This window comes from Camarhynchus parvulus, chromosome 11, assembly GCF_901933205.1.
Source record: "Camarhynchus parvulus chromosome 11, STF_HiC, whole genome shotgun sequence".
NCBI classification, from domain to species: domain Eukaryota; kingdom Metazoa; phylum Chordata; class Aves; order Passeriformes; family Thraupidae; genus Camarhynchus; species Camarhynchus parvulus.
In genome coordinates, this window is record NC_044581.1 from 14,297,872 (window position 1) to 14,369,372 (window position 71,501).

The 71,501-nt window shown below is 43.0% G+C and overlaps 2 protein-coding genes across 4 annotated transcripts; one reads left to right on the forward strand and one right to left on the reverse strand.

Moving 5' to 3' along the window:
* Nucleotides 1–16,859: 16,859 nt before the first annotated feature.
* On the reverse strand, nt 16,860–38,417 carry LOC115908030 (uncharacterized protein F13E9.13, mitochondrial-like). Of its 2 annotated transcripts, XM_030956316.1 has the most exons (7): nt 38,357–38,417; nt 38,107–38,182; nt 36,907–36,989; nt 29,795–29,975; nt 25,097–25,247; nt 23,135–23,262; nt 16,860–17,796 (listed from the first exon to the last, which is right to left on the reverse strand). In XM_030956316.1, the coding sequence occupies exons 2-7, from the start codon at nt 38,177–38,179 to the stop codon at nt 17,576–17,578; spliced, it is 837 nt and encodes a 278-aa protein (XP_030812176.1). In that variant the 5' UTR covers nt 38,180–38,182; nt 38,357–38,417; the 3' UTR covers nt 16,860–17,575. The 2 variants fall into 2 exon arrangements, with proteins under 2 accessions (XP_030812176.1, XP_030812177.1); XM_030956317.1 differs by lacking the exon at nt 38,107–38,182 and having other exon boundaries at nt 38,357–38,397.
* Nucleotides 38,418–38,628: 211 nt separating this feature from the next.
* On the forward strand, nt 38,629–51,061 carry CCNE1 (cyclin E1). 2 transcript variants are annotated; one of them, XM_030955938.1, is made up of 11 exons: nt 38,629–38,752; nt 39,043–39,133; nt 39,350–39,418; nt 45,621–45,763; nt 45,839–45,974; nt 46,775–46,921; nt 47,701–47,796; nt 48,154–48,288; nt 48,371–48,482; nt 48,567–48,724; nt 49,579–51,061. In XM_030955938.1, exons 2-11 carry the CDS (start codon nt 39,098–39,100, stop codon nt 49,699–49,701), a joined length of 1,155 nt encoding a protein of 384 aa, XP_030811798.1. In that variant the 5' UTR covers nt 38,629–38,752; nt 39,043–39,097; the 3' UTR covers nt 49,702–51,061. The 2 variants fall into 2 exon arrangements, with proteins under 2 accessions (XP_030811798.1, XP_030811795.1); XM_030955935.1 differs by lacking the exon at nt 38,629–38,752 and adding an exon at nt 38,833–38,945.
* Nucleotides 51,062–71,501: the final 20,440 nt, after the last annotated feature.

Sequence of the window (71,501 nt, forward strand, 5' to 3'; positions counted from 1 at the left end):
AACCACAGCAGTGGTGCATTGGCATTCTGGTTTGAAGAGCCTCTTGGCAGATTTCTGTCAAGGGCTTCCCTAACATGCAGCAGAACCCAAAATGACTGCAAGCCCTTCATTGTGTCCTCAGCCTCATGTTTGCACAGCTTTTGACATACTAAGAGATAGGCCAAAGGGCACCACAAATGGTTTCAGATGCAGAGGGGCTGTTGCTACCAAAACAATGATTCATTCTGGCTTGCAGCCTGTCCTTTAGTACATCTTGGGAAAATGCTCATAGGAAGCAGGCTCAGTCTGGAGAAACTGTCCAGAGACACCTGATCCAATTATCTGAAACACCTATTACCTTCACAGGAAACCCTGACAGATACTATTTTTTTTTCCAAGATGAGACAATCTTGTTGCACAGAAAAAAGGTGGTTTCTCTACATTTAATTCCATGCTAGAGAATCCCAGAGAAAACATAAAGATTAGGCAACTGTGTGTGACAGAATTAGTTTCATCATTTCAACTAGTTGCACTGTTTTTTTCCCTTAAAGTCTTGAAATTTTTTATCATCACAATGGCAGGACAAAGAACCATTCCAGACTTGAGGCATGCATGAAGTAATAGCGATCTGTTTGTCTAAGTTTGCAAAGCACCTAAAAATACTCTCAAGGTTTTCCTTTAGTGTCAATGCATTACTTGGATATGGGTGAGGATGGTTTAATTTAATGTTAGATCAAAGCAAAGAGAAAAGAGGAAAAAGGGAGAAATGTCATGTGTTCTCCAGAACATGTGGTGGGAGTGGGCCAAAGGGAAGAAAGGGGATGGAGGATGTAGCAAAGCAAGTTTCTAATCACATCCCAGTTTGGGAGGGTATGAGATTCCTGTTGTTTCCCCCAAAGGCAGGAAAACCCTGTGCTGCAGTGCTGAAAAGCTGCTTTGCTTATCCCTGTCTCTGCTATCTCGTGCTCCAGAAAACTTCCATCTCTCCCTAGGTACAGTAATACCCTGGTATGTGTGCTCTTACAGGGTCACAGCAATCACAGCAGCTGTTCTGGAAGAGTCTGCCACTTCTGCTTCATATTACAGCAAACATTTGAACCTTCCCTTCCTGACAACACAACAGTTTTATAACTTCTGAGCTCCTCATGTTATACTCAGGATTGCCAGGAGAATGGTGAGCCTTCACAGGATCAAACAAGGCACAACTATCAAAAAAGAAAATAAATGAGGAAGTAATGCTACAGCATTTAAATCCTTAAACAGAGCTACTTACTAAGGGAAATTTGCAACTGCAGAATGGGTTTTTAAAAGGAATGAGAAAAGGCAACATTTCTAAAAGGAGGAACGTAACTCCAGTTGTCACCTATTAACAGCCTCTACCCCTGAGCTGGAAGGTGTAAATAATACAGTAGAAATGACCAAATCACTGCAGGAGGACACAATAGCAGGTTACTGAGATCTACTACAAGCAAAGCATATGCTTGATGGCAAATCTTTTCCCCATTTCCTACACTAGATATTCATTGGGGTCTGACTTCTAATTGAATGCAAATAAAGAATAACAGGTTTTTGCATATGAAGTGAAGCTATAGAACATCTGCCTCTTCACAGCCTTTCAATGTACCTTATGTGATATTAAGCAAAGAAGAGGTTTGCCTCATCAGCTTGTAAGAAATGGTGAATTTGAAGAACAGTGTGACAGAAGTAAATCATTCCACTGCTGCTGTAAAAGGTGTCTCTTTGATCTCCCCATGTACTCCTGGGTGATAAAATGCCAAGTTGGGCAAAATCAGTTTCAATGCCAAAAAGATGGACTACTGGTGCAGAAGGTCACAAAACACTATTAATTGCCTTATATCATCTCGGTCTTGAAAGATGATCCAAAAATCTAGGCTGGTGCTTTGGAACAGAGCACACATTGCTAGCTAGCATTATCTAAGCAAGCTGTTAAAGGCACTTTAGGCTTTTACCTGCAAATGGAATAACCTGTCTCCTGCTCTTTTAGCCTCTTTTACGGTAATCATTTATGCTGGTTTTTACTTCCTCAGCAACCTAATTCACTAATTGTGTTTACTGGTATAGTCATTTTGTGACCTTTTCAGAAAAAAGCTACAGCAATCTGAATGTAAAAGTCAGTGTCCTGAAATCAGCTTACATGTTTATGGGTTATAGCATGGACGAACACTGATGTGGAAATAAAACCCTGGTCAAAAAATAGCAACACAAAATACCAGAGAGGAGCTAGAAAGATTCCCAGAGAGGAGCTAAAAAAAAATCCTCATCTCCGACAGTCACTCTTTTGCAGAGTGTGTCTAAAATAGGGCACCTGAGGTTTTGTCAAAACTCTAATTAAAGGACATACAAAAAGTAGACAAACATCAAAATCAGATCTAAAATGCCTATTGTACATTCAGTTAAGGAACAAAACACTTGAGTATCAAGGATGGATGACATTTACAGGTGTCTGGAATAACATCAGCAATACATTTCCATGCTTGGTACTATTCAGTGGTGTGAGAGATGTGTACTGGTGCTTTTGGAGTCTGAGAACAGAAATGAGTGTAGCTCTGGCCCCCAACACACATTACTCTGGACACATGCTGTAAGCCCAAAGAAACTGATTTCAGTCCCAGCAGAGCCAAGGGTCCTTGGCTGACTTCACTTCCAACCTTACACCCACTCCAGAGGTGCTGAATGAGAGCCCCAGTTTTCCAAAGGAACAGAATCATTCTCTCCAGCATTCCTGGATTGGAGTTCTGATAATGTGGCAGGCAGGAGGGAAAGCTGCAGGCAGCTGGGCAGTAGAGTGTAAGAGGCCAGCTTGTACAGATTACATTACCTGATTTTCTTTTATCATGGTAAGTTGGAGGCAAAAAGATGAAAAGGTGAATTTGAATTACTCTCTACAATGATGGACCAGATTTGAAGCGTCCAGAAGTCACTGCAAATGCTCAAATATAAAATGGGATTTTCAGACTCACAGTTTAGCAGATTTCAAAGCTGTCTCCTGGGTCATCCCTCAGTGTCACATGGAAGCACAAAGGTGTCACCCTTTGGGATTCAATAATGCCTATGTGGCTGCAGCAGGGTTCTCTGAAGAACTGAGCTAAATGAAGAGTAGGGCATTGTTTATATAACATTTTATATTGTTCTCTAACATGAACTAGACTTTGGAAACAAAATGAACTGGAAACTTTGCAAATTACAAAGGGACGTTTTGCTGGCTTTCTGCAGCCGTAATCTTGGGAGCCACTGCTTTAAAAATGTCACAAATGTGACATGTGACTGTGTCAGGAGTAAAATTATGTGCATACAAAACCAGTAAAGGGCATAATTTGTAAAGAATAGCCAATGCTGAACGGCTTTCTGGACAACAGTGTGTGCATACACAGTCATGAGAGGCAAGCACCACTGGAGGAGAGGGCACTGCCCAGGCAGGCGACTGGCTAGAAAGGGAAAGAACTGGGCAGCTCTTTCTCTACAATAAGTTCCAGGAAATTCTTTATTCTTCCCTAAGCAGACAAGCATTAAGTTTTCAAAGTCTGTTGGAAAGACTCACAGCAGGATGTGCCAATTCAATCAATACCATGGAAGAATAAAAGGCCAAGACTTCGCTGTAGTTGGAATAAACAACTGTCCTAAATTTCTGACAAACAGGAGCTGTGTCTCTTTGCTAGTATTTGAGATGTGTATAAAATGTTGGTAGGGTACACACCCACAGCCAGCATCATTGCTCTTTTCTTTCAGCTGATACTCCCATCATGCCTCAGAGGTGACAAAAGGAAATACTGAGTCCGAACTTGAGAACAGGGTCTCATGAAAACAAGAAATTATGCAATCTACTGAGATTTTCTTCAGAGAGATCACAGATCTCATGCTTTAGTCATGGCCTGTTCCTTTGCCAGCAAGTTCACTGCAAGCTAAAGGATTTCTTTCACGTAAGCTGCTCACAACTACAGAAACCTCCAGGATTACAGTGCACAAACAATGGGAGAAAAGCTGCTTCAAATAATACACCCAGACAATGGAGCTACCATTATGGTAGCAATGCAAAATATAGACAGGGATTTAAAAGAAACTGGTGCTATCTGTATACTTTGGAGGGCTCACGTGTGCCAAATTTGGCAGCATGAGTGTTCATACTGCTTGTTGCTCCACCCCTTGAACAATGAGGCTAAACCCCATATGTGCAGGAGTTGGTAGAGCACAAGCAGTTTTGCTAATCATGCTGCATGCAAAAGCAAAAAGACAAAGGAGACTAGTAATGCTTAGACTAGCATTGGGGAAATAATTAAGCATGAATGAAATATTGTATGTGGATTTGAAATGAATGTTCTCGGAAACAATTGTGCTGTTTCAGTTGTGCTGCTTTCCCCCCTAAGTTTCACAAAGTAATTTGCATGTCATTTAAATAAATACCATAAATTATTGCAAACTTTTTCTTTTTATTTACATAAAACAAAATACTAATTTCCATTATTGTTTGGATTACCTGACAAGAGCGAAATGCAGGGTCTGAGAGGAAACCTGTCTCTCCCTAAAGTATTACAGATTTCTCATGTGTGAGAGAAAGCAGGACCCCATATTCAGCTTTGCCTGACATAGACAAAGAATGCTCTGTACATGAAACAGAGATATGGGATCAGATCTTCCAGCTGAGCCAAGCTGCAGCTCATACTGCTTTCACTTTCTTTCAGTGTCATCCACATGTCACCTATTTGATTTCACCTCTGATGAATATTTGCCTTCCTTCTTGACTACTTAATTACACTTCTTTGTCAGATTCCTTCTCAAAACCTGCTTTCTCCTCTCACCCCATCATGGGGTCAACAGTAGCCAATTCAGAACCTTTGACAGTCTCTGTGTTTAGACAAATGAGAAGAAAATAAATGGCTGAAATACAGAAATCCAGGAAGAACTGAGTGGACAATAGCCTAAAAAGTTAGGAAGGTGCACACAACTTGGCAGGATCATATGGAGCCTGATGGCCACTCAAAACTCAATACAGGTACCACCACCTGAAAAACCAAAAACCACCTGACCTAACATCCTGCAAAAGGAGGAATTTAATGCAGAGCATAATTTTTAATGTTCTGGCTATAAGAGAGTAAATGATCATTCATGCTCCTGACCTATGAAATCTGCCTGCAGGTTTCCTCCACAATGCTTTTATTTATATCTAGTTGCTCTCTCCAGTCTAAATGGGAACCCAAGAGATATTTCTCACTCTTCTCACATGACCTTGGGCTGCTTTTCCCCATGTTGTTAAAGATGTCAAACATTACAGATTGCAAGCCAGATGAACTCATTAAACAGATGTTCTTTTCACAGAGGACTAGCCTGTAGTCTCAGTTTCTAAGGCTGTTTTTTTGCTTTATAAACCCACTTCCTATTTTGGGTACAAAGGCATTTAGGTATTTACTTACCTGGACTTTGCTTACTGGAGCCCTAAGATGTGCTTCACCACGAAGGAAATAAAATTGACTGGGTGTAACTTCATGGTTTCCAGATATCACTAGGGTGTGCTGTAGATCATGAAATTTCAGTAAAGCACCATTAGCAGGGAAAAATCTAGCTGCTATAATAAATATTTTAAATTAATTACAAACACAGAAACAGCTCTCCACTGACTTGAATTCTTCTTAAAACAACATACACACTCGAGAGGTAATGTAACTTCTAAAACAATTTAAAACATTTTTGTACACAGGCTTAGTCAGGACTCTAGCAGAAAACTAGAGTCAGGCAGATAATCTGCACCTAAACTGCATGTAAGTAAAATTCAAGCATGCAGTCTGACGGGAATTGAAAAAATGAGACTGGAACCAATATCTATAACAAACCAGGTAACAAGCAATAACACCGTGGAAAACTTTCTCTGAAAAGAAAGAAAAAAGAGTCTATATAAGTCACCAAAACTCACAAAGGTAGTGCAGAGTGAGTTATGTTTACAAATTAATATATAAAATATTTACAGTTCCTTATACAAAATTATTAACAGTTATTTATACAAATTAATTAATATAAACAATGGTGCTGAAATTTCCAGTGAGAGTAACAGTAGGACTGAACCAAATTCACTATAGGAGACTGCACCTCTTGGGTGTCAGCTCTTAGTAACAGAGGAGGAGGCTGCAGCTTCGGGAGGAAGGAAAGCAGCAGCTCTCTGGCCTTCCAGCCCCTGCAGGAGCTGGGCACCCTGGTTACAAACACACCCAGCAGCTGCTCAGCCTGGGACAAGGCACTTTCCTACTTGTGCACCTCTTACCTTCAGCCTAGGAGAGAAACACCCTGGCCCCCCATCCTTCAGCACCCACAGCTCCCAGTGCAGGCATGGAGGGGTGGTGGATCATGACCCAGCACAGTGAGGAGGCTCAATCAGAAGTTTTTAAGCACAGCTAACTTCAAGCATGTATTTACACCAAAACCCACAGGCTCAAATGCAAATTTACGAAGAAGCACCTATTAAAACACTAACAAAAACTTAACTGGTTTACTGCTGAGACCTCAACTGCCAAGACATATCCAGAATGCCATAGTCAGTGGTAACAGCAAACACAATTATCAAGGGATGCTCCCAAGCTCCATGAACTGAGTTTGGTAGTCTTGCACCATGAACCACATATTCATTATTATAACAAATTGTATTGCTATTTGTAGCATCTAGGGAACCCCAATCAGGGCTCTATTGTGTGACAAACTGTACAAGCACAGAAAAATAGGATGGCTTTTATAATGAGTACATCACAAGCCCCACTACCATAATTAACATTGATTAGCATCGATGCAAACAGCATGGGAAGACAAAGATTGAGCCAGTTTGGAAGCTGAGGTACTCTCTCACCCTTTAAGGTGGCTCCTTTGGTTCCCAACTGCAGAACAGAGGGGAGGCTGTTTCAGTGGGGAAGGCTGCAGTCCCCAGCACTCCCAGGAGCACATTCTAGGACATGGGACATAAAGAGGCATCTTTGTCACTTACTAATCCACTTTCTATCACAGGCAAAACCCCATGGCAGCACCACCATCAGCTCTGAGAAAAAGGATGGTTGGCAACATCTGATCTACTCCATGTACTAGAAAAGACCCCAAAAAGCCAAGTTGACTTAAAATGAAATCTCAAAAGAGTGACCTTAATGCACACGGGATGTGTAGTCGCATGTGATAAACTTCCTGCAAAAACCAGCCCTTGCTAGAACTGTAACTATCATATGCATCTCCTCATCCCAGGTCCTTGGATACTAATGCAGTTTTTCTTTTTTATCTGTAGGAAAGAGTTGACAATTCTGTAATGCCAGCAAAAATGGATAGTGTGAAATCATAGGGTTAAATACGTTGATTGTGTTAATGAAATTATCTCTACTAACCAAACAAAATTCCATACCCAGAACCTTCCTACAAACTCTCCTCTCTCCCAAAATGTTTCTAACAAAATCCAGATACCTGGAATTTCAATCCCATATTCAGCACCATGGAAAATATATCCACACTAGAAATTTTGTTCAGTTCCCCATGCCATAACCTAACCTGCAGTCTGCTGTCTCTTCAGACTTACTGCTTGCTTCAAGAATTCTCATATGCATTAAACTGAACATGTATGTAAATATTTGCAGGACTAAACTGTAGCCACAATTTCAAATGCAATCAGGATATGTTGTGCTCAACTGTAGTTAGGGTCCAGTGTTTTGCTATTTTTTGCTGTTCTGGTGCAGTTTCTTAATTTGTTTTTCTTCTAAGCTACTTCCTACAATTTCACTCACAGGGAAATGAAACATAATTCTATAAAGCCTAAAAATAAACTCAGATCTGCTAAAAAATTCATCATTTCACTTCCAGGCTTCCACCAGCTGGGCTTGTCTGCTTTAGGTTTGACACCCCTGAGAGCTACAAGCATGACTTACAAAGATGAGCAAGTTTACATGAGAATGATGAAAAGATCCATTTTTTAAATCTTTGCTTTGCCAAAATACCATCCGGGGCATTTATTACTTGAAGACTTTTATTTTTGGCAATTTCTCACTCCCTTTTAATACTGTACTTACATTATTTGCAAATTTGGAGAGGTAATACCCAAATCAATATTCTGTTTTACATGTACTTCTTTCAGTCTTGCTCATTACATTTGTTAAACAATTTAATTCTCAAGGATCTACTAGAGATACAGTGAAGACCCCCTGAACAGCAGTTAAGAATAAACCTGTAATGAGAATAAATTACACATGCATATCAATTGCTACAAGTCCTGTAAGGAGTGAGACCTTTCTACATAAACATCTGCTGCAAAATTAAATCTGATACATTAATAAAAGCCCTCCCCACCCAACCCAAACAATGGATGTGTAACAGTTACTCGATCAGTTAAAAGAACAAACCTTTTAAATAAATAAATTTGTGCTTCACCAATTTATGTCACTGTGGTACTTAAGGCAAAACCTTTTAAAGGAATAGATTTACTGTGCACACAGATCTCCACTGGGTATGTGTAATTATGCTAAGGAAAGGCATTACTTTTAAAGTGGATGAATGGCTGATACTTTTTGATTTACCACTAGAAACAGAAAAATGGTAATGGCATGAAATAAGCATTTGCAAAACCGTTTTGGCAGACGGAAAATGTTTGATTTACCTAGGGCATCTATCAGGTTCTATATTTTAGATCAAAGTAGATAAATGGAAAGGCAAATGGATATTTGGAAAAAAAATCTACTGCTTTTCTGTCAGCCTTGCAAGTAAGTTAAATGTTTGAATGAGGAAAAAGCCCAAGGCTCTTTGGATGGAAGAAAACCATGATTCATCACTGCTCTGGCAACTACAGCTTTCTGTATTTACCTGAAAAGGTGACATGGAAGTCATTGTCACTTTCTCATTCTAGGCTTCATTCTGAGAGGTGATTTTAAAGGCAGAACTCAGCATTTCCACATGACAAAGTAGACAATGCATACCCTGAGTCATATTTTCATCTCAACTCCACATTTTTTGTTTTCCTTTCTGGTTTGAATTCCCGTTGGTGAAGAAATTATGTTCTAGTTAAGACACACAGATGCAAAATCAAAAGCTACTGCCTTCTGAAAACCTTCTGAAATCTGTGCCATAGGAAAGCCCCCTGAAAGCAGGGTAAGGCTGACTACACAATTACCTGTAACAAGTCCTAAAAAATCAGCTTCTTCCTATGGCAGAATCCTTCTTAGAGGTTCCCAGTAAAAATCATGATTTCTGATTGTGCTGTGATCCTGTTCTGAACTCTTCTCACACTGAAATGCATCCCCAGGAGCTGTGTGGTAGAAGCACTGTGTCCAACCCTCAGAGCACCACCAGCCCAGTGGTACATGTGCTGCACAGATGGTCTGAACATGCAGAGTTAATCCAAAATGTTTGGGTCACATCCAATTTGCTGTGCTTGTGGAAGTCCACAGGAGGGCACAGGCACAGGACCCCCAGCCACATCAGATGCAGTGGCAGTGTGCACACCACGTGCAGGGCACTTCCAGGGAGTGTCAGGTTTGCTCTACAGGCAGGGTAGGATTTGCTCCTGTGCTGGGATTACTTGACATCTGGAAATCCTGACAAACACATAATCCTTGCACATAACCTCTTGACAAAATGTCTGGTGTGGGAAGGACACGTCTGGAGAAATTCAGCATGTGTCCCCCTGCCTGCTCCGTCAGGAAATGATGGAGAGTGGGGTATGGCCTCTCCAGCTCTCTCCACAGCATTATGAACATGAGCAGCAAATCCATCAGCTACTTCTGCGTGCATTTATTCTGTGAAAAGGCTGACCAGCTCTTGAAAGGCCAAAGAGCAATCAAAACTCCTATCTTTGGCCTAGACAGGTAAAAAGCCAGCAGGGCTTATAATTACACAGGGAGATGGCTGCTCTCTAGGATGCAAAATAAACAGATATCTGGTCCTGCAGACTCACATGGCCTGTATCTCTAACTCAGTAGTTGACCACTGAAATACTGAACAGGTCACCCAGAGAGGTTGTGGAAACACCATTCTTGCATTCAAAAGCTGACAAGATCCTGTTCAATGGAGCAAACAACCTGTTCACTGAGCAACACTCAGTGGATGTGCTTTGAGCTGGTGGGTCAGACTAGGTGCTCCTTCCAATGTCCACTGTTCCAGAATTCTGTGGTGAAGAACTCCCAGTTTTGTAGATGCACTTCCTTTCTAAAAAGCAGCTGATGGATCCTAGCTCTGCTTTAAGCCATGGCTATCACTGTGGGCAGAGTTCAAAGATGCTGTATTTGTGGAGCAGGCCAGATCCTCCACAGTGATCAACAAAAAATGACTAAAAAATATGAATTTTCACCAACAGGAGACCAAGATGCAGGATGCTGGCCCTCTGCTTCATTCTAATACTGCTAAACAGCCCCTGTACAAAGGGTTTTACATGCACAGCTTCACAGATGGGCAGAAAGCCAACACATCTTCACACCAGGCTCAACAAGCAGCACCCAGACCTTTTGTGCCCTTCAATCTCCCCAAGGTCATCTTCAGTGATGTCTCTCTGAAGTAACAATCCCCCTGCACAGACTTTCACATACATAAACCCCTAAAATCAAGACTCATGGCTGTAAGACCACCAAAGGCAGGATGCTTGTACACCCATAAGTCACTGTACCTCTGTGAGCTGAAGATTTGTGCACACCCAGGGCTAGCTGGAAATTTTACACTTTGTCTGTAGAAAAAGCTTCCATGCAAGGAATAAAATAAGTCTTAAAATATTGAGCCAGAAGTAAGGCCAGACCATATTTCTCCTCCTGTAATAAATCAGCACTATATGTATATATTAAACCCAATCCCTTGATGTGTCCAGTTTCAGTAATAAAAACTTAGTGAGCAGGGCAAAAGTTATTGGGTAGAGATCAATATTCTTGCTTGTTGTCCTTGATTGGCAATAATGTGATGCTTTCTCCTTGACTGTAAGAGGTGCTTTTGTGATTTGGGAGCATAAAGAAATTCTGTACTTGACAGATTTATGCAGTAGGAATACGCTAATGTCCTTTGACCCGCTTAAGAATAAATATGACCTACCAAATTGTCATTTTTATGGGTATTTACAACTGAGGCACTTTGTAAACCTTAGAACTAATATTTCCCAAAGGAAATCTGTGCTCTCGAATCTTGATAAATTATTGAAAAATACAAGCCACTACCAGCCCTACAAATTTTCTCTTCTCTTTCTCCTGTATTTGGTTACATAGGAGTTGTCAGAGCAGACTGGACCACTGATCTATTTCACCAGGTGTGCTGCTGCAGCCATGGTTAGTGATTCAGAGGAATCCAATAGCATTTTTGGCTATTTGATAAAGGTAGCGCAAAAGAAAAAATCCTAAAACTTGAAGGTTTTCAGTGCATGACTGAAATACTAGTAATAGAATTCTTTAAACTCTCAAATTACTGTTAGAAGAATATTACAAACTATAATTTCCATAGCCCAAATGCCACCAGCTGCATTTGCTCTCATAAATGCCTCAGCTGATAAACAAATAACACAAGGAGTAGAATAAACCAGCCCAATTCACCCAGATGCCAGTGCTCACAGCCTTGTGGGTGTAGTGCAGATATTCCTTAAATTCAATAATTGTTGCTAACCAACATCTCCAGCTCCTTAACTCTGCAGGCCAAGTGACCAGAAGCCTTCACTTAATTGCTATATCTCAGCTCCACTTCATCTCACCTCCCCACCCACTTGCCACACATTTTTTTTCACCACATTTTTACTGTCCCTGCCCTCAAAGGTTTCAGAGAAGACAAACTAATTTCCCCCAGAGATGGGAACTAGTGAGCTGGGGACCTCTGCCCTTCAGACTCCTCCTCTGAAGAAGAGGATGACAGCACATGACTCTCTCAATAGCTTGGCGTTAAGGAAAGAGAAGTTTTTGACACAAAACTGAATAGTAACAGTGTCATCCATACCAGAGTTATGAAAGCTATTTCCTTTTATCCTTATTTGCCATCTGAAAACTGGCAAAGAGCACTGCTCAGGACAGTATCTAAGATATGAGACTTACAAAAGCTTCTTGTTCCACCTCTTGGTTCCATCCCTGCACAACAGTACAGAAGCTCTCAAAGACTTTGAACACACCAGATTTTGAGTACAGCACCATGACGTGGCACTCAGCTCTACTTTTACTCCATTTCTAAGGGCAGCTGCTTTTCTGTTTTTCTTTGCGCATCTGTGGACAACAAAATCTTTTCTCTCTCACAAGAATGTCTTCATTAAGTCAGTTTCTGCCTTCAGCTTATTCTTGTGCATACTATAATCTGCGTATGTGCACAAGAAAGGCTTGAGAAGCAGACTGAAAAAACAGGAAGCTGGAATAAACAATGAGGCAGGAACTGTGGGAAACTTAAGCATCTTTTCTTGCCCTTATTGTGCTGCCTTCCTTTTCATTTTGTTTACTGCTGAATTTAGGATTCCTCCTACATTTGTATGAAACATGATTTCAATGTTCTCTGTTTTGTGGCCTCTTTCTGAAGCAATGTGACACAGCACATCTAACACAGTGACCAGGCACAAAGTCAAACAATTCTGAGTTCAACTACTATCCTGAACACTTGGTTTCATATCAGATTTGCCAAATTTAGATATATAAATAAATTTTTACAATAATATTCTTCACTGAATAATAATAAGGCCCTAAATACCCACCGATTCAGCAGCTCCTATTCTCTACACTGAATGTTCCACCTCCCTTTGCACAGGTGGTAGGACAGAGGGAGAAATTGCATTTTAATATACAAAACACACAGTAACCCATTCATCAAACAGCATATCTCTGTCCCATTCATGAATGCCCCTCATTCAACTCATCACTCATTTTTAAAGGAGTGATATCCTTTTAAAAAAGAAGTTATAAAACACTAACATTTCCTGGCTGACACTGAATTTACTTCATGAAACAACAAAAATTTGAGTGACAGGAAAGAGAGGAGTTAAACATAGAGAGTAGTAGTTTCAGCCCAAATCATCAAAATCCCTTTTTAGCACCTTGAAAAATACCTATTTAAGATGATCAATTTTTTTAATCAAGATAATTACCATCACACATCTTTTCCTATCCTTAAGTGTTTAACAAGAAACATCTTAGGCTCTCTTTAGCTCCACTACTAACTGTAAGCAAAGAATCAGATTATGTTGTGAACTGCAACCCTTTTACCTCATGTGAAAGCTTTCCTGATGGCATTGCAGAAAGACTTTTTTTCTACGTTTAAATTTCTGTGCTTTTAAAGATTAGAGTGAAAAAGCATCTACTACTCTCAGGATTTCACTGGAGACCACCTGGCCTTTTAGTTTGGCTGCACCAGGGGAGGTTTAGGTTGGGTATTAGGAAAAACATCTTCAGTGCAGGGAGTGGTCAATTCTGGTAGACACCACGGCATTTCAGCCCACAAAAACAGTATCTCAGCCCAGTTCTTCACCCTTTCTGAAAAATACATCCTTCAGGTCACAGAGATAAGCACTGAAAATGCACAAGAAAAAAGCCACAGTCAGTTCTATTCCCAAGCTCAACTTCCTCAGCACAGCAAACACTGCCTGGATGTCAGGGCAGTCAGTGAAGGTTTAATTTAAGTCATCTTTAAAGGGTTTTTTTGAAGATACATGCATCTAAATCTGCTCTTGAACCAAAGGGCTGTGAATTCCAAGCCGGGATTTCTCTACAGATAGCACTTCCCAGATTACCATAATTATCTTGCAAACCACTTTCACTTAGGAAAAAATGTCATCCTAAGTACAAATACAGCAAAGACAATCTTGGAAACACAGCCTAGGTGCAAATTCACAGTCTTAACTGAAGAGGCTGCAAACAACCTGAAAGTAGAGCAAACAGCCCCACTCACTTCTCCCAGGAGAGCCATGCAATGGAGAAACTTGTCCAGGACTCCAAGGTTCTGCTAAAGCCAAATATTTTGGTTTCATTTGCCCTTCCTGCTCTGCCAGGGACTGCCTGCGAGTTCTCACATTCCTCAGTCTCCCCCTAGTGAGGAGTGTGCTGGGATAGGTGTGAGAAATAAGAACTGGACTCCAACTTGTGATCAGGGAGTCTGCGGAGTCAAAATAATGGATCAAAGAACAGCCCAGCAGCTGGATCTGCTGCTAAAATGACACTAAATAAAATCTTGTAAGTTTATATATTTTCAGCACCAAAATAGAAAGAAATATGGGTTTTTACTTATGTATACCTAAATACTTGTTTTATGGATGGAATGAGAGTTTATGAAGACTGACACATTGATTTAGACCACTATTATTAGCACTGCCTTTTATTTAGCTATAATTTCACTAAAGAGACTCCATTTCACTATTTGCCTTTCTTGGTCCAAAGGTGATACTGAATCTTCAAATAAAACAATTTTCCCGTACAAATGGACACTTACATTTTCTGCTGGTTCATAGGTTAACAGCAGGATCCACCTGTGAAGTCTGGGTGGGCAATTACTATTATATTTTCACAACCTATTGTTATTTTTCTTTCTGCTCAGCACAGAACAGACACAAGTAAGAACAGTTACTATGCAAGAGCAAAACCTGAGAGAAAGAAGAGATCCAACAAGAAATGGAGGCCACTATCTGACATTTTAAAAGGGCAAATCGAAAGCAATCAACACCCAACAAAATGCTCGGTGTAAGATGAGGTGATAGCTTAGGATATACTTAGGGTGGTGTAATGAGGCTAACAAGTGCTGTGTGTTTTAATGTAAATTAACACAAGATAATCTCTTCACATATTTAAGTGATGCACTTCAAGTTAATTAATACATATTTAATAGAAGTCTTCTTGAACAGCTGTTATTTACTTCTGGAGTTTCTACACATTAGCACTGGCTGCTTTGTTCTGCTCTGAAGTTGTTCATGCTCCAAAGTACTTTAACAACTTGGGCTGTATAAAAATTGAACAGTCTTCCCAAAAGTCAGCCTTTCTGATAACTTAATATTTTCACGTTAAATATTCAAACACTTGCTGAACAAAAGGTCAAATTCTACTTACAGCATCTGTGTGAAACAGGCAAGCAGATGCTTAATGCTGCTAGACAAATACTTTTGGCACAAAGAATGATATAGAGCTGGTGATCAGTCACATTTTCAGCCTTGAAAATCAGCTCTCCTTTACTTCTGTTCCCTAAATTCTGCACTTACCTTTCATATATAACAATACAGACCCAAATTATGACCTGTTCCTTCCACAAGTGCTGGTGTTCCTCACACAGTGTGCTACATGAAATCCTGGCATTCAAAGTGCTGTCTACAGTATTCACTGCATTATTATGAGTATTACACCAGCTCATTGAGGCTTCTGTCTTAACTTCTGTGTATAACAACTTATGTCTTAAACAACTACTGAGTATAACATCACTGCCTTTGGACCTTGCATACAGCACTAAGGAAGTTCTCACTTACTCCCTCCTTTTATTCAGATAGAAACCCATTTGAGTTTCAGGCACTTCTGAGTTTTTAGGATGTGAGTTAGTAGAAACCAATTCAAGAAACACATGGGCAAACACAAAATTCTTACACTCACAGTGGTGAATGTGACTTTTGACAACAGGCACCAGTTTCTTTGAAAACTATCACCACTGAACAATCCTTATCAGCATACCTGTTGTAGTTTCCAGCTGACTAAAGATTTCTACCCTTGTGGCACTAGAGCACCAGTGCTCACTGCTTGCACGTCAGCCTTTGAAGCTCACAGGTTTACTGAAAATAACTTCCAAAGCTGGTAGCAATTGTTTTAGTGCATACCTGTTGGGACAACCTTCACTACATCTTCTGTGCAGTGGCTGTATGGAAACACACACAAAACAGTCCTAAATGCACAAAGATCAAACAGATGTATTGATTTAAACAGACTGATATTACTAGTGAATTTATTTTAATTTAATATGGCATTTTTCACAATATAGAGGACATAAAATAACATTCATTACTCAGGCTAAGAATTGTAAGACTAAACCAGATCATTGCTTTACTTGGCAAAGATGCTGTGGCTGTGTAGAATAAAAATTCAAAAAGCATCTTCATGATCCTTAACTGCCTCTACCAAGAGCCTGGCAAGATGCAGATGCAAGGACTGAGCAAGAGAACCTCAATTCTCCCTTCCCCACCCCCTGAGTGTGGCTGATACAAGCTGGGTTAGGTTCCAGCCAAAATCCTGAGCCCTGTAAGGCCACGGGGATGGGGCTGGGACTCAACTGTTGGTTTGAGGGAAGCACCATCACACAGGTTTAAAGTGCCTGTGTAAATATGAATTTTGACAAAGCAGTGCCAGCCACAACAAACAGGCACCTGGAAGGATTTCTGTGCATTGAAGCTGTGTCACTGCATTTAGGAGAAAAATGGAAAAAGCCATGGTTGCCACAGGGCCTAAAGAACATTTTTTCCAGCAGGGCAATACACCAAAGAGATTTCATTGCTTTTGGTGGGAGTCATGTGGGAAACAGACCAGTCCAGAAAAAAGAAACCTGAGAAGACAGTCTCATACTGTGATGTTCTGAGATCAACCATACTATGATGTTCTGGAATCAACCATTATGTTAACAAAAGTCAAGGAAAAAGAGAGATCCCAAACCAGGACAAACTGAGCGCCCAGTCCCAAGGAATGAAAATAAATGCCCACATTTTGTGCAGCCATGACATAACAGGTATTCCTTAGGTTCTTTTAAGATTCCTTAGAGCTAAAGGATCAAATTCAAGGGGATTCTCTTATAACATACACAGTGAGACTGTAATATTTTTACTCTACATTTTACATGAGAAAGAAAAATCTATGTTTACCTGTGGCTTTGGTAGAAAGGTTTCTACTGTAATTATACCTTGTGTATTCCAAGAAAGTTTTTTACATCACTATTACTAGTCTAGAGAGGTACAAAGCTGCAGGTGCTTGCTGAAAAATAATAAACCTTTATTAAAATTTCCAGTTTTTGCAAAAGCATTTTGACTACATTCCAAATCTATTTAAATGTAATTAAATATTTACATTTATTCTCTAATAAGTATTGTAAGTAAATCAATACCCCAATTATCTTAAATTTGTGTGGTATTACAAAAATGTAGCAATTGTATAAATGCACAATTCTAATGAAAAAATAATGATCTTGAACTTTAAAAGAGCCCTTCATTTAGAGAGATGAAAGTGTTGTACATTCTTTCCTTCATTATGTCTTATGGCCCCTGTGTGATGTAGGTGCTATTATCATCATTTTACAGATGGGGAAACTGAAAGGCTAATTAACTTGTCCAATTTACAACACTTTTAGCTGTAAACTTAGGGCATCCTATTGTACTTAAAGGCAAAGCAGAACTCAGCTCACCTGTGATGAACCTTTTCTAAAAATTCTTAAACTCCGTAAGCATTTAACTTACAGGAGAGAATATCTCACACAAGATTTCAGAGTTGGCTTTGCATTCGTGGTGGCTTTGAGCACCACAGCAATGTGCTGCCTAGAAGCAAACATCAGAGCACCAGGTTATTGTGAAATATGTCACCAAGCTTCCCAGCTAGTTATGGAGGTGATGTGCATTTTTATTTGGTATTATTTGCCATTCGGCCACGCATTTGTGCTTTAATTCTGTAGGACTTACCACACTGCGTTTCTACAAACAAACAGTGTTTGCTGACAAACTCATTCTTGTCAGTATACTTATGTGTTCCATGAATTTCTTGACTCGGTCAGGATCAACAGCATTTGCCCAATATCCTCCTTTCTTGAAATATGAACCAATTATTAGAGCATCTGCATCCAAGTAATTCCTCACATTCTCCAGAGTCACTCCAGACCCAACCAGCACAGGAATCTTCACAGCATGCTTCACCTCTGAGGAGAAGAAAACCAAAATCAGGGTTAATTCCTGTCTTTGAAACTCTCCCCATAAAGACTCTAATTTGCCTAGTTTTTCAGCAGAAAAGCAAACGTATTGAGAAATTTGTGATTGTGGTATTTATTACTTCTACTGCAGAACGAAACAGGTTCTCTAGAAAAAACACCTCTAGCTCTAAAGAGAAAAAAAAATCTTACTTTTCACATTCTGTTGTCTGGAATACTTCCTATATTTGCTTGTATGAAAGAGAGCAGGGAGCATACAGGCACCACTGACAGCTCAGCTGGTTTTGCCAGAAACCAAAAGCCAGAAAGAAAAGTGGTCTTTTACCAGCATGAGGAATGACAATGGAATAAAAAAGGCTCTTATTTTTCCTATATACAGTGTTAGACAATCATCTGATCTTTTACCTGGTTTCAAGAGGAGAAACACACAAAAACAAGGCTCAAAATATAGTACTAGCTTTGGGAGGAGGAAAAAAAAGCCCAGCTCAAGAATTACTTAAGCAGCCTTCTCATCATTTTATGTCAAACTGACCATGCAAAGAGTGACTCATAGGACTGGATGCTTCATCCCTTAGAGGAATGTTGTGAGCCATTATTTCTGACCTTTAAAAACATATAAATTGGCTTAATTAGTGATAAGCTGATGGCAAGGTAGTTATAGCTTGAGGTAACTTGGGAAAGTACACATGCAACAAATAAAAGTCTGCTTCAAAACACTGTTTAAATGAAGTTTCATCAGAAGCCTAACTTATTAATTATGCTTCAGGGAAGACTAATTATTTATCACCTTCCTACTTCACTGAAGAAAGGGGATCAATTAAAATGTTCTTGAATCTCTTTTTAGGTCACATGCTCTACCATTTTTTCCATCTAGGAACAATAACTCCCTCTTAAAAAGATTTTAACACAGAAATAAAACCATTCAACACAGCCCTTCCTGAAAATATATAACAAATCAAATGGCTCATACTTATATGATTAAAACATATTTCTATGCATATTTGGTATTCTTAGTCATTCTACTTACAACAACAAAATAATTAATTTCTTGTTACTTATAGCATTATTACGAATATCCTCTTCTAAAAACCAGGATATTTACTTTAAATTTTAGTTTTTATTTATATAATATCTCTATGCTCTTAGGATTATCCTATCTGCTTTACATCACTACCAGCAAACAATTAAGGTGCATCTGACCACAGATTTGTGACACTACCTGACTGAATCCCCAGAGGAACCAGGCTCCAAGTCAATATTTGTTCTTACAAGTACGTAAAGCACGTTAGCAGGGAGTTGCTTCATAATTATTTCACATCAGCAGGAAAAACAAAGAGCCAAATGATTAAACAGAGCAAGTTCATATGGGTCTGTGACAACAGCTCAGCCCTGCTGGGCACAGGGAAAAACCCAGTGAAGCCTGAGACTGATGAGAAACTCCAGAACAACCCAAAGCCTTCCAAAGTGGGAAGGTATCAAGTGCTGCTGTGATCTACACGTGGCACACAGACTGCACTCACATCTCCTGGGCTGCAGATCCATCCAGAATGACAATGTGAAGAATGGCAAAGGGAGTGCTCAGTGTGCACTGAGATGTGTTACCTCATTAAGTATGCTACAGATGCTACTTTTAAGTCCTTTCCAAGCACATCAGGGCCTAAAGTTGATTAGTAGAAGGTGATTTGTCTACTGGCTGCACTAATACAAATTCTAACCTGTAAAAGAAAAAGCAACAGCAGTGAGATGTGCTTTTGTGTGGCAACGTTCAGTCACTGTCAAAATATCTCTAAACACAGAGCTCTGCTTCAAATCTCTCCATTTTCCTGGCATTCTTTTTTTCTTTTTTTTTTTGACACAGTGAGAAAAAGGAGACAATTTTGTGATGTTTCAGTAACAAGATGCTGAAGTTTACACAGATTTCTCTGTTCCAGTGGACTGTAACTAGAGGGCACTGTGCTCTTTCTTGTGGCAGCGCAGCTGCACACAGGTCTTTAATAAAATCGTGCTTGGTTGCAAAGCACAATGAAAGCATTTGAACTATGGTATGCACAAGTTTCATGAAATAAAGGCCAAGTGCTCCTAGCTTGAAAACAATGGCAAAGAGTGGTGTAAAAATAAGCACCACTGTGCCAGTAACTTGCTTGACTACTCTTCTCTAACAGCTTTCTCATTGCAGTGATCACTGTACCATAAAAAACACTATGTTTATGGTAATGCTCCCCTCTTAACACATTTTAGGTTTTTAATTCAAAGGACTTTTTCTCTGTCATTAAATTTAGGGCTTACACAGGAGATGTGAGCGATCAGTACTTTTTCTGTCTCTGAGGGTATCACACAGGCAGCAGTCTCTATTTTGACCATCAAAAGATGAGAGGGGGTGAGCCAGTCTTGAAGCCCCTTTTATGAACAGTAATTAAGGAGGTGACAGTCACAGCCAGCTGTTGGATTTCATTATGTATCTGTTTTCCACAGGTTACTCAGCTGAGACACTTTGTTTTGCTCAAAGAGATAACTGAGCAGTCATTATGCAAAGCTTTGGTCACTCAAAATACAAACTGAATGCAAAGCAGGTAGTTCAGCAGTTATAGCCCAAAAAAAAAACTGATGGGTTCACACATCACACATCCAACCAAAGAATATTCCACAAGGCAGCAAACTGGAACTTCTATAACCTCTTAGATGAAAAGATAGTTTATTAATGAATTCAAAATGCTTGGCTATAATTTTTGCTGGTTAACAACATGAAGCCTGATTTTTCAGTCCTCGTACTCCCTCGAGCTCTGGTGCCCTGAGTGCCCAGGCAGCCCTGGAGCAGAGCCTGCCAGCCTCCAGAAGGCAGCCACACAAACTGCAAACAAAACCTGACTGAACACACACCTCTGCCTTGACAGGGAAACACTTCCCACAGCCCATCACAAATCAATCAATTCCACACAAAGACAAAACCACTTCTATATTACTGCACAACAAAGCTGAGAAAGAGACATGACAAAAATCTCATCTGTCTCTCAGCTTTGCTTTCAAGAGCTGCTTTGCAGTGTGATGAAAGGTGCCCAATTGTATCACTGTAATACAGCACTGCCAGGGCTGCATAAATTCCTGAAATGCAAAATCTCACTCACATCAAGACCAACTTTGTAGACTGTAGATCTGATCCCTTTTAAGAATCTCTTGACATAGATATGCCTAATCTGTCATTTTTTTTTACTGTGGAATTTTTAAGTTCTTCTCTTACCTGTTTTAAGACATCTTTCTCATGAGAGGGCCTGCTAACATCCAAAATGCTGTGATCTAAGTACAATAAACCCATGATCTGCACACTCCTGCTTTCATAACACAAATCCAAACACAGAATTAATGTGTACTTCATTACAGCTGCCAACTCTGATTCATTTTGCTCTTTGGACCCAGAAAGAGAAAGAGACAGGGACTGACAAGTTTGTTCACATGAAAGAAAAGCAGAAGCTATGGCTCTGTCTGGTTGGGGTCCTGTGACAAAAAAACCTCTGGGCCTACAGGTCAGGTTTTGCTCTCTGATGCAATAAACCAATGGGGGTTGCATGTGCATACATGAAAGCAGAATTTAACCTAGGATTTTGCCCAAAGACATATCAATTTTTTTTAAGTTATTTGATCTGCATTAATAACAGTGGAGACATTAAGTACAAACAGGGATGGATCTCTAGATCAACAAAATTTTGCAGTTTCTAAAGCAGGCATAGCTTCCAGTATCACCTGTTCCACATATCATTTCTGATTTGCTGTACCAAAAGACCCAGCTAATTCAAGAGGCTCAATGTTCACACCAAGCCATCATTTTCTTTTGAACATTGATGACTGAAGCATAGCAATCTGTAATCTGTTATTTTAGCAAAAAGTTTAATATGTATGAAATAAGAACCATTTTGACAAGTTCAACATTCATTTAAAAAAGCTCTTAAGCATGTGTGACATACATAAAGCCCTGGAAACTGAATAATTTTATGTTGTTTCAAAAGATAAAAAAATACAACACAAAAGATACAAATATTACCTGTTGAGGTCCAGGTTATCTCTGACAGGTAAAGTATGTTTTTCATGTGGATCTCCTAACTTAGGTTGAATACAATACAGTGCACTGGAACTTCAAAACATGCCAAGTTACAGCATATTAGGTAAAGTAAAACCTAAAAAAATACACATTCTACTTTATGTACTGAGACATTCAAATTGAAGCCATTGATCAAAATTAAAACTAGTGATGAAAACTAAATGTCCCCATGACAGAACTTTAATTCTAGCATGGGAGCAATACTGTTTCATGAACACAGCGCAAACTGACGCTCATATAAAAATATCAAGAATCACAGCACTTCTGCAAAGGTCAGAACTCATAGGTCAAATGAGTCTCCCTTGACAAAAGTCCACTATTTAACAATTATTTTGATGTTAATATCTTCCTGTCTACCAATGAATTTGTATTCTTTCTGAAAATCTTCCAAGTAGTACTTTCCCTGCTATTAATGTTTGGAACGCTGTCTTATCAAGATGCCCCTTTTCTTGCAGGAATTCAATTTCCATTGTGAAGGATAAAATCACTGAACTCTTCAATGGAAAGATTTATGGTTAGCTAGTTAGTTTAATATGGCTAGTTCAAGTATAGCTAGTTTTCTAGGGTTATAAAGTTAAAAGCTTTTTCTTAGAGCTTTTTACAAATGAAACAGTTTTCTTCCAGCCTCAGCATCACTCAGTTTTATAAAAGCTTGGAATAATTGTCATTTTTGGCTTGCCAAACTGTTGTATAGAAACATACCACAGCTAATCTAAGTAACACTCCAATATGATCATTCTGATCAAATCAAACCCCATGGTGTGGTATCACAAACTCTGAACAGAGAGAGACTTAGCTCTCCCAGGATTTTCCTGGGAAGCTGTGAGAAAGCTCAGAGAAAGAATTAAAATAATTATTATCTCAATCTCTGGACCTGGCAGGCAATCTCTGTTTGTCAAAGACGTTTGCAACAAGGAGTTATCCCTTCTTGACCAACAGGTGAGAGGAGATTTCTAAAGGCCAATCAGGTCTTAGGTCCACCATTGTTTCTATAAGAACCGCAGATTTTGAATAATAAAATGCCTTTTCGTGCTTTCAGATGATGGAGTCTCTGTATCACCTTTGTCTGTCCTGATACCCCTTCAGTGATACCACAGTGAGAGTTCCTTGTCCCCAGCATCCCCCTCCCAGCTGCCCAGGTTGGTGCCCTGGCTCACCTGGCAGCTGCCCCCTCCCTGCTCCCCTGGCTCACCTGGCAGCTGCCCCCTCCCTGGTGCCCAGCTGGATGCCCTGGCTCACCTTGCAGCTGCTGGGGGTCCGTGGGGTGCCCAGTGGCCGTGCCAGTGAGCACCACGCCGTCGGCCAGGAACAGCTGGGCTGCGCTTGCCGTCTGCACCACGCTGACATCGGCCGTCAGGGCGTGAGCACTGCAGGGACACAGCCTGTCACACACCAGGGACCCACGCCCTGTGTCCCCACCTTCCCGCTGGCAGAACCCCCAAAGGTTGCTTTAGCAGTGCACACTCTCACACTGGCAGGTGACACTGCCCGCAGGTGACACTGCCACCCGGGCAGGAGTTCAAAACCAACCTTTTCCTTCATTGATCGGTGACTGCTCCAGGTCCCCTGGCTCTGGAGAGTGAGTGCTAAGTGTGAACCACCAAGTGTCAATTGAGACAGCTGCTTACATGTCAAGCACCTGTATTTCAGAAGTGTTGAGCACACAGAGCTCTCTGACTTCAAGTGGGAGTTGTGGATGTGCCCTCATTCATAAATCAGATCCTGTTGCCTAGGGCAGAATCAACAACCTCCACAAGTCCAATAACAGAAAGTATAGTTAATACCTAGGATATAACCACAGGAATCATCTTACACAGCAATTACAAACATCAATTACACCTGCATCCCAGCTGTTCAACAGCAGGCTTTGATGTATGGGTGACACACTTTGTCTGAAACTATTGCAATAGTAACTATTAATTTATGTGGTCCCAAACCTGGAAAGAATTCCAGCCATTGCTGGAAGAACATCCAGCACTGTTGGATTTTCTGTGTTTAAACAGAAAACAACAGCTATGGCAACCATGTTGCACTGCTGAGTGCTGATGGCACAAGAACAGTTTCTCCTCATTTAAAGAACAGGAGCATAGCAGCTCTCAGTGGAAGCTGCACTTTTCTACATTAAAAAGCTCAATCAAGAAGTCCTTCAGCATTTCCTTCCGAGTTTGTTTCTGCCTGAAACAAAAACTTCTCTGCCTTTCTTAAATGCCAACTCTTTGAAAAATGGGAAGTATAATCCAAATATCAATTCATCAATTGTCAAGACTAAAAATAAAAATGACATGATGCATTTTCATTTTCAGAAAGTCTAATGCAGTGTATTTGCATTTATATATATACATAAAAAATAATCAGAAATAAACTGCTCTGAAAGGACCTGAAAAGCTTCATCTGACCACCACACTGCATTGTTTCCTTTCTCTTTTGAAATTTATTACCTGCTTATTACATATTTAAGATCTTCCAAACTTGATTATTCTCATGATTGCTCACATACTACACACAAACATTTTAATTAGGTTATTTAGCATGTATAATACATAGCACTTGAGCATTCTTCTGGGGGGAAAAAAACAACAAATCCAAAGAGTGACATCTAAATAGCTGAAAGTACCATGTGACAGGTAAGATAAAGTATAAGCAGAAAAGAAACTGGATTTATCTGTCATAAGTTCCTTCTGTTTGATAATCATAGAACAGAACCCTTACATAGACAGCACTGATTTAAGTAGCAGGAATCAGTATTATTGGCAGGAAGGAGAAGAAAGAGAAGAGCTTTTTAAAATGCCAAATTATGATCACTTGGATGCTTTTATATGGCAACTGTCTTCATAACTAAAAAAATAACCTTGGATACCTAACTTTCAGAAACAAAACTTCTTTAAACATAATAGACATTTACACATGCATACAAAGTCTCAATACCAGATGCAAGGCTTTCATAGCTGGCATACTGAAAACCTGAAGGTTAAACAACTACAAATATAGATAAAGCAGATAAAGAAACTTACAGCTGCAAATTTATTTTTAAACATATCCCCTTACAGCACTGCAAGTCAGTGCCTAAATAATAAACTTCTCCCTATAAGATTAACTTTCCTGGAAGAAAATTGACATAAAAAAAAAAAAAAAACAGAAAAGGGAGAAAAATATAAGATCATTATTCCATTCGTATTTACATAAAATTTTGCTTGTATTTACCTATGCTTCTTTTTAATATCAGCAAAAATCTGAATGTTGTCAGCTCCAATGTGTTTTCTGTATCGTAGCAGGTCACCTGCACAGGCATTTATAATCCCTTCATCAGCCACATGAGAAAACACAAACCCTTCAGCCCGGATAAAATCAAGACCTGAAAAAAGTCAAAAAGCAACATTTTAGACTGAAACTGAGAACTGGAAAAGAAAAACACTAAAAGCAAATGAAAATCCACCTTACTGCCCTTCCTATTTCATCCCAACCCAAATTGTTTCATGGACGAACCCACTCTAGGACTAACCCACATCACTTTTCCATTCTTTATTTTTGCCCCTATTCTCTCTGACTTCTTCCCATCCCACTTTCAGCTCCCATCTCCCCCCAGCCCCTGGTCCCCTTCTGTCCCCTCAGTCTGTCCCTGTGTGGCTCAGAACAGGCAGCTGCACACCCTGCCCTGCCTGCTGCCATGATGTGCCATGCAGAGGAGTAGGTGGGTCAGAACACAGCTCTATTATTCTAATGACATGTTTTCTCTCCAAAAAGGGTCACTAACTTGCATCTCTTCCCCCCTTCCAGGCTACAGACACAGAGGAATAGCACTGTCATCTTTCTTTAGGAAATTAGGCAAGAAAACACAGCCTGAAGCATGTTATATGCAGCCCATGTGACTCCATCTGAACATAGCATGTGTTTCCTACACAGCACCACATCAACAAATTGCTTCTAGAGCTGTGCCAAAGGCTTAGGAAGAGTCAAACATTTGCCATTCTACTCCACCCATCAATTCTGCCATGCCTTAGTAACACTTGTTCCACCATATTCATTAAGTTTTGTCACTAGGAAGGTTTTGTGGAATGGCTACTGAAGAGGAAGAGTATGAATTGTAATTACTTCAATGTGGGCCAGTCATTGACATCCAAGGCCCCCCTCCACAGCCTTGGAATATCTCTGTTGTAAGACTGAAGGCTTGGACCACAGAGCAATAAGCCCACAGCAGTGAGGCAAAAGATTTAATTCTGACTCCCTTATTGCAATCCCCACTTCTCTCCTGGCTTTCAGAGCCTTGAACCTGCCACTTAAAACCTGCCTCTTTTACACATTTTTGTAAAAGCTCTGCACTCATCTTGTGCATTTTGCTGCTCTTCCAGTTTGCTTTGGAGTTGTCTTCCAAGCCCTTCTGAAGCTCTGCTACTGCTCCAGCTTTGGAGTCAGATGCACATTTAATTAGAGCTGACATCATTCAGAGGAAAGCAATGCATGTGGAAACAGTCATCAAGAATGCAATCCTACCCACAACTGATTAGGCAACAGAGGCATTACCTTAGCACATTCCAACTATAAACATAGCTGATCTTGAAAATTTATTTACCAAATGACAAGGTGTCTGTTTATTTTAAAATTCCAGTTTCATTCCAAAAGCCCTGAAGTTGCAGAAACAGAAGCTTACGCCTGCTAGAGAAGAGCCTGCATTGCTTAGCAACACAGACTCCAGCTCACAAGAAACATCACAGATGGATGCCAAATCAAATGCAAGCTGTCCTGTGCCTTGAGATTAGTGCAAAGCACAGAGTATTCCCAGGATCCAGAGACAAGAGTGTGCCACAAGTACCACTGCAGGTGCTTGTAGACACTGGGTGATAAACACAGTGCAAATAGCTAAACTGAGATTTCTACATCTAGGAACAAAAGCTACAGCTTCTAATTACATCACCCAAGCTTACAGTACAATTCAGAGTTATATAATAATTATTTCTCTAATCATAAAACTGTGGATGAGCCTAGAGACATGACACTTTCACAGCAATCAAGGTTTAACTTGGGACAGGAGCTATTCATTGAGCAATTTCATTTATTGAAGCCACCTTGTTTGTTGATGCTTGGTTTGTGTTTCCTTCGTGCAGTAATATAAGACTTTCTGCTAAACATTGGATTGCACTCAGTTTAACAAGTCTGCACTCTCAATCTGGGTTTTTGGAGGCCATGAAAATACAATTTTTAACCAAGTGTAATAAGGTGCAGGCACCATATCATTACCCTTCTGTTTTATGAAACCATAATCAGATTCTGCTAATGAATTCATTTTTATGCTCATAAAATTGTGAGAATGATACTAGTGCTTACTTTCTCATTTGAAAGTTGAAAAGTAATAGCCATTGAATAGTTAATAGGCAGTCCCATTTCTGACTTATATGGGAACAACACATTTTGCAGTTTCACTGGAAAACAAGAATAGGGAATATCCAATGAAAACTAATAAACAGAGCTCTTAGAGGAGCACTGACTTTGTCTGCTTGACACTGGAGGCACAGTGTGTCTGTGCTGCAAAAATACTTCTCAGGACACTGTCTTGCAGCAGCTCCTGCCGTGCTCAGCAGGGGCTGCAGGCACAGGGGCTCTCCCAGCAGGATCCACAGCACTCCCTGCCTTTCACAGCACCTCTGCGTGCCTCCCTGCTGCAGTTCTCAGCTGAGCTGCCTCCCCTCACCACTGCATTAATACGGTGGTGCCTTAAAGACAGCAAAAACAGCACACAGCTCTGCCTCATTCTGTCTTACCCTGAACAGTGTCGTGGATGACAGCAAGTGAATTCCCACTCTGCTGGTGCAGGAGGAAAAGGAATGGACTCAGACAGCAAAAGCTGTGTTTGCAAAAGACATGGAGAGATCTGGGATATCTCCTCATTTATCAGCTATCAACTGTGTCTGTCTTCATCATTGATGAAGGCTGATCCAGAACTGAAATTTCAATAATTGATTCTTAAAGGGAAAAGGGCAGCTTCAGGTACAGAGGGCAGTGGGGCCAGATGACTGTTTAAAGTCCCTTCCAACTGAACCATTGTTTTCTAAATTTGAGATATGATAAACTTAGAAATTGAGCCCTGATTCATGGTGAGTGCCCCAGGCTCACCCAGGCACAGGACCCTACAGTCCTTGCTCAAGCTAGCTGAGCTCCTAGTCACACTGCAAACCTGTGGATTTCCCTCCACCTTTTACCAAATAAAATCACTACCTTCTCCTAGAGACCAGTTATGAATTCCCTGTGTGGTTCTCTTAAGATAAGTTATTCCTACCAAAGACAGGGATCTCCACAGGGAAAATGAAATGACTGTACAGTAGGCAGAAGATGCTACATATAATTTTTAGCTAGAACACCTCCAACAAGTTATTTTTGTAGTGAGAGCATACAGGATTTGCTTTGTTAATAGCTACCTATCAAAATTGTATTGACATTAAAGCCACTACTAAGTTGCAACAGAAAAGCTGTTTAAAGATTTGATATCTACAAAGTGGTACCCACTTTACTATGGTTTTGCTTAAAGTGATTTGCTTAAAGTGATCTTTTTGCTCCCCTGTTCAGTGAACTTGAGACAATCATTTTTAGAGAAGTGCAATGAAATGCATTAAACACAGGCCTTTCCTGGTTGGTGTTCCACAGTTACAGAGGAAATAGTGCAGAACAGGAGTGGAGCTGAGCAAAACCCAAGCCCTCCAGGAATTCTCCTCTTCATTAATAATTGCAAAGAAGAGAAATACATTGTTCCCAGATCATATCCCTTATTTAGTGATGATTTTTGCTCCTCAAAGGATTGCTTTTAAAAATAGAGTATGTGCTATTTTTCCAAATGTCTATGTACCTCAAGTGGCCCACATGCAGTAACCTCTAAAAAATAAAACTGGTTTCTGTTACCATTTTTATTTGAGATTTTCATATGGGTTCCAATGCAGCAATAAAAAATAGGTTTGCTCAATTTGTCAAGTGGCTAGATACTTTGAAAATGGCAACATCTGATTTTAAAGCTCACAAAACAAATGCCAGTTCAAAAGACATCTATTAACAGGAATTTAAAGCTTTTAGAACATATTAGGCATAATTAAAACTGCCACTGCAGATGGGTTAGCCTGCATGGTTGTACTTGAAGTATGGCTTTCACTTAACACCAGCATCTTCTACCTGGTTCTGTGAAATTTGTACATGCAAAAATGTGCGGCCTTACCATAATGACAGTCAATTTGGGCAAAAACGTGCATTAACCCTCATCTTGAGAATTTAGAAAGTGCAGGCTTTCCATATTAATCCAGCCTATACGTTTACATCAGGGAGGGTTACATATAAAAAACTAAAATTGCTTCAGCAAACAGTAAGAGCAGGAAGTTTAGCCAAGGCTAGGATTCATGCAATAAGGATAGATTAATTTATATTTAATTCCCCCAAAGGCAATTTAATTTTAAGTACTTTGGCTATCTATACACTCAATTTTTGTCATTATATAAAAAGCTTCATTTTACTCATTCATTAAAAAAGACAACAAAAACTTAGTTTTCAAGGACAACAGTAGCAGCAACAACATATAAATAGATGCTGAAACAGGATGCTTAATCCCCAGGGGTTAAATTTATCCTCCCATATAATATAACTGAAATAAATAAGAGTTACACCAAAAGGGGCTTTTAGACATCAGCAGATTTAAACTAATGATTACATTTAGACAGGTTTTACCTAGAAAGCTGTGATGGCAGCCTTTAGCAGCCTCCAACTGAAGCAGTGCACAAGCACCAACCACTCTAATCAGGCAGGCATCATTCTCAGAACCTAACTGCTCCTGTTTCAGGGCACGCTCAGCTTTCCACAGTACCTATGCCAGCTTGTGGAGAGTGAATGCCACAGCAACAGCAGCAATACCTGAGGAGCCCTTTGCATTACCTGCAGCCAGAGCAATGGCTATTGCCTGCTGGTTGGCAGCACAGAGCACCTGGACACCCAGAGGGACGCGGGGACAGTTCTGTCTCACAGCAGCACTGAGCACGGCCATGGCTGCGGTGACCTCCGGGCCCGGGCACACCGTGTACGGCACGTCGTGCATGTTCTCCAGCATCCACCCGTCCTGGGCAAAGAATGAGAACAATATCACTGCACTGTACAAACGTGGCCAGTTCACCATTATTTATTGTGCACTGAGACACACAAGTGTAGAGGTTTTCCTTCAGAAGGAGGATTAGCTACAGCAAGTTGTGCTGATGCATTTGGTGCGCACAACCACTTATAAAAGTGCTTCCATCAACAGCAGGGTATTTGCGGTGAAGTCATGGAGAGAAATAAAAGTGATTTTAATTATACGTTCATCAACTTGGGCTCCTTTGATCCATCCTGAAATGTGAACTATAGGCAAATGAGTTAAATCTTATACCTCATTAAAAATAGTGTAAAGTCAGATTTCAATTATCCAAGGGGAATACAGGATATTGAGTATGTTTGGATAACAGAGACTCTGAGATAATCAGGGCAATTTTCAATCCAATGAATATCAGAAAGTAAGTGTTACTTTGGATAAATAAAGGAATTTTTATGTTTGACTGTTATTGTGCCAAATGCCATAATATGAACTAGTGATATTTCCCCCATTCTGTAATCAGAACTACTGGAAAGAAGATATTTCTATTTATTGTCTATTATACCTCCCCATCCACACGGACATACTCTTAGCAAACAATGGAGTGATGATAAAACACTCTGCTGTTACAATTTGTACATTACTTGATGCCACACACACTTCTAATCATTGCACAGGCTATACAAAATGTTGGCAACAACTGCAGATAATACATAATTTTGTTAAGGATTAATAACAAGAGTAAAAGTAGAACCTTGAAACATATTCCATGCCTGGTATTTTGTATTAGCAGTAAGAAGATGAAAAGAAAACCAGATATTTCTCACCAGCTTAATTCTAAAAATGCAAAAAATTTAATAGACAAACTAATTGTATATATAGCAAATAAATTCTGCTCTCTCTGGAGTTTTATCAGACATCTTAATCCGTTAAAATGAGAGCTTTACCTTTCACAGAGATGGTAACTGAACAAGAATAGAAGGAACATTTTTTGGGAAAAAATACAATTAGAGATTAAACATAGCAGCTTGGTTCTTAATAACACAGAGAATCAGGAAGGGGAAACAAAAAAAAAAATTCCTTTAAAAAATATTTCGTATGTGACACTTCTCTAATCTTTGTTGTAGTGTGGAAGCCCTTCTGGCAGTAAAAGATAAGACAGGATATAAAATAGTGTCAGCATTTAATACAGGCAAAGGCACAGGCATCATAAATGAACACCCAACACAGAGGGTGGGGAAAGGTGAGAAGGAAATAATCCAGTGGAGCAACATGGTCAGTCCAGGCACAGAACCTGCAGACATTCAATGCACCAGGGCACAGCTGCCTTCTCCAAATTACTCACAGATCACTATTAAAATACACAAAGGACATGCTACCTAAAAAGCAATGGGATGTGACCTGTTAATGGAAAAGGTGACCTGATATGATAAATTTCCACATCAGACATGCACTTTGCACTATGTGATGCCATTCACCAAAATATTCAATTACATAATTCCAGCCCAGGAAAACCTGAATTAGGCAAAAGAGTAGCAGGTATGGTAACCAGTCAAAACATCTGCACTTGACTTTGTTTATGTGTCCAGTTCAACATGGAAAATCCACACTTCCGTACCTCTGATGGGAGATAGCCATATGACCAAGATGACAACCTGTCCTAAGAAAACCACAGAAACCCCCACAATTTTTAGTCATTTTTTCTGGAATGAGGCTAGGACTGCTCCAACAAACCTGAACTGACTACATGGTCCTGGTATCTGAGGCACAGCTACAGAATCCCTTGTGGTACCAACAGAAAGAGAAACCCTGTAGCCTCTTTTTCTCAGTACATAAAAATATATTAAGCCAGTCTCAGCAAGAATGCAAACTTGGTCAGTAGTTGCATGTGGCAAAAGGACTAATGCAGAACTAAAATATTTTTAACAAAGCAAATTCAAAAAATGCAACAAGCCATCAAAAGCAGGTAATTCCTTGAGGCCAAAAAGCCTGGAAGCCCTTGGCTCAGAAATGCTCTACTTGGCAGATTTCAGCAAAATCTGGGTATTAGGGAAACTCCAAGTTTATCAGGCAGTCAAGACTCAATCTCAACAGGAAGAAAGGCAACTGGGAATGGGGCTTCAAAATGTTCAGCTCCTAAAGAGCCACACAAGTAGCCAAAAAAAGCAAGAGAATGGGCTGGCAGAATTCCACAGTGAAACTGAGCTTTTCACAACTTGCTACTACTTTGACCGTTCTGGATTTGCATAAAGCAAATTATTCCATTAGCTACATTAATGAATTAATTCATTTAATAAGTTATAAAAACCCCTAGCCATAGCACTACACATAAAAAGTGTCTCATTAAATTCTAACTCAAAATGCAGGCATATGGGAGGATTGCAACAGTCCTCTCTCCTGCTTTAGATTTACTATATTCACTTTTCAGCAACTGCCTCTTCCTATAGCCTCAAGGTCCACAGTTACAGTGAATATTTTTGGTAGAACTTTAATAATGTGTTATTCTTTTGGTATCATCCAACTGTTCTTTTGCATATTATGCTTTGTTTAATTAAAAAGAACAACATATGTTCTGCAATACAGAAAGCTGAATTACAGATGCATTAAGTCAGAGCTTTCTTTCATATTTTATATAAAAATATAACACCACAGATTTGTGTTTACTGACTTGATACGTATAGGAAACAAACTTCAGTACTATCAGACAGCTAATTAAAATGGGGGAAAGAAAACAGTTATGCTAAATTAAAGTTCTTGGAACTTCAGCTTATGGTTTAGAAGCCTATGGAAACAGCTTCTGCATTATATGCTCCAAAGCAGGATTTACATAGACAGTATGAGATAAAACTCTTGCAAGTGCCTTCTGTGCTCCTTTTCCATTGAATGGTAAGATAATTTAAGTGTTGCTTATATGCAATAGCCTTATTATAAGTAATTTTCAAGCAATGTATTTCCTTTTTACTTTGAAAGACTTCTGAAGTGCTACACATGAAGTGCCCTTTGTATCACAGTTAGCTACTGAAAAATAGGTCCTTTAATTAGCTCTCTAACTATATGAAAAATAATTTCCTTAGCTATATCCTGCTTACAGAAATAACCTCTTAAAACACTTCAGCCTCACACATATTACAGCAGGAAAGCCTCAAAACAGTAACAAACCACAACTGAGGTAACAATTGCATAAGTTTTAACTCAGCATATACCTAACACAACTCTTTCCCAGGCAACTTTAACCCCAGCGTTTCTGCCCAGAGACAGGCTTTACCTGCAAACATGTGCACCTCAGTACAAATCTCTCCAAGCCCAGCACCTTTACTCCTTCCTTCAGAAAGGGAGCAGGCCTGGCACCATCCCTGTTATTATAGAGGCTCAGGTGGGGACTAAGACAATGGCAGTAATTACTCCACACCCCTCATGTGCCCTTTATAGAGGAAATCAGGTGCCTTTGCAGAGCATTTAGTTGCTGTTTGTAAGCACAGCTCTTAGCAACCTCTTTAAAAACTCACCTCCAGAGCAGATTGCTGCCTTAAGAGAAGTAAGCTGCTATCTCATGCTCTCCTGCACATGCCAGAGGAGGTAGCTGTGGGCAGTCTGTCTGCTATTTTATTTTCCTGAAATACAGCTGAGATTTGAAATGTTAAACTCTGTAATCAAAGTGAAAGCTACCTACATGTTTCTATGCAGAAATACTACTTTATTCTGTCTCCACTGTTATTAAATTCTAACTGTTGTGAATTCCAGTTATCACTGTAGTTATAAGAGCAATAGGCTTACCACTCTTTTATTTTTTAAATACATCAATGTAAAACATATACTAGTAACTGTTTTTAATGTCACCTACTCCAGTAACTACAGTTAGGAACAGTAACTAACAGTCAAGTGGGAACCTGTGCTCTATTTTCTAGCTCCGAAACAAATGTCAGCCAGGCTGAACGGAATGAATAAAAGTTAACCTGAATAGATACATGTTGCCTCTTCCTTAAAGAAAAGCAGGTACAAATTGGAGGGATTATAACGGCTCATAGCCTGCTGCTTATAAAATCTTGTCTAGGGAATTCCATTGTTTAGCAACACACAAGTACAAAGCATATACATTTTGAGCACAGATGGCTTCCTAACTGAGCACTCACTTGTTTTCATTACTATACCCTAATATCACAAATCTTTCATATTTATTATGTGAAGCTGTGAATGTGCCAGACAAGTCACCTTACTCTGAATATACCAGGATTTACTTCCAAGCGCAACACAGATGGAATGAGCAAGACCATATACTTTATTTTTAAGTGTTAACACCAATTTGAACAATTTGAGACAATATGCAAACATCTAAATAGCAGCAAATGGTTATGTATCTTCTGAAAGGCTACTGTGGGCAGCATTTGGGAACACTGTCAGTGTTGTCATCTTATTGTAAAAGTTCCATACCTTCTTGGTGATTTCCCATGGGCAGCTCCTCACAGCACAGCCAACAAACTCCAACTCTCTTTGCCCACCTACCCCACTCTTTTATAGCACTCATCTCATTGGACACAGCTGTGGCCTGTTAAGGGCAGGCCTGCTCCTAATTGGTAATTAGTACAGCTGCAGCTCCTCAGGTGAGATTACCTTCTGCACTATTCTCTTACATTCTATCCCTCCACATGTCACTACAAACATCCATGGGAAAAAAACCCTTTCTCTAGCCCTTCTTCCACAAAAAAAAAAAAATAGACAGCTTATTAGTTCCTTTAGAATACTGAGCAAGAAATCCAAATAGATTCCCATTCCAGAATAGTTTGGCAGCAGTGATCCCTGAGTAAAAGCTGGGAAGCTCCTGAAAGCATCTCTCATGAAAATTTGCCTTTCTCTTAAAGTAACACAAAAAACTAAAGAATTGAATTGCAGAAAGTGTTAAGCAATCCTATTGATATTTACAGAGGTTCTTCTGATTATATCTGAGACTTATGTCCTTAAGAAAAGATTTGTTTCTTATATTGCTCTAACTCTGTTCTGTTCTATTCTCTAGCACTGTGCAGACCTTTAGAATGAAGACTGGTGTGGAAGAATATTGATGTTCCTGTGCCTTCTATAGGAAAATGAGTTAATTACAACTCTAAGCCCTGAATTTGTCCAAATGTGTAGAGAAATGACTGCATTCACCTCAGGTGTCTCCTGACAGGTAGGTTTAAAGATATATTCAAGTTCAGAGACTGCAATGCACTTGCAGAAAAGGTAAACCAGTTAGAGCTGGAACTGCAGAATTCAGTACTGCTGTTGAAAAGACAAAGTATAAAAGCCAAATTAAAACTTTTTGTTGGTACTGATTTTAAAGCTTATCTCAAAGCTGCTCCAGTTTTGTGCATGCCAGCAGTGTCAGTAACTGCTTCTGTACCTTCCTTCACCTTCAGGAGTATTTGGTGTCTTCCCCCTGCTGTTGAAGGTTATAATGTGAAATTATTATGTAAGGAAATGGGCAAACAGGCACTGCAGTGTGGAGCACTGGCTTTATGAGTTACAGATTATCTGTGCAAGCACTTCCTCTGGCACAGGAAGGCAGAGATTAGTGTTTGCCACTATGCTGATGTAGATCATGGTGATACTGCAACAACAAAATATAAAGGCACAGTACAGAATACAGAGTTACTGCACCCCTGTTCTTTCAGGAGGAATGAAAAGGAAGAAAACTTCCTTGTTCTGTTCTGCTGCAATCAGGGACTATTCTAACTGGGTGGACATCTCACACATGTTCATCTGGTTCATGGGTACTGAAGCCCACTAGGCTTTCTACCCCATCGTTTGCTCATTTTACTACATCATTTTACCCCAGTGCTGTTTATCCTTCCAATGATTCTATTCTCAGCATTCTCTCCTAGTTTAGCCTTACCAGGGCTCTGCCCATAACCTGCCCTGTGTGACTTGTCTTGCATTTTGACCTTGATCTTCTATTCTTTAAACTAAGCTCTTGTATTCAATTTTGTTGTCTCTGTATAGCATCATTCTAATTTAATTAAAATGCTTCAACCTGCTTGTTAATAAAGTTTTTCTGAAAACAGCAGCTCACAGCAGTGACTGCTTGTTCACTGAAGACATTTTCAAACCTTGGACATTAGTACGCCACCAGAAAATGTTCATAATGCTGTGGGCAGGTGAAAGGAAAAGCACATCAACACCCCAAGACAAGGTGTAATGAAATGTTTAAAACATATCTGACCTTTCAAAAGGACATACACCCTGTTAAAATCTACTGACCTATGAAGATTACTATACCACTTCAGGTCCAACAGCAATTCTGACAGCAGTCTCCTCTTGCCTCTGGCTGAGGATGGCCTTTTGGGCCTGCTCTTCTGGACGTGCAAAGCAGGCATGTTTGCTGCCAGGGGCCTGGAGAGAGGCTTAGAGAGGGCAGAAAAGGGCTTGAGCCTTTTTTTTTAGATCCTGAATGATCTGTGCTGTTTTGTTGCAAACACAGCTGTGGGGTGATCCTGCACCCTCCAGGTTCCTGAGGTGTGCATGCAGTGTATCAGCTGTGCACATGGCACACTTCCACGACCTCAGGAAACCAGAGGCTTGCACACAGCTAAAAATACAGTTGCTTGTCAGACTAGATTGATGAAGCATTCTACAGACCTTGAATGCCAGCAACAGCCCGTGTTTCTGGCCACTTTTTTTTTAAATTTGATTCATCCAACTCAACTTGAATTGTACAATTTGAACCTAAGTTTTTTCAATTATTTTGGGTGCAGGTGACACTTATCTTAGGAGGGTTTTTTTGCAATCTAGAAGGCCTACTTCCTATGTTGAAATAAACTACATGGATTTAAGCATCTCTAATCGATGAGCTTCAAGATGCTTTGGATGAACTATAGGCTCAATTTAAAATTCTGGCTATGCAGAAATGGTTTTGTGTAATGGTCATCATGGGAAGCAAGAAACCAAAACTTACAACTCCAGCATCCTTGTAAACTTCTGCCTCTTGACAAGCTTGATCAATGATCTGGGTCAATGGAAAAGAACTTCTTGGTGTCCCTGCAAGCAAGAATAATGCTGCTTACCCCAGGGCATACACAAACCAAACCCATGGACAGCAACAGCTTTGGCCAGGACATCCCTGGGGACTGCACACTGAAACAGGGACATACAGGGCAGATTTGTTCAAAGGCTGCCCTATCTCCTTGTGACATGCCTTAGTGACATCTCTTTCCTTAGCTGAACTTGGCAGAGCTGCTGTAACCATTCAGCTCCTAAATCTAATCCACAAATTTGAGGATTAGATTTATAATATATATAATCCCCTGTTGCACTAGGTCTGCTCTTAGCTTGCTATTCACATACTTGTAATTTGTCCTGCATTAATGATGCTCCAGACAATACAACCTGTACTGGGGCAAGACTGACCTCTGTGTCAGCACAGAACACCTATGCTAAACAACAGTGAGTTTAAAACCAGTTAACGCTGTCCTCAATCTGCAAGGGTGATTGGATTTGATCTTCCTGGCAGTAATGCACACATATTGATTTTGTTGAGTTCAGTGAATTTGCCTAAAGAACAAAGTCTCTTCTGACATTTGGGCTCCTAAGGTCAGGCAGTGGGAGTCTGAGATGGGGACTGTGCTGAGCCCTGTGTCAGCTCTGTTAGCTGGCCTGATTTCTCAGGGTGAGCTGGCCCTACCTCCTGGGGCTGCTTCTGGGGCACCCTGAGCTCTGGCCTGTTGAGGGCAAGGTGCCTGTCCTGAGGAGCCCTGCCCACCCTGAGCCCCTGGAAAGGACGAGGAGGCCAGGCTGGAACAGATCCCGCTGTTGTCCGAGCTTCCCGCTGCCTCGAAGGGCATGGGAGAGATCTAGCCAACTTCCATCCCAGCCCACCGCCCATCCGCGCAACTCCCTGACCCTCGCTGCTTGAAACACAGAGCTCACAGAGCCCAAATCCTCGTTTTCTCATCCCAGCTCCCGGTGTGGAACTGTTTCCCGCCTTTTTGAAACGGGGAGCGCCCAAACTGACGGCGCCTCATGAGGGGCCCGTGGTGGCGGTGAGGGGACAGCCTCCCAGGGGACCGCAGCCGGCCAAGGGGTGACACCGGCGACACAGACCCGGTCCGAGTCCTGGTGCGGGTCCCGCCGGCCGTGCCGCCCGCCCGCCGCTTACCTGGCAGCGCTCCCACGTGCACCATCCCGACGACCGCGGCCCTGAGCCGCCCGAACAGCCCGGGCCGCTGCATGGCCTGCGGGGAGGGAAGGAGGACGTGAGGTGAGCCGGGCCGGGCAGGCCATGGTAGCGGCCCCGCCTCCCGCCGCGGACCGAGACCGGGATTAGGCCGGGAGCCAGGGCTGGGACCGAGTCCGGGACAGGATCCTCAGCCCCTCAGCTCGGCTCGGCCCGGTTCAGACCAACTCACCTTGGCGCGGTCCCACGTGCTACAGCCGCTCCCGCCGCTTCCGCATCTGGGCCCCGCCCCTCTGGCCCCGCCTCTCCGGCCCCGCTCCGCGCGGGATCCCCAGGCCACGCCCCCAGCCCCGCCCCCTGCAGCGCGCGGGACTCCGCGCGGCTCCCGCGCCCCGGCGGCCCCGCCCCGGTCCGCGCGCGGCCCCACGTGCGCGGTCGGGAGGCGGCCCCGCGCCGCCGCCGCGCGTTTAAATGTCCCGCCGGGCGCGGCCCGCGCCGCGCGCAGGGACGGGAGCGGCCGCGCCGTGAGGCAGCAGGCGCCCGGCGGAACCCGCCCGCCTCCCGCCCTGCCCCACCGGCCCGGTACCCGCCGACCACCCGCTCCCGGCCGGCGAGGTTCGGTGCGGCGGTGAGTGAGCGGCAGCACGGGCGGGCAGGGGGCGGTGGGCGGCCGCGGGGCGGGGGAGCCGGTGGGGCTGCTCTGGCCGCCCGTTGCGCGCCTCTGCCGGCCTTTGTAGGGGGTCTGCCGCTCGGGTCCGCTCGGCCGCGTCCCGCGCTCGGCTCGGCCCGCCGGCCAAGGCGGGTGCCATGCGCCGGGAGAGGTGAGTGCGCCGGGCCCGCCCTGCCTGGGGCCCTGCAGGCCAGGCACCCCGGCAGCCTCCCCGGCCGGCGCTCGCTCAGCTTCTCCTCTCTCCGCAGCGACTGCGCGGACGACAAGGGTCCTGCCAAGGGGGACGCGGGTGCGGAGTACGCCATGCGAGCCCGCAAGAGGAAAGCTGATGTGGCCACGGTGAGTGCGGGCCCGGCCCGGTGCCCGCGGGCCCCACGCCGGGCTGGGCCCCCGCGGCCTCGCCGCCTTTTGTTGGGGTGCGGGCCCCACGCGGCGGGCCGGGGGCAGGGTGGGCCTGCGGGGCTGTGCTCCTGCGGGGACAGGCGTGTGTCACTGCGGCCAACAGCTGCTGGGCCCGCGGTTTGTGCTCCGGAAATCATATGTCGCTTTTTGTAGTTCTTACAGGATCCTGATGAAGAAATTGCCAAAATGGAGATGACTAGAAAAAAGCCGTGCGAAAAACAGGTAATTGAATTGGTTTTATGTGTAAATATTGTAATCTTACTTAACCCTGCACTTAGTTTGCAGTACCTTGTTATTTGTGGCAGCATGGGGAAACAGGTATGCTGCTGCCACATGCTGCATAGCAGTGGGCAAGGGGGACTGTTGGCCCTGGTTGATGATGGAGTGTGCAGAACAATTCAGTTCTTATATGTAGTTTTGAAGCCTTTGTAAGATACAAGGCCTGTGTTGATCTGAAGCATTATGTTAATGCTGCAGTGAATTCAGCTGTCCTGGGATTGAACAGTGCACCTGTCAAGCCTTTAGACCTACTCTGCATTTACTTCTCTAGAGAGGTGCAAAAGTGCAGTCATGTGCTTATGTACCTTGTACATGTGCTCCTTAAGCATGCAGACAGGATCATGTCTTGAGGTGGTTCTCCTTGAAGTCATGTCTCTACTTCTCTGTCATCTGGGAAAGAGGAAAGTGTCCCCTTTTCTCCTAGATCAGCTCTATTCCTATTGACAAGGGTAATTATCAGACAGACTAAGTAAGGGCTTCCTGTTAGAACTTGGAAGTGTATACTTGATGCTCATGGTGTGGTAAAACAGGCTTTGTTTCTCTGCAGAACAAAGGAATATTTCTGTAAAGTCACTCTACCTGTGAAAATCAGTTCTGTAGTGGAGGTTAATAGTGACTATTGCCACCTTTCTCAGCAAGGCATGTAGAATGAACCTGCTTAAAAAGTTGAATGCCATGTGGTGTGTGATGTTGAAAGCATGATGCCTTTGTACCTTGAGTAGCCTGTGGTCTGCAATAGGTGCATTCCCCTTTTTTCCCTGACAAGTGCACTCCTGCTCAGTCCCTGTCACTGAGCCTTCAGCCTGTCACTGCACCCAGGGTGATGCTGAAGATGCAGAAGTCAGGGGCAGGGTGTGCAGCCTGTCCTCGTTTGGGAGGCCAGGCTGTGCATAATGTGGCACATCTAACCCAAAGTGGCAGCTGGAAGTTCTAAGACTGAAGTGCTACCATAACAGATGGGCATCATTGTTTGGAATGGCCTCTGCTTGTTGCAACTGCGTACACTAGTTATCAGTCAACATATTAAGCAGGGCTCAAATGGTGAGCATTTAATGAGGGGATCTCTCCTTCCCTTCTGTCTTTCTTTTGCACAGTATATTAAACTAATTTCTCACTTCTGACAAGGAAGAGCTGCCTGTCCTTCACTGCAGCTTTCTCCTTCACCAGAAGATTCATTCTGTTTAAACTCAGCAAGGCCTTCCCGTGCATGTTTATTGCATAATATCAAGGTATTTGTAAGAAAATCTCAATGGGGACCAAATTTTACTGTCTTCCAGAAAGACAGTGGAAGCAAACTTGAGGTATTTTTTGCATATGTTGACCTTCAACTTTCAAAGCAGATAAAGACTTCCAATTTTGTCTTCTTGTTTGTGCTCTTGGCCTGGTAGCTGTTCAGTGTTACTTCAGGATGGATAGGTAAACTAAAACTTAAAAAATTTAGGCAGTAGGCATCAAAAATCTTTCTTGGTAATTTTTCAAGGTCATTATAGGATGCTGGTGGAATTCGACCCTTTCATTCTAGAAACAATAAATAATATCACGCCTGTATATCTTTCCCCACGTAGATCAGGTATTTTTGTTGTGACAAAGTAGCCAGATTGTTCCAGATCTGGTTAAAAAAGCTAACATTTGGCTGCACAGCAGCAGCTCTTCAGTCTATGGTGTGACACAAGCTATTCTCTGATACAAATTGCCATGGACCACTAATGAGAATATGTTTACGGTTCCAGCAGCAGTATAGCAGGCTGGAATGATAGCCAGGGCGACAGTTATTCTGTGGAGACACGACAGTTCTAAAATGCAGTCAGCTATAAATCCACTGCAGCCTATACCACATGACTTCTGCATTAAATAAATTGTTTACTGACACTAGTTTATCCACAAGGCAAAATATCAGAGTCGCATCCCACTTTATGACATCTTCATAGTCAATTCATTAGTTTTCTTCTGTGGAACATAAGGCCTCAGTTCTTAATTAGGATGCTGTTACCCTTTATGTGATGAAAGGGTGGCTATATCATCAGGTCTGTGACAGCAGAATATTGCATAAATTCTCTGTTTGATTTTGGAGAACTGGCACTGCTGTAATTCTGCTAGCAATTCTCATACTAATTCTGGCTTCTGTGTGGGGATGAATACACTTCTGAGGCTCCATGTAAAACAAAATTCATCTACCTAGATTAGAATAATCTGTGTAATTGTGATGCAAGTTGCATGGTCACCTCCATATAAAGTGAAGAATGGAATCTGTAAGTTAGTTTCTTTAGATGAAACTAGCTAATGTTTTCACATGTAAAGGTGGTATAAACTCAGGAGGAAGTTTTGATCAGTTTCTTACTAGATGCTTTTCAGAATCTGATTTTAGCATTGGCAAAGTGTTCCCCCTTAGTGTTTTGAAAATAGCCTCAAAAAAGTTTCTTTTGCTAATCTAGATTAACTTTTGAAGATTCAATTAAAAAAAAAAAACAAACAAAACAAAGCCCCCCGCAAAAAAAGAAATCTAAACTATACACAGGTTGAGAACTGATTTGGGTCTAATCTGGATTAGGACATTTAGACTCTTATTTCAAAGGAGCAGAAGCTCCTATGCTGTCCCAAGAGGACTGGACCAACTGAATAGTGTGAGTTGCTCCTTTCTGTCCTGTTTGCTAAATCTAGAATTCCCTTCTGATGGTAAAGAAAAATTCAGTACTTCAAAGTAATGAATCCTGTGAGTGAAAAGTGGCTAGAATTATAGGCCTTGCTATTTCTGATGGGCAAACTAAGGCTGTGGACTTGGAAGTGATGCCATTGTCTATGGTATAAGGTGCTGCTTTAAGGGAGACAAACAGGCCAGTTCCCCTGCCACTGATTTCCATGCTGAAAAACCTCTGATGTTGCTGTTTGAATGCAGTTCTGTGCCATTCTCTTCCTCCTGCTGCACTCCTTGCTTGTCAGTGGAAGCTCATTCTGGTGGCTCCTAGCTCACATTGAGGTGCACAAGTGTTTCAGCAGTTTGTATTTTCAGGTGCTCTTCACTGAAGGCCCTGCCTGGCCTGTAACCAGTAACCCCAGTGCTCTGTTTTGTGTCTGATCTATATCCTGAAAGTTGTTCAAAAAGATTTTCTATGAATATTTGATGTATCAGTGAATGGTGACATGCTGCAGGAAACTGAGGCTGGCTAATGAGCTTTATAAAGACCCCCACCTCTGAACTCCTGGGTTTTCTCTGCTTGGAGCTGTATGGGCTTGGGTGCTCTAATGGGCTTATCACCTACCTTCTTCCCTCTTGGTAGCTCTCTTCCTAATGAGCCTTCTCAGGTGCTTTTTTTCTCCAGTCTGTCTTTTGTTCTTAGGTCTGAGATAGAGATCAGCATCTGATTAGTTGCTTCTGTACCTGGAACATTACTGTGGGAGTCACCAAGCTTTCTTGCTGGGCTCCACATAGATTTGAAGAGGCTGTTCTCCCCACTGATGTTTTTGCTTGTGTGCTGCTTCAGCTCCTCTTTGTCTCAGAAGTAAGCTCAGGGCTGTAGTGTTTCCTCTGTTAGGCTGCACAGGTTCTGGATAGCATCTGTTGCTTCTGACAGGTCTCTACTTTTGGATTGGCTCTGTGCAAGCCCAAAGGAAGTTCTTCATGGTTTCCTCATATCCTCCCTACCTTCAACTGTTCTTTTTTTCAGTAGTGGCTCCTATTTCCTTACAGTTGCAGTGTGAGGTAATGCAGTTTCTTGATAGTGTTTCTTGCTTTCGATTGAGTGTCTTGCTAAATCTGTTTTAAAGACTCAAGAGCCTGATTGATATGCTCATTCTCTCCACCAAAATCTGTGCCAGAGTTGTGGTGCTCCCTCACCCACACTAATTAATTCCTGTCTCCTTCCCCATAGGCTGCTTTCTTTTGAGGCCCTGCACATTAGTTTCATTCTTGTCTCTAGCTGAGCCGTGTACTTCTAGTGTTGCTCACATCTTTTCCCCAGTGTCTTGTTAAGTGACATTATGTTGTCAAAAACTTTGTTTTCCCTTCTTTTCAAAACACCTAAGAGGCTCTTGAACTTTGATTTCTATTGCCTTACAGAAAATCGAGGGTGGTGAAATATCTTTAGTATTGTTGCATGTGATGTCTGCTTTGAGAGCTTTGAGAGCAAGTCTCTTGTCCTTCAGAAGCTGCTGGTGTAGTAGGCACCCTTAAATAGATACTGTATAATCTACTGCTTTTCTGTTTGCTGATTAACTGATAAGACAGCACTTCTCCAAAGGCTGTTGGCAGCTGGGCTTGCTGTGCAGTTTGGAGAACAAAGTGTGACTAAAGTCTAGTTTTGAGGGAGGACAAAAATTAACTTAAAGCAATGCTGATGCAATATTTTAGTTCGAACTTTCAGTTTATAAGGAGTCTGTAATTTTTAAGATAAGGATACTATTCCCTTGTTTTGCCTCGTCCCCACCCAAATTAAATCCTGGCATGACTCGGTATGTAGCTATGCTGTATTTGCATGTAGAACTCCCAAGAAGAAAAAAGACTTGATCTATGTGTCAGTAATTCAAAGTGCAAAGCAGTCTTAGCTGTGAGAGAACTGTGAAATGTGGTTTTGGTTTCATCAAGTCAGTGGTTTCTGTTTGTGAAACCAGTGCAGGAAGGAGCCATTTTGCTGGAAAGTGATGTCATATGTAAGAAAGATGGCAAAAATCAGCTGTGGAAGCTTTTTTGCAAGAGGCAAAGTTTCACATAGTGTTTTACTTGATAGTGCCTAATGATTCTTCTGAACTTGTTTTTAATTTATTTTTTTTTTTAGCATATTAGAAATCTGTTAAGGAGTTCTGTCCTTTTAGTGGTGCAGAACTGATCAATTTGCAGCAAGATGGCTGACTTCATTATTAAACAGAAATGCCAAATTTTAATTTGCTTAGGCATGATGACTTGGTGCTGGCTTTGTATTTTACTGCAAATCAAGTAGTGTTGTCCTGGGACACTGTGTGGAGTGTACGAGATCCTATTTAAGAGTTAGATGGTAGAAGAGTAAACCTAGATTTAAGTTCTGGTCCAAATAAAAGTTGAAAGGACGTGCCAGGTGAAGTTTTGGATAGCTGATATTTGCAGACCATGGCAGAATTCGACATATAAAATTATCACCTTGATAGTTTAGTAGCAATTGCTTAACTGGGCTATATTCTGAAAATTGGGTCATAAGTGCTTTGGGTTTTTATCTTAACTCTGCTAAATGAGTGAGTACAAAATCCTACAAACTATTTTGCTATGTTCACCATCTGAGATGCTTTGCATGAAAGCATGGCTACAGGCATATTATCTACATATTCCTGACCAGAAATCCTGACCTCATATTTGGGTCTTTGAGTTCCATTTGCTTGTTCTTTACTTGAGGGCAAGTATATTTTTGGTAAAAACAAAACACAGTGTGAGAGTAGGAGGTTCTGACTTGGATATCCTTCCATGAAACACTTGTGGTCCTTCAAAAGAGCAGGGTGGATGTTCTTCAGCTTTAGTTCCAAACTTTCTCTACCTTCTGTACCCTCTCTACTCAGCACAGGTGAGGCCACATCTGTAGTGTTGTGTCCAGTTGTGGCTCCCCAGTAAAAAAGAGACTTGAGCATATAAGAAAGAGTCCAGAAAGGTCCATTAAGGTAATTCAGGAACCAGAACATCTTGCTGATAAGGAAAGGCTGAGGAAGCTGGGGCTGTTTAGCCTGGAGAAAAGGTCTGTGGCAATTTGTGTCGATGTTTTATAACTGTTTGAAGGGAGGATGTAAAGAAGATGGAGCTAAGCTCTTCTTGGTGTGATGAGACAAGAGGAGATGGACACAAACTGAAGCAGAAGAGGTTCCCTCTGAATATCCTGGGACACTTTTTACTGTGAGTGCAGCCAAGCATGGCACAAGTTGTCCAAAACAGTTGTGGAGTCTCCATCCTTGAAGATATTCTAAAGCCTTCTGGTCATGGTCCTGGGCAGCTGGGCCTTGGTGGCCCTGTGTGAGCAGGGAGCTTGATGGAAAGACCTAGAGGTGCCTTCCAGCCTCTACTGTTCTGTCATTCTGTGCAATTCAGAGATAAGACTGGCAAGAAATTGTGACAGAAGTTAGGAGTATTATCTATCTACAGCTAAAACAATCACTTTAAAAAGCGCAGTGTGAAATGTAGTGTTTGGTTTGACAGAAGTCCTGGACTAACATCCACGAGCATGCCCACATGCTGATTCCCACTCCAGACAAAGACGATGATCCCGTCCGTGTGGATTACTCGCGCTTTATCCACCTGAGCGTTGTTCCCACCAGAGCAACCCCACTGCCAGCTCTAGGGTGAGTGTGCTGGGCTCCTGCTGCTCTGCCTTCCTCCTGTCTCATGAGCCAAGACTAAACATTGATCTCTTTTAGCTGGGCAAACAAGGATGATGTATGGAAAAACATGATAAACAAAGAAGAGACCTACGTGAGGGATAAATTCTACATGCAAAGGCACCCCCAGCTGCAGCCCAAGATGAGAACCATCCTTCTAGACTGGCTAATGGAGGTAAGCTTTTCTGTGCTTGTGAGTGTTTCAAGTGTGCTTTCGTTGAAGTGCACTAATAACTGTCATGAGTGCACTTCAGGAGCATGTTTAGCTCCAGATACTTGTCTTCATCTTAAATTTTGTCAATGAATGACACCAAACTTAAAGAATATATGATATATTGAGCTGATGATTTAGCAGACTGTCAATACGTTCTGTTACTTATTTAGATTGATAGTGGGCAATAATCAGTTTGTCCCTATCACAGGCTAAGCTTTTAAGGTCACACTCTAGACAGAAGCTGAACAAATAATTACAGAAGGCACTGTAAGAAGGAAGGTGGTTAGCTCTGAGATCATATCCATCTCCCAGCCTTTTTATCTGTTTTTGTCATGCAGAATGTGCTACAGCTCCTCTTGTGTCTGAGTCTGTTTCACTATGTGGGTGACTTGGTGGCATAGTCCCTGTTCTTAAAGTGCTTGTGAGGATTTTCTGTTTCGAGCTGTTGGAATGATGGATCTTTTCAAAAAATGAGGAACTGATGTTCTGACATTGTTGGAACATGTGCTTGCATTTCCTAGTAGGGTTTTCACTGTGATCTGTTTTTCTTCATGGAAGTTACTGTAATGACAGTCATCTTGTGTCAAAGGAAACTGTTTAACTCTTGCAGTTAATTAACATGTTACTTCACAATAGCAGTGAAGTAGAAAGCTAATATAAATTTTATGTCTATCTTATGCTTTTTTTTGATACATATGTAGCATCTAGTTTTGACTTTTTAACACTGTTCTTGACCTTTGTAATCTGTGTTGTTTCTCCAGGTTTGTGAAGCCTACAAACTTCATAGAGAAACTTTTTATTTAGCACAAGATTTCTTTGATCGCTTTATGGCCACACAACAGGATGTTGTAAAAACACTATTGCAGCTTATTGGTGTCACTTCTCTGTTCATAGCAGCAAAGCTTGAGGTAAGTGTCTCCAGCTTTACTTGCCATAAAAATGTGAATGGACACGCAGCACACTTCTTGGATGCTGGAAATATTGTGGAAAGCTTGATGAAGTTGCTTGCTATCTTTTTTTTCAAATGGGAGACAGAACAATGATTTTTTTTTTGTTTGTTTTCAACATTCCTGTTTTTAGAAGTGGGTTAAATTATACTGTGATGTTATCTAGTTTTCTCATTAGAGAATTCAGTGTTAAAATAAATCTAAAGTTTTAGTTGCAGTTGCTAAATGAATTTTTGGCTGGCTGCTGTGTACAGAGACTACTTGTTGCAATTTCATTGCAATAGAGTACCTACTGCATGATAGTCTGGGCTATTATTTACTGGAACAATTTGAACTATTAAATACACAGTGCTTTTTAAGTTCTTAGTTGTTTAAAAGAGCTGATGTTCAGTCCGTTCTTAACCAAGAGATAAAAGGCCTTTTCTTTAGGATGCTTAAAAAAAATCTTGATGTCAATTGTGATACAGTCACAGTGGTGCTGTAGTCAAACAATGTAGGTTTGTACTTATCCATCCAAAGTGAGAGTTGAAGGCTATGATGGACAAGAAATCTGTGTCTATTAAAGGTAGAGAACACAGGAATTAGAATGGGGGAATAAGGAACTATCCCCCCTCCCCTTTCTGTTTTGGCAGGCTGAAGCAGTGGTTGTTCTGTTTATTTCTTTACTTTTTGTAAAAGTAACACATGAAACTAGTTGCATCCTATTCCACAGATTAAATGCTTGATCTCCTATCTTTCAGGAAATTTATCCACCGAAGCTACACCAGTTTGCCTATGTTACAGATGGAGCCTGTACAGAAGATGAAATCATCAGTATGGAATTGATCATTATGAAGGTAATATTTACAAGTGGAATTAGTTTTTAAAAATGTATAGCATAATCAGACTAAAAGCAGAGCTTCTCAGTTAATCTTAGGTGCTGCTAACAGGCACAATTTCTCTTACTAATTAGGAAGCAGTGTTTCCTTTAGGTAACAAGTGATCTAAAGCATCCACCAGTATTTGTGTATTAACAAAATTTTTTGTTCCCTGACCGTATCAGCAGGAAGAGCTACAGGAGAGTATTTGATTTGCATGTTTTAAAGATGCCTTAACCAACTGGGATTAGAGCTTGTGATTGTTTAAGCATCTTGCATGGTTTAAGTTAGGAACTTAAATTAGCACTGAAATCTCGTGTATGTCTGTTCTTTCAGGCTCTTAATTGGAACTTAAATCCACTGACAGTTGTATCGTGGCTAAACATTTACCTGCAAGTTGCATATTTAAATGATCTTTATGAAGTAATGCTGCCACAATATCCACAGCAGATATTTGTACAAATAACAGAGGTGAGACTGATTTCCTTCAAATGCTGTTTCAACTGGAAAAGTGTTTTTCTGTCAGGCTTACTCAACATCTCTTGTCTTTTAGCTCTTGGATCTCTGTGTGCTGGATATTGGCTGCTTGGAATATACCTATGGAATACTTGCAGCTTCTGCTTTGTATCACTTCTCTTCATCTGAGCTGATGCAGAAAGTTTCAGGTATTGGCATTTATAAACTTATATCTTGTGTGTTGACAAATATTATGTCTTGATTCAGGCAGATAAGTGTGTGTCTTGTTGCAGGTTATGAGTTCTGTGAGATAGAGGACTGTGTGAAATGGATGGTCCCATTTGCCATGGCTCTGAGGGAAGTAGGAAGCTCCAAACTCAAACACTTTAGCGGGATAGCTCCTGAAGATTTGCACAATATACAGACACACATCAACAGCTTTGATTTGCTGGTATGTATGTGCAAATGAAGCCAAAAAGCTGTCTGTGAAATCTCTGAAGTCTTGTTTCGTTGGTTTGAACATACAGTCAACTTAAGAGAAGCATGAGCAGGTTGAGACTGAGTGTATTTAGATGATAAAAGGGATAAGGTTGTAGTCCAGATACAAAATTCTTGGGACTGATTTGTAGAGTATTTTGTTTAAAAAGATGATTTAAAAAGATGTGCCTTCAGCCTCTCATATCAAAAGCATATAATTACCCTAGAAATCAGAAGCATTTCTCTGCCCTTTGGAGTACTTTAAATACCATGTGTTAGACCTTTCTCTCTAGGAAATACCACTGATACAGTCTTGTCTGATCTGGAGAAAAACAAAGATTGATGACTTGAGACTGATGTGGTGGGATTGTTACGTGACAGTGGTCACTGACAAGCAGTGGAGCAAGAGTGGTTTTTAATATGAGAAACTTGAAGAGGATCAAAATCTTGTTCAAAGAATTGTGGTTTAAGCTATTGGGGTTAGTTTTTCTCTTTAGGTTATTGAATTCTAGGTAGAAGTTAAAGTTCTTCCTGCTCAATTGTTTCTCTGCTTTGCTCTCTTGAAGGTACAGGAGTGCTTGTGTGTTATGAATGCCTGATGCTAATCATAAGATTCCAAAAACTAATACTGATCCCTTTGACTTGTAGGGCAAGTAACTACTGTGTACTATGTGATTTATCAGTTACTGTTAGGAGAGTTAGATATGGATATGCATTTGCATTTCCAGATTAACAATCTATCAGATTATAAAACACTGAATTCTATTGATCTATTGCACAGGCACAGCAAAATAAAGATTTTTTTTCCTCTTTTTCATGTGCTTTCAGGACAGAGCTCAAGCAAAACAAGCCATATTGGCTGAGCAAAATAGGACTTCACCTTTCCCCACTGGTGTCCTTACACCACCACAAAGTAGTAAGAAACTGTCTTCTGGACTGCAATCAATCTGACTTTAGGAACTGTTGGTGGACAATTTTGCTCAAGTGCCTGTTCTGCTGGTTTTAGCTCCTGCTCCATTACAGAAATGCTGCCAGTGAAGTTCATAAGCTTTCACGGAATCTGAAAAGGAAACCTTACTTTCATCTGACAGAAGTTTTTCTATTTGAAATAGTTTTATTGAATGTTAAAATATTTTAAAGAAATGGATCAAGTACACCAGCCACTTGAAAGAACACTGAAGTGTGCTCCAGATGCTGCTACGGAGGGTGATGCTTGATCAACTGTTCAGAAAAAGGGCTTGAAGTTTAAATTAGTTACTGTGCCTGTTTGTCCTTTGGGTAATCTGCAGATTTCTCTCCCTTGTTGACAAATGGGCAGAAAGTGCTGTGGAAGACAACATTTCAAAGCCTCTTTTTCGAATGGTTGGCTTACAACTTGATGCCTTTTAAAAAACTCTTTATTGTAAAAGCTGCTATGTCTCTGTGTATTCATTTTTAATAAAAATGCTGTCTAAGACAGCTGGTTTTATGTATATTTCTATATTTCTTTTAACTATGATCAATTAAGGTTTTTTCAGACTGTGACCATTAATAAGTGTGGGAGTTGGGGATGAATAGTGTAGAAATTATTGCTTTATTTATTTACCACTATTGGCTTATCCATGGAAACTGTTTATTTGGATACTAAGGTGAAATTGTCATGTGGGGCTACTTGGATTTCCTCTAGCCAGGTGCAGGAGGCTGGGGAGGGGATAATAGACATGACAAGTACATGAGAAATTAACAATCTGTAATGATCAGCTTACTGGGGAATTCTTGAATCAGGTTGTCTAGATTGTTACCCTGAGGTGATCAGTAGGAAAAGTCTACCTCTTCCTAAAAAAACATTTAAACTTTGGGGGTTTGACACAGTATTTGACAAACAATCATGTGTGCAGAGTTTAGTTCTGGAGAGGTATGTGCCTTGTTACAGGAAAGTCTTTCACTTTTGCAATGTCTGAGAATCACAGAGGTCCTAGTGGGACATTTTGTGGAAACTGATGGTTCTGGAGAGGAGAAGAACACAGAAATAAATGGTTCTTTGTTTTTTGTGTGTTTTTTGGTGCTTATTTTGAAGGACTGTTCAATAACAATGAAAACTTTTGTGAGACTACCAGGGTTCTTCATGTCCTGCTGCAGATAACTTAAATGCTACATTTAATATTTCAGGAAGCTCCTACTCTGTTGTTGATTAGATTTTTTAAAAAACAATAGTTCCCAGCAAGGCTGCTTTTTATTATTTTTTAAGTTATTCTGCTATTTTCTCTTCCCTGACCCAGTATTCTGATTAATGTTAAAGCTTTGATGTAATAAAAATGCCTGTGGTAATTAATGGTAAGCAAGTTCTTTGGTGCTGCTGGCTTTCTTTCCTTGCAATGAATGGTTGTAAGTTCTGTGTTAACAAGTGCAAGTGTGAGCTGAACATGTTTGCTGGTGCCAGTTTAGAGAGGTTTTAATTTCTCAGAGAATTGCATGCCCTAGACAAAGGGGATGTAATTTTTGCTAATTATTGAAGGATTTGCCAAGATGTATTTTGGTGCTTTGTCCTTAAATGTAGAACACAAAATGGGGGTGGATGAGGGAAATGAATCCTCCTGAAAGGTAGTCTCTAGGCTTAATTCCTAAATCAGCAACCATGCTTAAGTGCTAGGCCCTTTGGTGTTTATTTTCAGATCTTAGTCCCTTTTAGATGTTTCACAGCAAAACCACAATTCCATTTTTTAATTTCTAACTACCCTCTTTAAAATGTTTTAACTGTTCAAGAAAATATCCTGTAGCAATATTAGAGATATGATAAACTCTTAACTTTCAGTTTAAGCTGAATGTTTAACTGTGGTTGATAGCCATGCAAGAGTGACTGTAGGTGTTCCATGTGTCTCTGGGCTGTGTGGGAAACCAGGAGCTGAGAGACTGATCCACCTGTGAATTAAACTTGTTCAAACAACAGGCCTCTCTCCAAATGTGATCTCTGCTTCAGATGGTAATCCTGTTAATTTGACAATTCTTTGTTCTGTGAAAGGTCAGCCTCCTTTATTCTGGTGGAAGGCAGTGTGTTCAGAGCATGGAGATGGTGGCTTTGCAGCTCCCCAGGTAGGAATGCTGTCCCATCCCAGCTGGGGGGGCTTACCTTGAGAGCTATTTTCTTACTTTCTCACCTTTTATAAGAATTGTTTCTGGCTTTCTGTTGCAACACATGGGTACTGTGTTGTCTGTCTGGTGCTCTCTTTCTAGGGTGGCTTGAAAAAAAATTGCATTGGTTGCCACAAGCTGAAAAGAAGATTTTTAGAGAAGAAGAGTACAGGTAATTTTAAGGAAGATAGTTGTCCCTATTAGAAAAGAGCCAACCACCTCCAAGGGGGAGTTTCCTCCCTTTTTCTCTGCTTGTGGATCCTATTCTGAATTTTGATCCTGGCCTAGTCTGGTGTGGGGAAGTGAGCTCTGCCTGGCTAGGTGAGAGAAAAAGGTTTGGGGTGTTTGGGCTGAAGTTTGTGCAAAGAAGATAGGCTGATACCAAATAGATACCAACTATTACATTCCTGCAGGCTCTGACCTCAGGTGGGTTACCCCAAGAGGTTGGGAGAGGCCCCCAGGAGGGAACAGCCCCAGGGTGATGCAGGAGGGGCAGACCTGGGCCACCCTGAGAAAGCAATTTAGCTGTGCAGTGCTGCACGCTCCTCAACTGGAAACTGTCTCTCCTTAATAGCTCCAGACCAGCATAAAGCATGCTGCAAAGTAAATTGAATTTGCAGTAACCCAGGTGGTGCATGATTATCTTCTCCTCCTGAAAGGTTTGTCATAACAATGCATCAAACCCTCACCTTGGTCTGAAAGCTGGGGGCATCAGAGAACTGAACAACAGAAATGAATCCAGTGCTAATTTTGCATTACTGCCACTGTGAAATTGCAAGTTGGGGGTTGCTGTGGGTGCATTGAAGGAAATAGCCCCAGATGAGTGAGCTGAGGCTGCAGTTGTGAGCTGGGGTGGAGGGGAGCAGGGCTGGTGATGAGCAGAAAGGATGGAGGCAGGATGGTCCCCACTGAGTCAGCCAGATGTTCAGCTCTTGTAAATGCTGTAGGTACCTAACAGAAATAGTTATTGGTATAAATAGTTCACAGAAATAGTTGTGCATAGCTTGTCTGCCCTAAAGCGGGAGGGTGTTTGCTCTGGTTCTATTTCTAGGTCTCAGGTCAGTATCTCCTCTTGGTTCTCAGGAATTACAACACGAGGGGTTTATTACATCCCTGCTTGCACAAGGTGGAGGCAAGAACCAGCCCTCAGGCCTGGCTCAGGGTTCTCTCTGCTCCTGTGTGCTGTTTGCTGCCCACACAGCACAGCCCAGCAGCCTGAGTGCAGGAGGCTGGCTGGGTGGGACTCTCTTCTTCAGCCAGGCTGTCAGCTCAGACCTCACAGTGTTTGAGGCTCACAGCAGCATCCCCTCCTGGGGGGAAGTGTCAGGGAACCTGAACTTCAGCTTGGGAGCTGCCATAGCCTGCAATGGGCTTTGTTCCAGGCTTTATTTGGAGTAACACCTGCAAGGTAAAGCCTTGTGGAACAGCTGGGGGTCAGTGTGCAGTGCAGCAGGGGCTGGTGAGTGTGCAGGGTGACATTGGATGTACCCACTGCCCCTTGTTTGTTGGCATGAACCTTCTGTTCTGGGGATTCAGGGAACTGCTATCTCTATCTCTAGGTACTTATCAACATTTAAAGCACCAGATTATTCATACCCCATCTTCCACAAGCCTCTACCATCAAAAAAAGAGTGACACTGGCACATGCTGTGAAGTAACACAGGTTAGCTATGACTAGCCTTGAATTTGTTGGGGATTAAGAACAGCTTGGCCTGGACTCTGTGGTCTCTGTTCAGGTTTGGCATTTTAAATAGGGGATGTAGCTCTGTCATGTGCTGCCTGTGGCAGGAAGCAGCAGGGCTCTTCCCCTTCTGTTCACCCTGCCCTCGCCCCAGCCGTGGGGTGGCCGGTCAAGGTGGAGAAACTGAGAGCTCTGGGGGTTGTATTTTATTTTTTGTGTGTCTGTGGGATGGCGGAAGAAAAGTATGTACAAATATGAGCAGATTTTCATGTCCATTTCTTGTTGTTATAGCAATTTGTGAAATTTCTCTGCTTTGAAGTGAAAACTAGTGCACCCACTTGGCTTGGGTTGATGAACAGTGAGTATTTTGATGATGATCCTGTGCTCTTTCAGCCACACTATCTGCAAACCAGCTTTAAAGTATAAAATGTGTTTCTCTCAAATTTTGAGTAGTCCACTATTGCCACAACTTATACATAATCAAACATTTAATTAAGACTGCAGAATTTTGCAATGCTATATGAGCTATCCCCTTTCCATCTCTTGAAATAAGAAGTTTATGTTAAGCAGAAAGGGTAGGTTTGTATATGAAGCTTTTTATTTCTGTTAAAGGTGAGTTTCACATTAGAAAAAGAAAGGAAATATTCTCTGTAGGCTGAACAAAACAAGGGATTTCAAAACTCCACAGACTGGTGTGTTTGAGGGCAAATTAAATGAGGTGGCTATCAAGGAAGGAAAGAAAACCTTTCTGATCCCAGGGGCTTTGGTCCTACAGATGCTTCCAATGCAAGGGAGCAGAATGTCTACTGGAGGTGCAAATCTACTTGAAAACTGGGTTTTCTTATAGATTTACCACGCCAAACATATTCTCATGTAACTCATATAGTAAGAAAGCAAATGTTTTTATAATGCACTGATTTTTTTTTTTTTTCAGCATGATGGCAATAATATTCAAGGAGGAAAAATATGAAATCCTAAATGTTTGCCTCAGCATATGTGTTTGCCTGGGATGTGAGGAAAAATTATGTGTGGAGAGGTGCCCCAGCCCTGCTCCTGGGGTGCAAGAGAGCAGGTGCCTGACAAGAACTGTCTTTATTTGAGGGGAAAAGGTTTCCTTTATCAGCCTGTGCTGCTATGATTCTCAAATGTTAACTTCTGCCTTGGCTTGGCCAAAGAAGTAAGAGTTTTGTTGCTTTCTTAAATTCCCATGACTATTGAAAAAAGAGAAGTTACTTTGTTTATAGACAGTGGCTGAGGAGGGGAAATGCTTCTGTAAATCTAAATGCACTTAATGTCTTTCTGGCAAAACTACAATTGGTCACTCTTCATTTAAAACTCACTATTTGGTCACATATATTATACTTTCATACTATAAAGGCAACATCAAAGCATCAAATGTTTGGGTCTCTCACAAACTGTATACAGTAGCATTCCTTGAAAATGAAATAAGGGGTTTAATCAAGAGCTAAACAATTTTCCTGACAGAGAAAAGCAACAAGCCTAAACATTTTCTGGAAAATCATGCAGTTATCACATATGTGGGGTGGCTGTTTTTCCTGCTGCTAAAAGCACAGCTGGGTCTATTTTCTTCATCTGGGGGGGCAGATTCTTTTATTTTGAGTAGGGTCAGGAGCCCAAAGTAACTTATGTACAGATGTGTTTCCAGAAAGAAGCTGTTGGTGACACAAGGATGTGAAGTCCACTAAAGCTGACAGGGTCAGAGTGGCTGGTGTGCATGAGCAGGGAGCAGACACTGCTCTGGGTCTAGGACTGTTGCTTTTTTCTTAAATATGGGTGGAAGAGGCCTCACATACAACTAAAAATAAGTGGCTTGGCTGGAAAGAAGAGAGTAAAAATGTAATGGAACTATGTAGGAATGTGTTTGGGCTCCTCCCAAGGCAGAAGGAGAAGTAGGGACAGCTGTGACTTGCTCAGGTTATCGTGTTCAGACTCCAGTTACACAAACTTACCTATGGTGTGCTCTGTGTGCAGCCAGGATAAATGGCTTGAGCTGTCTTGGATTGGATCCCAGAGCAGCAGCATCAGATGGAGAAGAGTAATATGGTGCTTTGTTCTGCAGTTCTCTGCAAGGTGTTTGGATTTTTTTGGGGGGACTCTATCAGGACACCAGCCTCTGCAGCTCAGCCCAATTTTTCTACGTGTCAAGTCATTGACCATTACAAGACTTAAAAGATAACCCTTATCTTTTCTCCCCATTATCCATCTTCCAGCTCTTACCAGATGCCAATGTCATTTTTGGACTGTGCACCTCACAGTGAGCTTGGGTGGTTGTTACACTTGGGTTTAAGATCAGTCTGAGAATAAACAAGTTGCTTTCTCACCTCAGCCAGACCTGCCAAATGCTGCTGTCTGATGTGGGTAAAGCTGATGTTTCTGGGCTTGCAGGAGGCACCCCTCTTACCTCTGCCAGAATGATGATGATGAGGATGTTATTTGAGCACAGGAGAGGGCAAATGAAAACCTTTTTCCATCTCTGATTGGGAAATCTGGTTGTCAGCCTCGTGAGAGCAGAGAAAAATGTTTTTGTTTTGGCCAAAATCTTGCAGAATGAAGAATGCTCTGAGGAGAGGTTAGCTGATCCTGCCTGGTGTTATTAGTATTCTGGGCTTCAGTCAGGAGATTAATAATAGCCACAGACAGTGTCTCTTCATATTAAAGTGTCTTCACATGAGTAGTTTGGGTGAGTGCAAAAGGACTGCAAGGCACAAGCAAGCTGTCTTGTCTCGCCCCAACTGACAATGAGTCAACACTTTAATATAAAGAACAGACAGTTGGTAACAGTCATTAACATAACAAAGTGCCCTATAGATCACTCCAAATTCATCTGACTGGTTTTAAGCAAATGTTTTCCCCTGAGAAGTGGCAACAGAACAATTTGTTGGATGTTTTGCTGCCTGGGCCACCCTGTTCTGCTGGGAGTGGGCGAGGTGCTGCTTGTGGGATGGCTGCTCTAGAAACCCCTAAACAGGGGGTGGTATTTGCTTGCAGTCACTGGGTTGGTTGGTTTTTTTAACTTGATTTTCTACCAAACCTCGACTAATGGGGTTTTTTTGTGGTTCCTCTCCCCACTTCCCTGTCTCTTGGCTTCCTCCATTGGACAACTTAAAGAAGATCTGACTTCCGCTAATGCAGGTAAGAAGAAAAAGGAGTCAGACAAGCTGCTGATGCTCTGTGAAGGAGCAGCACAGGCTCAGCCACCGTGCTCTGTGCTTGGCCACAGCCTGGAGGAGTGATGGTGGAGGCCCTGTGGTGGCAGGATCAAGGTGGGAAGAGAGGAGGAAGGAACTGGGGCTGTAGCACTGGCAGATGTGATGCTCATCTGGCACTGAAGTGGGCTGAGCCTAAGAGCAGCCCCAAGGAGGGAGGAAATGCCATACACAAAAGCAGGTCTGTTACTGGCCCTCGTGGAGGAATTTGCATGACTTCCTTGCATGCCATTGTGCTGGGAGGATGCAGGGGATGCACTGGTGCAGCACAGCAGGAGGCCATCCTGCATCTGCCCAGAGGAACCTGGCGGTGCTGTTGTTGTAACTTCCATGTGCTCTTGGACTGGACTCCAGGCTTCTCCTGCCATTTCCAGGGACTGCCTGCCACTGGCAAAAGCTCTGGAAGTGCCAGCAGCTGCAGTGGGCTTGGATCCTGCTGCTGCCCATTGGGCTTTCTCCCCAGCTGCCTGCCCACAGACAAACCACCCTTCCAGGGGCTGCTGTCATGGAAAGGTTTGACTCCAGAGATGTAAATCAGGGAATCTGGGGCGCTCTGAGCTGGCTGAGTGGCACCACAGGTGAAATTACTACAGCAACCCAGGCAGGGGCTGCTTTGAGAGGCATCACTTCCCTGCTGGAACTGTGTGCCTGACTGCTGAGTGCCTGAGGGTGGATGGCACCTCGAGGGCAGCTTGCAGGCATGTGGGGTGGCTGGGCTCTTTGGGGATGGCTGGGCCCTTTGGGGATGGCTGGGCTCTTTGGTTATGGCTGGGCCCTTTGGGGATGGCTGGGCCCTTTGGGGATGGCTGGGCCCTTTGGGTATGGCTGGGTCCTTTGGGTGGCTGGGCCCTTTGGTGGCCGGCTCTTGGTGGCCGGGCTCGTTGGTTTGCCTGGGCTCTTTGGGATGCCTGGGCTCTTTGGGATGCCTGATGGGGTTTTTTGGGATGGATGGCTATGGGGCCTGCTGCTCACGTGCATTAGCCTGGACTCTCTGGATGCCGGGCTCTTGGTGCCAGGGGTTTTGGGATGGAGTGCCCCGCCGCCTGTGCTCACCAGGCAGGGTGGCCGCGCCCAGACTCCACTGCTGGGTGCTGCGTGAGTGCTGTGCCGAGGGCTGCTGTGCGGGAGCGTGCTCCCGCCGGTGCCACCAGGCAGGGGTGGGAGCGTGGGCTGCGGGGATGCTGGGTGCGCGTGGGTGCCGTTGTGCACGGGCTGCTGTGCTGGAGGAGGTGGGAGCCGTGGGCACGGCGGGGATGCTCGGAGGAGGGAGGTGGGAGCCGTGGGCATGGCGGGGATGCTCGGAGGAGGAGGTGGGAGCCGTGGGCACGGCGGGGATGCTCGGAGGAGGAGGTGGGAGCCGTGGGCACGGCGGGGATGCTCGGCGGCCCCACGCTCCTCGAGTTAATTGGGCTGCGGCGCGGGCTGAGGAACGCGGGCCCGCCGCGATTCTCACGGCGCGGGGAGGCTCCCGGCCGGCCAAATCATTAACGTCAATTAAGTACAGAATGTGTGCATTACTGACATGTTATTGTTAGGGCTCTAAAGGAAATATAATTAATAAAAGTCCCCCTACCCCCCAGCAAGGGCAGCCCTTTGTGCTCCCTGCACCGTCCATCTCCTCCCGCAGCCCCACGCTCCCCTATGCAGCCCCGGACAGCCTTAACACTGGAATTAACATAAAATCACTTTCTGCAATCTGTTAACATTTATAATGTTGCTGTACTTTGCCTGATCATTGCATTTTTTTCTGCCAGTTTGAGCTCGGTGAGGGGTTTCTTCTTTTTTTCAAGTGATACCAAACATAGACCCATTATGCTGCAAAAAATCTCATATTTGTTTAATGATTTCCCATTGGTATCTTTGTTGCTATGAACCAAAGCATTAAATAGAAGCCAGCACGTTAATGCCATGTTGTTCTACATAATAAATTTGAATATCCCCCGATGAATATTTTTAACAGGAATTTTCTGAATAAAATGCATATGTGCCAGGGTATTACTAATTACTTAAAATCAGTTTTTGACATTTAATACTGACATCTAAAATATTTCCTTTAATTTTTGGTTGCTTCTGCAAACAGAAATGATGGCATTCGTCCTAAGGAAGGCTGGGTGGACAAATAATGCTTTTACTCACAATGAAATGAAAAGCAATAAAGAAAATGTGTTAAATGTCAACAATAAAGCATATCTTCTCTCCACGTATTATGAGAAGAATATACCCCAAAATATGCATACACACAAAAAAATCCTTCAAGTGACTTAATACGCTTGAATATTAATGGTTTGAGTGTTAATCCATTGCAATGGCTCAGTTTTTTTCAAAATTGGCTATTTAAATACATTATTACCCCCATAAATTCTCTATGGTCACTGTGGTAGCCATAGCATGAAAAATAATCATCATAAATCTGAATTTACAAAATATTTCCAAAAAATTGCTCAGTTTTGCTGAGAGGAACAGAAGATGAAGCGTGTGTTATTTAACTCGATATAGATTTTTGTCCTTGCAGGAGTTGCTTGTCTGAAAAACCAGCAGATGGAGTCTGTTGGAGGACACAGGGGCTGGCAGCAGCCTGGGAGAGCAGCTCGGCTCTGCCCTGTGAGGTGAGGTCTGGACACCTCTGCTGAGGAAGGTGGCGGATGCTGCAGAAGAGAGCAGGTCTTAAACTCTGGTTTTGTTAAAGTAACCATCAGGAAAACCATGAAGGCCTTCACACTTCTGCATTCCTGAACACGTGTCTGTCCCTGAGTGTCCTGGGGTGTTGTCTGTGGTCAGCAGTTGCTGGGATGCTCCTTGCACAGAGTTGGCCATTCCACAGCAGAGTGGAAAAGCAGAGGAGAGGAGAGGATGCTGTGGTTTCTCAGGGCTCCCCCTGCCATGACAGAGGGAGGGTTGGGATCAGGGTATTTGCACAAAGCAGTGGCCAGCAGGATCTGCAGGAGAACCATCCCTCGTGTCCCAGAACAGTGACATTTGGGGGTTATTATGGCAATAGCAATATTTTTGACAGAATGGGGGAAGACTGCTCCACCTCTGACTTCCTCCATTTCCAAGGTATCTGTTCCTCATCATTTTCAGCTTGTGCCCCCTGAGACTGCTCTCACCCACACCTCAAGGTCCTTGTGCAGGTGCCTGGGGATGTTCCCTGCTTTTGGGTTTCTTTGGCTGCATTGTCACTCAGCTAATAGTGTTCCACAAAAGTGGACCTCTGTGAACCAAAATTTTCAAAGGCTGGGGAAATACTGCCCCATGTTAATCAATGAGAAGTTTTGCTGTTACTCTTCTCTTTCACCTGACCTCTTACAAGTGGAGTAACCTGTGCACACTGTCTCAGACAGATGATGCACCCAGGTTGTTCAGCCACACAGGTGGTACAAGGACAAGGGAAAAATCAAAAGGTCTGTTGAGTGCTTCCCAAGCCCTGAGAAGGGGGACAATGCAGCAGCTTGTGAAGGAATGTGCCCAGCATGGACATCCCCTTTCACAGGGACAGAGCCCAGACAGACCTGTGTGTGCAGGGACTGATCCTTGCCTAGCTTGGAGGCATCTGTGCAGGCTCAGGAATATAGCAATGGGATTAGCTTTTGCTGCTAAACCCTCAAAAAGCTGAGCACCCTGTGAATTACAGCCTCTCCTTTCATATCTGCAGCTGAGTTTGACATATGTAGCTGCAGCTGGCCCTACCTCAACAGTTTTATTTGATAAATCTGATTGATGAGGGTTTTTTAATTCCTCTCAATCTATTTAAATTAAAGAAAAAAGGAGAGAGAGAAGCTGAAAAGTGCTGTAATTGCGAGGGAGCATGAGAGAAACCTACAGCCAGCAGGCATGCTTCAAAGGGAGCAGGGCCAGCCAGAACCCTTCAGTTGCTGGCTGGGGAGGGCTCCCAACGTGCCTGCAAGGTAGCTGTGCTTTCACTCTGATCCTCACCAAAACAGCTTCACTGGAACACCCTGGGGGTTGTGCCTCTTCAGTTTGGTGAGCAGAGGCTGTGGCTGGAGCAGAGGCCAGAGGTGGCCCTGGGGTGGCTGTGCTGGCACCAGGAGCCCCCTGCCCAGGGCACAGCCCCCTGCCCAGGGCACAGCCCTGCCTCCCCTGCTGCCCTCGGAGCACCGCTGGGCTCACTTGGTAACGGAGAGAGCTTTGCTCCTCAAGGTGCCAGGGTCCTGCTGGGTGCCCAGAAAGCCCCGAGGCTACAGAGCAGCCTGCCTGTGCCAGTGGCATGGGGAGCCCCCCTCCCTGGGCTGCAGGGCATCTGGTGTGTGCCCCGAAGCTCCCTGGGCAGCAGCAGGAGCGTGGCTCTCCTCTGCACCTGAGTCACTGCTCTGTGCTCTGTGCCCACCCTCACAGGGATGTGGCCCTGTCTGGGCTCCTGGGTGAGCTTGGCCAGTGCCTGCACACCCTCCTGCTGCCTGGCTGCATCAGCCCCTTCCCATCCATCTCTCTGTCCTCTGTGCCATCCTCTTCCCATCCATCCATCCATCCATCCATCCATCCATCCATCCATCCATCCATCCATCCATCCATCCATCCATCCCTCTGTGCCATCCCCTTCCCATCCATCCTTCTGTTCCTCTGTGCTATCCCCTTCCCATCCATCCATCCATCCATCCATCCATCCATCCATCCATCCATCCATCCATCCATCCATCCATCCATCCATCCATCCATCCCTCTCTCCCATCCCCTTCCCATCCATCCCTCTGTCCCTCTGTCCCATCCATCCCATCTGTCCCTCTGTCCCATCCATCCCTCTGTCCCTCTGTGCCATCCCAAGGAATGGGGCACACAGAGCAGCAGCCTTGCCTGGCTTTCCCCCTGCCTTCCCCAGCATGCTCTCTGGTGTCACTGGCAAATTAAGCAACTAATTTTCATTAGTGTCACTGCACCTTGCACCTAACTCTACACCACCAATTAAAGTTATCGATTCTGATCAGCGGAGGTACTGAATTCCCCCTGGAACTGAAAAAGCAGGTACTAAATGCACAGAGACAATCTGTTTAATGCAGCCACACACTAAAGCAACTCATTCATCATCTTTGCACCTTTGCAAGCACTAATCCCAGGGATGTGTGTCTGGACACACTCCTGTGTGCTTGGAGTTCTTCTCCTTTCATCTGACTGGGACAGGTTTGAGCTGTGCATCTCCAGCTGCTGCCCCTAACAGCTCCTCAGAAACAGGTTGATATTTTTTGGTTCAGCTGATTCATTCTGCAGGATGATTAATTATTGTGTAAAGATAATTTTGTGTTTATTGGTTTGGGACATGAGAATTTATCCCTCTATTTCCTGATCCTGCAAGCACAGGCAGTAGCAAGGGGCTGCACTTTTCACTGACTGCTGCTGTGGATTCTCACATTGCATTTCTCACTCTGCACACTGAATTTGATCCTTAGCTTGCATTCCACAAGGCATCAGTCCATATACCTGCCCTCTGGAGAAGGTATTTAATATTTTTATGTTCTAATTGCATCTGACTGAAGGTTGCATCCAAACAGTCATTGATTGTAAGGGTAATTTGTCCTGGAATATACCAAAAAAAAAGGTGCTTCATCCTCTGTTCTTTGGTCTGAGCTGATTCTGGAGGCAGGAGCATCAGCATTCCTGTGCAGCAGGAGTGACCTGTGTCTGCCTGATGCATAGCAGCAGTTTAAGTAGCTAATAGTGTGTTCGAGCTAAGAGTGAGGGAGAATATGAAAGAATATTATAATTGTGCATAACAGAAATTTCTATAATTAAAAATGGAATTCTCTGGCATTGGAGCAGAAATAGCAATTTTCTACCCAGTGAAGCTCCAAATTATTTTAAAGGGAATTAGATGTATTCTCCTGGACTGTGATCACTCTGAAAGATTTTTTGATGCTAAACTCTCTTTGAATATTGCAAAGAGCAAACTGTGTTGTCCTCATCTGCTGCTAGCTTGGAAGTGAAACCATCAGAGTCAGAAGTGTCATGGCTTTTGGATTTGTTGCAGAGTTCTGTTCTCTCTGAAGAACTGTCACATGATTACAGCATGGGAAGCACCTTCAATTGTGAATTTTCACACAGTTCTTTGCTGTGTTTGAGACAAGATGAACATTGACTTTGTATGCAGTTGCATCCCAAGAAGAAACTTTTGTGAATTATTAGCTAAAAGCTGCAGGAGGTTCCCTGTACAGGCCAGGGAGCTCTGTGTGAGCAGAGACCTGCAGAGTAGGCTGAGGTACCGGAGTGTCCAGGAGCTTTGTGGCCCAGGGACTCCCAGATGTGCCTCCCCACGGTCCCTGCAGTGCACTGCACAACTGAACAACCCCTTTATTTTTCTTGTGGTTTTTTTTTTTCCCCATGGGTTTGGGTTTTTTTTCCCCTCCATGTGTTCAGAACTGTCTCATGTTCTAATCAACTATCTCAGCACAACCCCCAGTACCATTCTGGATTTTTTTTGGCTCTCTCAAACCTGATTTTCTGCATACCAGAAAGCTGCTTAGATGGGCTCTGGAGATACTGGTAATGAAATATTTGGGATGTGTGTTTGAGCACTGTCAGTAGGTTGCCCTCTAGCTTTATTTCCACTGCAGTTCACTCAAGGCTGTTGCCATCTAGCCCAGGTTTGTCCAAGCAGGGAGCCCCATGCGGTGTCACATCCAGTGCCAGCCCTGGGGTAAGTGTGTTTGTGTGCCTCATTTGTTTGTCAAGTGAGAGTTTTCTCCCACAAGAAAATGCTCTGGAAGCTGGCCCAGCTGGTCCCAGTGGTTGGGGTGCTGGTTTTGGAAAGGCGCTGGAAGGATGGGCTCCTGTGGCTCAGCCTGGCCATGGTGTGCTGGTTTTGGAAAGGCGCTGGAAGGATGGGCTCCTGTGGCTCAGCCTGGCCATGGTGTGCTGGTTTTGGAAAGGTGCTGGAAGGATGGGCTCCTGTGGCTCAGCCTGGCCATGGTGTGCTGGGTGTAAATCACAGGAAAGTGATGGGAGTTTGCCTCCATTAGCTCTGATATAAATATTGCTGCTCTGCCCTGGGTGCTTCCTGCTCAGCAGCCCAGAGCCAGGCTCTGACAGCCTGTCCCAGTGCAGGGAGTCCCTGACCTGGCCTGTCACCCACTGCTGAGGACAAGAGGGTTCAGTTTGTGCTTAATGTACTGGGTGGGCACCCGGGGGGAGCCGCTGCAATTCCCAGTTCTGCCACTAACTTCTACTGTGACCTAGGATAAATCATTTAATCTCTCTTTCTGCAGCAGCTCTCCCTTGGGGAGAGAGGTGGGAGCAGCAATTCCAGGCTCCTCTGTATTGTCTGCTTTGGGACTGTGTTTTTAATAAAGTGTGGCACCAGATCTCTACTTAAATAGCTGTCTTCTGAAAACAGATCTGTTTTTACTTGCTGCTGAAGACTTAAACCCACCCCTGACCAGGGCTTTTACCTGTGTTGGGGTACTAGGGCTTGCAGCAGGTGATAACACCCATTGCTGCAGGGTCCTGTTGGTGCTGCTGCTCCTGCCACCTCTCCCCTCGCTGGCTGTGCCCTTCTCCTCCCAGGGAAAATCTCCAGCTGTCCCCTGATGTCTGTGTTAAAGCAGGAGCCAGCCAAATGCTGCCCTACCTAGCAGCATGGGGAGGTCAGGCAAGGGAACATATTTTAGTTGCAGAGCTGACATAATTGTTTAAAGCAAACAGACAGCTCAACATTTTTACTAACTTACAAAATCTGGCATCTTGGGAGAACGTGTTTGGACTCAGCAAGGCCATTTTCACAGGCAAAGCATTGTCATTAATCTGCACGTTTGGCATTGCTGCTGGAGAGGCTCCTTTTTGCTCTGAAGGAGATGTATATTCATGGCCTGAGAGTTGCCTGGTTTTGTTCCCGTGCTGGCCGCTGGGCTGGGATGTCCATGAGCAGGCACCCGGCTCTCCCAGCTGCACCAGCACAAAAGCCCTGGTCACTGCTGCTGGATTGTCAGGCAAAGTGTGAGCTGGGATTGTATTGAGGCCAATGCAATCATATCACCTGCCAGTCTGGGGAAAAATAGGGCCTAAATAAGATGACGAGTGAATGATGTGGTCAGAATTAAAAGGATAAACAGCATCTTTCCCTTAATGAGCTCTGTTTAACATGTGAGAAGCCCCACACATGCTTTATCAGTATTCTGACCAGCGAGGAGCCTTGCCCAGACTTCATACAACAATTCATCACGGCCGATTTGTGCGAGGCATATTTGAGATGTAAGATGTGTGACTCAACCTCTTTTATTCCCTCATTAATTTTCTATTCTGCCTGAAATGGGTTCTTAGAGTGCTCATCACCAGGGTTTAAGCTGGTGAAAACGGGGCATTGGGATTTCTGCTCTTACTTTTGTCGCCGTGGTTGGATAAAGGGGCAGATGTACAAACACCTGGGCTGGGCAGGCCAGGTGTCCCCTGCCACCAGCACCTGCCTCCACCTGCACGGCTCCCATGCACGGGCAAGGCTGAGAACGAGGCTAGTAATTGCTGCAATCACTGACAGTCTCGCCAAGAAAATTGGTGGCTGAACAAAAGGAGTTTGAAGCTTTCAGCTCATGTTGATATTTCTGAAGGCTTCACCTGAAAGTGCTTGAAGATCTGGGATTTTTGGTGAAGTTTGTGTGTACATCTGTCTATCTCATGCAGATTTGCTCTCCTGCTCTGGTTCCTGTCCCCCTTTCAGCACTCCTGCAGGTGCTTCTCAGAGTGTCTTTGCACTGCATGCTTTCTGTGTCCGGTTGCTGCAGGGTGTGTGAGCTTCTCTTTATGTGTCTCTTTCTGTGTCCAGTTGCTGTGGTGTGTGTGAGCTTCTCAGACTCCCAAGGGCCACAGAAGATGAGTGGCTTTATCTGTAGGATTGCAGCAATAATCCATTTGAGTATGAGACATGCTGCCCAGCATCAGAGCAGTGCAGAGGGCTGGCATTATCTGATCTCTGCAGAGGGGGCTGCAGGCAGCAGGTGTGATGTGAGCTGCACCTTGGGCTCTCCCCATAACTCCTCACAAGTCACTGAAATCCTCCCTGGTGCCCTGGATCCAGAGGCACACATGGCTCAGCTCCACAGATCCTGGGGTGCTGCGTGGCTTCCTGGGCTCATTAACACCTGTGGAACACGTCATCCCCCAGGAAAGGGCAGCTGGTGAGTGCTGTGAGTTCAGCACCTTCCCGGGAGGTACCTGGTGCTGTAAGAGGGCTTGGTGACACCAGGTGTGCTCTGTGGGGGTGTCAGAGGAGACCCAGCCTCCTGCCAATGCCCACCTCTGGTGGAACTGGGCTTTTCCAGTCATTTCAGGCTGGCCTGCAGCAGCATGGCAGCTCACTCCAGCGTGCAGGGCTGTTGTCCACTGGCTTCTGATTTAATTTCAGTCTAGGCAAAAAAATGTCACCGGTGCCAATCCAGAGGCACAAAGCACACAGTAAGCACAGTTCAAAAGCTGCATTACCCTTATCTATTAGTGATGATCAATTAGCATGAAGGTCAGTGGGCAGCCTGGAAATGAGTCAGATAAGAAGGGCAGAAGGAGGACCTGAATGGAGAGGAGATTTTTGATTCATATTTGGCGTTTAAAGTCATAACTCTGTAACAGTGGGGGCGGAGGGGAGCGTTAAGTAGTCCTGCTGTCACACTGACTCAACCAGGGTGTAAATCATGCTGGGAGAGTGCTGGGGCTTTTTCCTGGTGCTAAAGCATTATCTTGTGCCACAGAAGGTGTTTCAAGCTGCAGGAAGTCCTCCTTGCCCTCCGGCCCACCCTAAAAATCCTTGGACCCTTTAACCCCCCCTGGCATGGCACAGCACCACGGGGCTTCAAATTCTGTCCCTGGCTTGCACCAAAATGAATGGAATTGACGGTGAAGGGTAGTGCAGGACAGAGGGGGCCTCAGTGGGCACCTGGGCATCATCCAGACAGGAGGTACCCTTCAGGGCACTGGTAATGGTTGTGGGGGAGAAGAAGGAATGGTTTGTAAGCCTGTCAGGGGTCAAGAGGCACTTGGACACATGGCACCAGGCACATGGTGCGGCTCCTGGGATGGTGCTGGGCAGACCAGGAGCTGCACTCCATGATCCCTGTGGGGGACCCTTCCAGCTCAGCTCATTCTGTGGTTCTGGTGCCTCAGGAAGGGACCTGGCCCCATCCAATCCCCCTAGGCCAGGTAAGGGGCATCTTCCTCATAAGATACATCAAAGCTGTTCCTGACTATAAGAGCTGGTGTCTGAAGCAGATTCCCTGCACTACAGCACACCAGTGAACAGTGGCTCTGGCCACAGATTTCAGACAGTATGATCCAGTCTTTCTTGTTTTCTCATGTTTATGTGTCCCAGGTTTTCTCTGTTGCTGTGGGGCAGGTTGATGGATGGGTGGGAGTCAATCTGTCACTTCCCCGTGTGTGAGGTTTATTTCTATGTATTTCTCCCACACATGTGTACATATGCACAAGTGCCCAGGCTTAACAAAACACTGCACATCCTTTCACTCCGAGTGCAGGGACACAGAGCACTGTGCCTCCAGCCTCTGCCCCTGAAATACCACATGGTCTGGCTAAATATCCTGGTGAAGTGATGTTTTAAAGCAGGAGAGCACTACACACAGGGTCTCTCCTGTTTTCTAGGGGTTAATTAACCCCCTTAAAGAGAGGGGGTAGTGAAATAGGTGCTCCTGATACCAAGCAACTGCACTGCCTTGTTGAAGATGATGAAACATAAGTACAAAAGAGAATAGGTAGGGGTAGGTTAAAGCCAGTGTTCCTGCCTCTGACAGTTTACTTTGATGAATGCACTCATTCACTCAGCTTCACCATTTGGATCCTGCATAATCAGAGATAACAGGCGGATGGTTTGCATGAATAACTAAGTTTGTCATGTTTAATTTTCTTTTAAAAAAGAAACAGCAGTTGCTTTACCCTCATCCTTCAGGCCCAATACATATTTATAAATTGTCAGGAAATGAAAAGCCTTTTAACAGCACGCAACAAGCATGCAAAGCTACGAGGAGAAAAACCTGGGAGAGCAGTGAGTGTGGGGAGCAGCACAGCCCACCTGCAGCTCCTGTGGGCTCACCTCGTGTCACCTGGGAAGGTGGTGTGGGCAGAGGATGCTGAGCAGGCTGCCTGAGCTGCTAGGCAGCACGGCACTGATATTTGTTTTGTGTTCTGCAGACAGTGTCTTCTGACAGCTTGACATTGTGCAACAAGAAGTGTTAAAACTGAAAAAGAACCCTGCGTTTGGCAGTTAGCTGGTAATTCACCGACTGACTGTGCTGCTTAATGTTTGATTGGGTGCTTGCTTTGGAGTGCCTATCCCATCTCTGGCAATTTCTTAAAAACTGCAAAAGGTCCAGCTGGAGTCTGCGTGGAGCAAAATGGTGGAGGAACATCTTGTGCAGAGCACTGCTCCCAGCAGCCAGCCCATCCCTCCAAAGCCAGCCCCAGCTGCCCTGGGAGCTGTGCCTGGTGGAAACGTGAAGGTGAAAGCACTGACTCACTGCTGGGATGGCTCTGGCCCAGGACCAGCCCTTCCCAGCCCCTGCCAGGCGTAGGTGCAGGCATCGTGGCTGCTCTTGAACACTGCTAATATCACAATTAAAAAATATCCAGTCTCTTTATTAAGCAAATGACTTCTGCAGAGAATAGTGTGATATATTAAAATGTCTGTGTAGAAAGCTCCCAAGGGAGAAATTCAGGAGAAGAAAGATTGGATCACTAAAACTGAGAGAGAAACCAGGATCCGCTAATGTGACGCTGAAAGAAGATGGCCAAATCTAGTTAGAGGGTCTTCTAACCAGCATGGCTTTTTTCATAATCATCCTATCAAGATGATCTGTGCAATAGGCGACCTCTGACTTCACTACCAATATATATGTCACCAGACACAAATCCCTCAAGAGCTAACTCAATGATATTTCAAGTAAGAACTACTAGGCAGAAGCACAATCTGATTAGCAGTGTGTTTGCAGCCTGGGAGGCACGGGAGATCTATGGATGCTGAATCCACAGAGGAGCACCAGGCTAGGAGCACACCAGGCCCTTGCAGAGGCTGCCTACCCTGGTTCCACTGATGGCATGTGGCTTGTTACCACAATTCCCTAAAGAAGTAAAACCTTGAGTTAATTCGGGATCCCCCTGCTGGATAATAATTTGACTTTAGCATCAATTAAAACAATCTCAGACTTGCTTCGAGTTGCAATCAGTTTATCACACCCTGAAAAGCCCCAGATCACTGTCAGGGTGGGTGCCAGGGTGGCTTGTTGTCCCCAGGGAGTCTGAGTCCCTAGTGTGGGCTACACAGCCCCTGCTGAGCAGCGTGGTGCTGGAAGGCAGTGTCAGTGTGTGTTAGAGTGCAGCCCTGGATCTGATGGTAAAACCAATAAATCTTACCAAAAATACCACCGAGGTGAAAAGTATGAAGTGTTTGCCACTAGTGGTTGTCTAGGGAATAGAGAATAATAAATTAGCAAATTCAAAACCACATGGGCCTGTAAAATGTTGTTTCCCTGCTGAAATTATATTACAGAAAAATCTTTAAAACATCAGTCCCCTTCACTTTTACAGACCCCACTTCAGCAGGCCTGTGCTCAGTTTCCAGTGTGTGAGCTGCTGTGCCTGTGGGAGGAGTGCAGGCTGAGAGAGCTGGCACGTGGGAATGTTTGGCTGGATCAGCCTTTGGCCAAACTCGTGGGAATGTGGCCAAGGGTGGCTGTGAGGAGCCTGATTCTCATTTACCCCGAGGTGGCCACACAGGGCTCCCTGGGTGAGCAGGGCTCCTGCAGCGAGCCTAAGTGTGTGCAAACACTAAACCATGTAATGAATTTAAAATCCCCCAAAGTTAACCCAAAACAGTCCCACGGAGGCACTGTGGTGCTGGCAGACCACAGGCACGGGCTGGCTGCACCCCTGTCCTTGCCAGGGAAGGTGCTGTGCTGCAGGCACCCCACAGCCACGGTGGGGTCTGTGTGCAGTCACTGCCCCATCCCAGCCCTCTGCCCCCAGCAGCTCCTCTGCTGTCTAGACTGAGAGCCTGGTCTCAAACAGAGACATTAATGTTTCCATTAATAGGGATCTCTGTGTTGCTACATAGTCTGAATTGGCCTCTATTACTTATTAATGAAGATCCAAAAGTGCATGTACTTAAGACCTTGCTTAGCTAAGGGGAGCCTTCTAGGGCCAATTTGAGTCCTATTTAATGACTAATGGCTATTGAGACATAATGTCCACTAAGCAGACATCACATCCTATTTAGTATTTAATGTTTAAATATTTAATTAATTAAACACTGCCAAATATTTAATTAAACACCATCAGAGCCATCCTGACACTTCCACTATGCATAATGCAAAGGAAATCAGGGCTTTCCTTACCAGCCCCACAAGTAATGCAAACTCAGCCTTACTCAGAAATAGCTGGGGTCTGCACAGCCAAAATACCTGCAAACACACACAACAGAGAAGGTGGGTTAATTAAAAACCTATCTTTTTTTCTTTTTCCCCTCCAAATGAGCTGAACTAAACGCTTTGTTAGTAAACCAGGCTCTGAAGTGACATGTAGGCAGAACAGTGGCACCGTGTGCCGCACTGCAACAAGAATGCTATGCTTGTATATTGGCTTTTAATTATTTAAAAGTAAATGATTGCTACTTAGCATGGCATACCTGCCAGCAGTTTACACTAGTTTTGCTTAAATATTTACTCTGCTATTCAATAAAAAATGAGTCTACTGAAGCAAAAAATGAGAACATACCATATCACATGACCCCTCTGCTACCTGTGGCATGCCAACTTCACAAAGATTTATTCACAAAGATATGCTAGATTTCGATAGTTTTCCTGGACACACCCAAACCACATGTTTAAATTAACCAGACAGATATCCAGGCACAAGCACGTTGTAATTACCAGCTTTTGACTTTCAGTTTCACATTTACTTATGGAAACTTGGCACTTCAAAATATGAAGCTCTTTAAACCCCAGTTTCAAAATCTGGACAGTGAGCATCATTTGGGGCTGAATTGCTTATCTGAATATTTTATCACCAAGCTCCATCCTCTGATGCATGCTGAAGCTGCTGGGTCATGTTTCATCACTCCCAGCCTATGTGGGGTTGTCTCACTTTAATGTTCCCGCATGGGATCTCTCGCTAACAAGGAATGTGGCTACCAGTTGGAAAAACCATTAAAGTCACATCATTTTTATGCTTGGATTCAAGCCACTTATTAATGAAATGAGGATACATATTTTAGGCTTTCTTTGGAGGATCTTACACTATCTTATTGGCTGCTCCAGACAAATTATCTTTCACTGTAAAAAGCTGATGCTTCAGTTACTCAAATTGGGTTTTACTTATACAAACAGGAAAAAAAATTTGGCCTCAATGCTGTAAAAAGCCTCTATTGTTAGGGGACCTTTATCTCTCAAGTTCAGTGATGCTTTGCTTTGTCCATTTGCATTCATTGAACAATCAGTTGCCTGAACAGCCAGGAGTTTGCCTACATCTATAGGCTGCTGGGATGTTTTGAATTTTCATGTTCTTCTGCCCACTCAAGCAATAACCTCAAACTACATTCATTCCTTTCACTTCTCTGCTGCTTACAGCCTTTAAACAAAGTATATTGCCACCCAAAGTATGGAGGGGGAGGTAAAATGCCATTGTGCTAATGCTTTGCCCAAAAATAAATGCTAAAACTGGGCAGGATGGAGGACTCATCCACCTCATTGAATGTAACAGGCGCTTGATGGTCTTGCTTGATGTAGGTCATGTCTTTTAATTAC

Coding starts and splice junctions, on each gene's coding strand:
- LOC115908030 (XM_030956316.1), bottom strand. CDS start 38,179: ATGCAGCGGCCCGGGCTGTTCGGGCGGCTCAGGGCCGCGGTCGTCGGG. Junction 23,263..25,096: donor GATATTAAAAAGAAGCATAG/GTAAATACAAGC, acceptor GTGTCCCTGCAG/TGCTCACGCCCTGACGGCCG. Junction 17,797..23,134: donor GGACCCCCAGCAGCTGCAAG/GTGAGCCAGGGC, acceptor TCTTCTCCTCAG/AGGTGAAGCATGCTGTGAAG.
- CCNE1 (XM_030955935.1), top strand. Junction 45,764..45,838: donor ACCCCACTGCCAGCTCTAGG/GTGAGTGTGCTG, acceptor GATCTCTTTTAG/CTGGGCAAACAAGGATGATG. Junction 47,797..48,153: donor TGGAATTGATCATTATGAAG/GTAATATTTACA, acceptor CTGTTCTTTCAG/GCTCTTAATTGGAACTTAAA.